The 63,796-nt window shown below is 44.4% G+C and overlaps 3 protein-coding genes and 1 pseudogene across 3 annotated transcripts; all 4 read left to right on the top strand.

The window, feature by feature from the left end:
• Nucleotides 1-3,965: 3,965 nt before the first annotated feature.
• On the top strand, nt 3,966-4,097 carry LOC115032217 (small nucleolar RNA SNORA48; annotated as a pseudogene).
• Nucleotides 4,098-25,851: 21,754 nt separating this feature from the next.
• On the top strand, nt 25,852-30,714 carry LOC110303803 (lysozyme C-1). The gene is made up of 4 exons (XM_021175023.2): nt 25,852-26,071; nt 27,380-27,544; nt 29,332-29,410; nt 29,879-30,714. The coding sequence occupies exons 1-4, from the start codon at nt 25,891-25,893 to the stop codon at nt 29,943-29,945; spliced, it is 492 nt and encodes a 163-aa protein (XP_021030682.2). The 5' UTR covers nt 25,852-25,890; the 3' UTR covers nt 29,946-30,714.
• Nucleotides 30,715-36,187: 5,473 nt separating this feature from the next.
• Nucleotides 36,188-40,891, top strand: LOC110303446 (lysozyme C-2). The gene is made up of 4 exons (XM_021174544.2): nt 36,188-36,381; nt 37,454-37,618; nt 39,533-39,611; nt 40,057-40,891. Exons 1-4 carry the CDS (start codon nt 36,201-36,203, stop codon nt 40,121-40,123), a joined length of 492 nt encoding a protein of 163 aa, XP_021030203.1. The 5' UTR covers nt 36,188-36,200; the 3' UTR covers nt 40,124-40,891.
• Nucleotides 40,892-58,603: 17,712 nt separating this feature from the next.
• On the top strand, nt 58,604-63,511 carry LOC110303760 (lysozyme C-like). Its single transcript, XM_021174965.2, has 4 exons — nt 58,604-58,748; nt 59,399-59,563; nt 61,585-61,663; nt 62,798-63,511. Exons 1-4 carry the CDS (start codon nt 58,604-58,606, stop codon nt 62,862-62,864), a joined length of 456 nt encoding a protein of 151 aa, XP_021030624.1. The 3' UTR covers nt 62,865-63,511.
• Nucleotides 63,512-63,796: the final 285 nt, after the last annotated feature.

Genomic DNA, 63,796 nt, shown 5'->3' with positions numbered 1-63,796 from the left:
CAGGGAAACTCCTACAGGCCCGTCTGTGGGAGAAGGCCCTTCAGATGCAGTTAAGGATTTATTTATTTTTAATTATATGTAAGTACACTGCAGCTGTCTTCAGACACTCCAGAAGAGGGCGCCAGATCTCCTTACGGATGGTTGTGAGCCACCATGTGGTTGCTGGGATTTGAACCTCGGACCTTCGGAAGAGCAGTCGGGTGCTCTTACCCACTGAGCCATCTCACCAGCCCCAGTCAGTGCTCTTAACCACTGAGCCATCTCTCTACCCCTTCTACTTTATCTTGAAGCTGCATTCCAGACAACTCCAATACCGATGCATTTACCATAGCTTTTGCTACTCTTGTTAGCCTAGTCCTGAGGAAAGGCCAGTAAATGGTCCTGTCGCCAAAACACAACTGTTGCTAACGAATATGGAACAGATTTTCTGCTTGATTTGTTGCCAGGATACTATTTGTGCTGTTGCTCTGTCACATGGTAACCCAGGACTGACCACTGAAAATTGAGGCTCCCTTTTAGCCTCAGAGGAGATGACAAATGCAATTCCTTCCATGCCAATCTTGTCCTTTCCCCACAGACGCTGGAAGGGCCCTCTCTTCACCAGGCTCTCAGCGTTAAGTACAGAAATCCAGCCAAGTTGTTGCAATAATGGAATAAGTAAATAAAAGGATACAAAGTCTGACCAAAAGGAAACTAAAGACAAGAGAAGGTGGCTCTGTTGGCAAAGTGCTTGCCACCCAAGCATGAGTATCTGAGTCCAATGCCAAGTGCCCACATAAAAAGCTAGGTAAGGTTGTGCAAACCTGTAATCGCCATGCTGGAGAGGTAAAACCAGGTGGATTCCTGGAACTCAGCTCACTGGTGAGCCAAGCTAGTGAGATCAGTGAGGTCCAAATTAAAAAATAAAAGTAGAGAGTAATTAAAACATCTATTATCATCATCTGGCTTCCATAGATGTGTTCACACACACACACACACACACACACACACACAGAGGAAGAAGAAAAAAACACAAGGGAAGCCTAGTGAATTGTGCTTACAATCCTAGGACTTTGGAGCTACAGATGATGCTCTGGAGTTTAGAGTTTGAGGCCAGCCTGGGCTTCATAAGTAATTCAAGGCCAGCTACTCCAGACCATATCTAAAAAACAGAACAAAGATACAGAGACTATAGAGAGTTAAGGAGTCCTTTTGGGGAAGGAAGAGGCCACAGCTGCTCTCACTACTGAAACAGAAGGAATAGCCCATTATACATTGGGGTAAAGAGAAGTTGACCTATTTTTCATTAAAATTTAATGGATATTTAGTGGTAGGGATATTTAGTGGCAGAGAAAGTCTACATCCAAACCTTCACTGTATTTGTTTGATTAAGAACTACTTACTCCAGGGTGATGTGTAACAACATTGGAAGTAGAAGAGTTGAGAGGGAGTGCCTCTTGAGGCATGTGGTCATTCCTGTAAGTTCAAAGAACTTTCTGCAGGAAAAAAAAAAAAAAAGAAGAAATCGCCCAATTGACTTGACTGACAGGAGCAGCCTGCATGGTTCAGCCTCCATTGCTTTGTAACCACTGGGCTCAGGAGCACTTGTGAGGACAACAGGAGACCGAGCCTTGTTTCATAATCCACTTAGCCAACCGGTGCCTTTAAATTGGAGAATTAAGGATGTATGCACTGGACTAGAGAAATGGCTCAGTGGTTAAGAGCCTTGGCTGTTCTCTCAAAGGACCTGTGTTTGATTCCCAGCATCTTCAGTGCAGCTCACAAGCTTCTGTGACTCCAGTTCTGGGGATCCGACATCCTCTTTGGTCTTCTCTGACTTAAGTGTCAGGAATACATGTGTTGCACAGATACACATGCAGACAGAGCACCCATCCACATAAAACAAAGGAAGTATACATTAAGGAGTACTACTGGAAGGCGATTGTGACTTTTGTAAAGGTGGAATGAACTTCCTAGAGGAATGGGCTTTGCTGGATGCTCCCAGAAGAAACGTTATAGGAGGTGAAGCCACGAACCTGGCTGCTGCCCCCTACCCACTCTACCCTCCCCCCCCAAAAAAAAAAACCCAAAGACAAAAGAGTAAGAAACAAACAAGGACCATTCTAGAACACTAGGACATTCTGTCCTAGAACACTGAAGATGCCTATAAAAATTCAAGAAAAAAAAAAAACCCCGATAATTGCAGTTCAGACAGGATACAAACTACCTTGAGTGTGAGGAGCAAGCATATACAGAAAAATGGGAGCTCCTTCAGCTCTTCTCAGTGGTCAATGTGAGGATTTGCAGAAAACTCAATGAGTGTAAGACGCCTAAGAATACTTTAGTACACAGAGCTCTGCTTAAATATGTAAAAGAATTCAGATATATAAAGGAAGGAACTGTATGCCGATGTACAATGTAACATCTTTATCACAGTTCCCTTAGATGCCATGAGAAGATTCACAATGGAGAGAAACCACAGGTTTGCAAACAATGCAGGAAAGCATTCACTTGTCCTGGTTCCCTTCAAAAATATTCGCAACAGAGAATCTCTAATGTAGACCCTGGGAAAATCTGTTACCACAACAGACTTTGTCTGCTTGAGACATAGCCCTGGCTGTCCTAGAACTCTATGTGGGCCTCAGACTTACAGGGCTCCACCTGTCTTTGCCTCCTGAATCTTAGGGCTAAAAGGTATGTGCCACCATGCCAGGCTCCACATCTTTCTAGTAAAACAGTCATATATAATAAAGAAAAGTTCCATCATCAATATAACATTCTGGAACCTCTTTAGTCTTCTCCATATACTTTAGAAAGAGAGAAACATTGATTAGAAGAAATCTAAAAATTATGTGTGGATACATATTGCATCAAAACCTTGTCAAAAGAATAGTGTGAAATTGTCACTGTTCTGTGACAAATTTCAATGTGCTGTGAAAATCCTTCATAGGGGCATAGGAAAGCTGCCATCAAAGGCCAGAGGCTGGGTGGGCAGTACGTGTGCCCGAGACCTCCACTGACAGAAGCAAAGGCTAAACTGGAGAACAAAGACAACACCCAGTAGCTAATTAGGCTGCCACTGTGTCCCTACAGTAGAACAATATCCAACAACTCATTAGGCTGCCACTGTGTCCCTACAGTAGCAGTATGTTCACCTACAGTTCTGAACTGAAGTGACAGGGCCTGAAACACAGGTAGATGGAGTTCTGGAATATTGTTAGTTCTCAGATCGAAGGCTCTGCTGGAGGACGATCCCCCATGCCTTATAACATGGAAGAGGTGGAAAACGATATTAACAAAACAATCAAAAACTCATAGCACAGCCAGCCACAGCCCAACTATGTCTCAAACTGACTTAATTTCATCCCAGTATTGAAGAGAAGAGAGAAAACCACCTGGACCTTGACTTGGTCGCCACAGAGATGCGGTTGCTAGTTCAGTTGAGATTACAGTGTTATTTCTGGTTACTTAGTAAGCTTAAATGGTATAATTTGTGTGTATATATGTGTGGAAAAAAGTGAATTTGGGTTCATATATGCGTATAGTTACCTCAAAATAGATCATAAACTCAAATGTGAAACTTAAAAGTTAAATACAAAATTTGAACGAAAACAGAGCAAAAAAAAAAAAAAGAACCTTTGGACTCAAGTAAATATAGCCCATAAAAGAAACCTATAGAATAGACCTAAAGGTAGTGAAATCTACCTACTCTTCCTCAGCTGGTGTTAGGAAAGACAAGCCACCCAACAAAAGAGAAAATGTTTACTTACAAGTACTGGGTTAAGTACTTTTAAAAATCAAGCTGGGCAGTGGTGGCGCACACCTTTGATCCCAGCACTTGGGAGGCAGAGGCAGGCGGATTTCTGAGTTTGAGGCCAGCCTGGTCTACAGAGTGAGTTCCAGGACAGCCAGGACTACACAGAGAAACCCTGTCTCGAAACAACAACAACAACAACAATAAATCAGCAATAAGAAATAACCCCAGCCCACCTAGCCAATGGGCAAAGAGACACCTCGTTGGTGGTCGCATTCTTATATCAGCCAGGGGCAGTCCTTTGTTCATCCTAGCTTAATACCTGGCTTGCTGGCCAAAGCTGTCTTCTGCCTGGGACTCATTAAAATAAAAACAAGCTAAATCTAGGCTGCCCAGGCTAAAGGAGGAAGACAAAGATCTGTGGCTGCCATGCCACTCATAGACCCACCTTCCCTGGAGAGGAGTAGCCTGTGGGGTGACCAGCCCTACCACCTGGGGCCCTGCTGAGGTCCCAGGCCAAACTGCTGTTAAAGACTATGTCTGAGTCCATGACTGTGCAGCAGCGGCAGGGTCTGTGTCAATGCTCATGCTCACAGTGTCCGAGAGAACATTTCCCTGGTCAGAGCAGTCTGCAGGGACCACACGGACCACTGTGTATAACTGGACCCACCTCTTGCTGGATCCAGCATTCTGGAGAGCTGGCCCTGTCTCTCACTGGCAGGAACACTTGAGAGAGTGGGTCCTGTGCCTTACCCAGGCAGCATCATGGAGCTAGCCTTGGTAGCACGGGTGTGGATGAGTGGGGTCCCAAGGGTGTGAGTGTGGGAGATCTGAGCCCACCACTGCTCTGCCAGGAGGTGGCATGAGTGCAGAGCTGATGCCTTCTCCTGCCTCCACCTTCCCACCTCTGGCAGTCAGCAGAGCTGCCCACAGGGTCATGAGCTCAGGAGAGCTAACCCTTCCCTGTGCCTTCCCTGAACAGCACTCAGGAACACGCCCCACTCCTCACCTGGTCAGCACAGCAGAGCTGACCCTGGTGATGTGGGTTCAGGTAAGTCAGTCCTGAGAGCTTGACTGTGGGAGAGCTGGCCCTGCCCCTCCTCTGGGGTGGGCCCAGGGGTGATGCCCTGCCTGCCTTGCCCTCACCATCTGCAGCACTTGGGTGAGCTGTCCCCCGGGTCATGACAGCAAGATAGCTGGCGCTACCTTTCTCTGGACATAGCACTTGGGAGAGTAGGTCCTGCACCCCTGAGTAGCACAGTAGAGCTGGCCCTGATAGCTGGGGTTCAGGGGTTCTGACCCTGGGTCATAATCGAAGGAGAGCTAGCCCCCACACTCTGGTGTGAAGTGGCCTGTGGGGTTAGGCTGGGTAGGGGAGATGCCCTCTACCACTAGATGCCTGAGGCAATCAGGAGAATTAGCCCCTGGGTCATGAGTATGGGTGAGTGGCCCCTGTACCTCACCTGGGTAACACAGTGGAGCTGGCCCTGATGGCGAAGGCACAGGTGAGCTATTCCTAAGGGTGTGAGAGAGAAGAGCTGGCCCAGCCCCCCACAGGCTGCAGTTCTTGGGAGTGTGGGCCCCCGAGCCTTGAGTGAGCAGTACAGTAGGGCTGGCTCTGGAGGCTTGGGTGTGGGCAAGCTGGCTCAAGAGAGCATGAGAGCTGACTTTGCCTCCTCCGATGGTGTTACTGGGTGGCTTACCTGCCACGGTGTTGGCGAGCTTGCCTGAGAGCCTGCAGGCTGGACAGCTTAGCTACCACTCAGGACCAGATCCAGGGCTCTGCATTGGCAGGCCCCAAGATCTGTATCATCTCTGAATGGTTGCTATGCATGAAAGGGCATGCATGGTCAGTCCTGCTGATCCAAAGCTACAGGATCTCCATGACACAGCACAACAACATGATAACTAGGAGTCCCAATGAGGACCCAATATTGATGGTGTCACAGAAGCCAGAGATCTCGAACCAGACCAAATGACTCACTGCAATGAACATTTGCAAGTGAAGATGTGTGGACAGAGGGACACACTGTGGGGCACACTCACATACTACAGCTTCCACAAGGAGATGTCTCATTTGTTGTGTTTTTGTTGATTGGTTATTGTTGTTTGTGTGTTTTAATTTTGGGGGGCAGGGAAGGTGAGTGGGCAGATATGAGGGGACAGGGAGATGAGTGGGACCCGGATGCATGATGTGAAATCCACCGAGAATCTATAAAAGTTTTTTGTTTGTTTGTTTGTTTGTTTGTTTGTTTTTTCAAAAGGGTAAAAAAGGAAAAGAAATACTTCCTTTGAAGGGACAGTATTTCTATAGACACTGCCAAAGAACATATGAAGTACACATGCATTCAACATCACTGGTTACTATAGAAATGAAAATTCAAAGCACAACACATCACTGTCCTCCCATTAAAATGGCTAGAATGAAGCAGGCTGCCCGAGGCGTGTGACTTCAGGCCTGCTGCGGAAGGAACCGCTTCCTCAGGCTGATGGTGGAAATGCAAAATGGTGAAAACAGATTTGGAAAATGGGTTAACAGTTTCTTTTAAAAAGACAAACACGAAGCCGGGCGTGGTGGCACACACCTTTAATCCCAGCACTTGGGAGGCAGAGGCAGGCGGATTTCTGAGTTCGAGGCCAGCCTGGTCTACAAAGTGAGTTCCAGGACAGCCAGGGCTACACAGAGAAACCTATCTTGAAAAACCAAAAAAAAAAAAAAAAAAAAAAAAAGGCAAGCATGTCCTGATGCTAGAGAGATGAGTTTTGAGAGTTTCTCCGTATAGCCCTGGTTGTCCTGGAACTCACTCTGTAGACCAGGCTGGCCTCGAACTCAGAAATCCAGCTGCCTCTGCCTCCCAATTGCTGGGATTAAAGGCATGCGCCATCACGCTCGGCTTCTCAGCATCAGTGTGGAACTGCCACTTGTTGCTCTCTGACGATCCCTTTCAGCTCTGACTTTCACCCTCTCAAGCTTAGTCGCTGTAGTTACAGAAAGCAGCGGTGGATTCTTCCTTTAAAACCTGGAGCTCCTATTGAGAGTAAATGCTAAACTCACAAAGAAACGTTCTCTTTGCTCTAAATGGTAGCTCCATCCTCTCCCCGACAGACCCCAGGATCTCGCGGCTTCCATCCTTACCCACTTGTATCTCAGGCGTGCCATATCAGAGGTAGGTTCTCCTACTCGCCAAGTCTAGCTGCTGCCAGCCTCCACTCCTCATTGTCGCCCCAGCAGAAATCGAAACTTCATGTTAGAGTTTCCCTTTCTTTCTATCTTCCCACACAAGCAATAAAAATAATTCTGTACACGTGATATCTTTTGTTCTTCCCCCTGCCTCTCTACACCTCATTTTTACAGAACCATATTCACACTTAGTACAGTTTATCTATTGTTTCTTCTCAGATTTCACAGTAATTTCTCAAAGAATTATTTCCAGCCCATTGCCCATCTAATGAATCAACCAAAACATGACGTTTGGTCTGGAGAGATGGCTCAGCAGTTAAGAGCATTTGCTGCTGTTGCAGGGGATCTGAGTTTGAGTCTTAGCACCCATGACTGGCAGCTCACAACAGCCTGCCACTCTGACTGCATGGGGACAGGGATGGGGTGGGGGTGTCTAACACCCTCTTTTGACTTCCATGGGTATCACCATTCACATGCACATACCCACACAGAGACACACACATACATTTAATAAAAAAGAATGCTTCTTTTAAAACTGTTTTAAAATTTGTGAACATTCTGCTTTCATTGTAATGATCTTGTGATGCATATATACAGACACACAGACACACATACACATATATATACACACACATACACACATACACACACACACACACATATATATGTTCATTTTTATCTACCACAGAGATCATTGTTGATAAGCATCCAAGTGATTCATTTAGGGTTGCTGAAACATAAATATTGTACATTAATAAGAATGTTCAAGTTTCTCTAAACCACTGTCCTAGAAAGAATTTTGGCTGAATGCAGTGTTATTGAGTAACAGTAGTAGGAATTACCCTAACTTTCAAGGAAGATACCTTCAGGCCATGTCATGCGTTCAGGTCCTGCTGTCTTGCAAGTGTGGAGCTGGGCAGCTCACCCAGGGCTGCACAAGTGCTGAGCGAGCATTTACCAGTGAGCTTCAACTTCAGAACAGTTCTTGGTTTTGTTTTTTTTTTTGTTTTTGTTTTTTAATTATAACTTCCCATAACCCAGATTTATATCACAATACTTTATGTTTATAACCACACTTAATGTTTTTTTTGTTTTGTTTTGTTTTGTTTATTAGTTGGTTGTCTTGAGACAGTCATAAGTCAAGGTAGGTTTAAACACCTTGGTGGGAACCTACCTCAGAGATGTAGCTGGTCCTGGCAAGATGGGGGAAGTATGTTTGTAAGTCTAAGATGCTATCTGACGCTGTCTGCATTCTTGGTTTGGGGGTTGGTGGAAGCTAGTGGACCTACCAAGTAAATAGATTCCAAGGGTTTTTATCTGTGAGTTCCAGCACAGAAGTGGGCAGGGAGTGACTCCTCTCAGGGATAAATGCAGGTGAGTAGAGGTAAGTAGCCTCTGGACCTGGAACTCTCTCCACAGTACTGAAATTCTAATTAGTTTTAGTGAATACTCTTTTTCCAAAAGAAATGTGTGATACACTGATAGTAGTAGCGGCCCTCATCTCTAGGTTAGTTAGCCTTTGTCGAAAGGCCCATGCTTTGGGCTTTGCAGAGGGGCTCTTCTCTGCGTATTTTCCGTATGTGTCTCCTCAACCCCAGTAAAAGCTTTCCTTGACTACCTGATTTCTGTCGAGTCTGAGAATTTCCCTGCCTGTCACACTCAAGAATTTTCCTGCCTTTTATTCCCTGGCTGGCAGAGACAATGACTTTGATCAAGACCCCAAGATGGTCACTTTTTTGAGTCCTCCTCTCAGGATGTCTTCTGAGGAACACTCACTCATAAGTACAATCAGGCCAAGCCAGGGCTGTCCTGGAACTCACTCTGTAGATCAGGCTGGCCTCGAACTCACAGTGATTTGTCTACCTCTGCCTCCCTACTGCTGGATTAAAGGTGCAGTGTGCCGCCCCCCCCGCCCCCCCGCCCCCACCCCCCCGCGCCCCCGGCGCCCCCCCAGCGCCCCCTGGCACCCCCCAGCGTCCCCCGGCACCCCTCCAGCGCCCCCCCCGCACCCCCAGCACCCACCCCGCACCCCCAGCAGGCTTACTGGGAAGGTAATTTTGCTTTCTTCTAACAAAGAAGGTCCCCTTAGCCTACTCTCCTTCGAACCCCAATGTCTGTGTATCATAGGAAGCCAGTTAAGCTGTGAACAGAAATTAAAATGCACTATTCACCCAAAGCTTGGCTCCAGCAATGTTACCTCATCCCTCAGGGTAAACCTAGTCTGGGTGCTACTGAAGGAAGATAAAATATTGTAACTTGTGAGTTGTTTAAGAGCCCACTGCCCCGGCCTGGAACTGAGAACAAAGCAGAACAGCCCCCAGGCATGACAGGGCAGGGCTGTTGTTAAGGCATTCCTAAGAACATCTTGACTGTAAAGATGAAAAGAATACAAGGACGCAGGCAAGGCTATCTGACCGGAACCTCCCCTCTGTCTATTGCCCCTTGGCGCCAGGTAAAGTCATACATCAACTGGTTGCTATGTGAACAAAGATAAGCCCCCAGCCCACAGGAACAAAGTCCTGCTTTCTGTTAATGTTTGAATAAGCCAATAGTGTGTCGCTATGCTGAATTCCACACCCCTAAGCCCCTTACCCCATAAAAACCCCTAGTTTTCAAGCCTCGGGGCCGACATCCGTTATCTCCTGTGTGGGATACATGCCGGTCCGGAGCTCCGTAATTAAATGTCCTCATGTAATTACAGCAAGAGATGGTCCTTCGTGATTTTTTGGGTGCACGCCGAATCGGGAATGGGGTGGGGGTTTCCCCACTAGGTCTAACACTACAGGCAGGCATATTCATTGGAAGGTTACCCTGTGTGGGGACGGATGAACCTCAGGAGGTGCCAAGCCTGTATCTCCCATCCCTCCCTGGTCCCTTTTCCGATCAGAGAGGGACAAGCCCACTGTTGTTTTGACCTAAAAATCGGATGATGGCTAGTTTTCTTCTCCCTCCCTTTCTAGAAGTAACCCGAGAGAAGCCTCAAGCTGACTGTAGCTGTTCTTACAGTTGCCTGTGGATTCTGCTTTTCTTGAGTTGATGCCATGAAACTCCTCCCCGAGTTTCTTTATTGTGCTATCTTAGGCCCACCTGCCTAGGCCACCGGTAGTGTTGCCTGTAGCCACACGAATCTAAGGAGTCTTTTTAAGGCAAAAAAAAAAAAAAATGTAAATGTTCCACATGTAATCTCCAAGATGTGTGACCCCCAGGGGGACTTGTGTCCAATGGAGTACGGGGTCCCCTTACAGTGAAGATGAGCTCACCAGCGCAGAAAGCAACCATATGGTTGGCTGCCATCTTAGCTGCAGACCTCTGTAGGATGGCCACCATGTGACTTGGCCACCAGCTTTGCTAGCTAATGATATTATAAAGAGGGAAAAATACCAAGTGAATTCACCACCATCTTGGATAACGTAACCATAACGTAACGTAAAACAAAATGACATCACCCAGAAAACTCCCAGGTCCCACTGAGGCCTCTAGGGATTGCTGAAGCCCTTTTCATAGTAGACTAAGGAGGTGACCTAAGATGTCCAAGGTGTTCTTTCTCCCTATTTTTGATTATTAGTTGTGTTTTAATTTTGATATGATGTTTTATATAACATATTTACTAATTTCTAGAGGAGATGGAACCAAGGGATTTCCCAGTCCCTTACATAAATAATACATAAACACATAAGTAAATGACCACGAGTGTGCATCCTGCTGTCTTCCTATCTGAACAACAAGTGTAACGTGCTGCCAACACTGGCCTACTAACAAAGGGAGATAACACGTTTGAGATCTGTACTGGTCCAGGGTTAATATTGAGATCACAATGGGGACTCAAAGGATAAATGGCCAGGTGCTAGACAGTGGGCAGGCTACTGCAGCCAAGGCAGCACCAGCCTGCTTAAGCAAGAGGCAGGAGATGTAGGCTCTGCTGGATCTTAATGCCTGTTCTTTCTGCCTGGTGCCTCTACCTGAGAGAGAAAGTTATCCCTCCTCCCCCATCCCAATACTCCATCGGTTCACACTTGTCTGCTTTTGCTCCATCCCCACAGCATTCTGGGTATGCTTGCTTTTGCCTTTCAATTATAGTAACAAAGGGAAGTTTTAATGGTGAGTTACAAAGGGAACACCCAATCTAAATTACCCTCTTTAAATAAATAAATAAATAAATAAATAAATAAATAAATAAATTGTGATGGTTTGTATATTCTTGGACAGGGAGTGGCACCATTTGGAAGTGTGGCCTTGTTGGAATAGGTGTGACCTGGTTGGAATGGGTGTGTCACAGTGGTGTGAGCTTAAGATTCTCACCCCAGTTGCCTGGAAGTCAGTCTTCCACTAGCAGCCTTTGGATGAAGACGTAGAACTCTCAGCTCTGCCTGTGCCATGACAGCCTGGATGCTGCCATGCTCCCACCATGATGACAATGGACTGAACCTCTGAACCTGTAAGCCAGCCCCAAGCAAATTTTTTTTTTTTTTATAAGACTTGCCTTGGTCATGGTGTCTGTTCACAGCAGTAAAACCCTAACTAAGACATAAATAAATAAAAAAGAAATAACCACAAGTGTGCGTGTCATACTTTCTTCCTATCTGGACAACAACAAATGTAATCTAGAGTTACAGACTAAGAGACCAGGACTTGGATGAGGGACAGACTAGGGCATGGGAACGTTCCCCCTTTCTGTTTCACCTAGAGGAATGTGTAGCTTCCTTATCTCACAGCTAACTCCATCTGCCAGAAACTTTGAGAGTTTATGCCACGCCAAGGACTTGGTAGTCCCATTAGTTGTCACTCCTTCAGGCTACATTTGAGATGTGCCGATGATGTTCTGCTCCTCTCTGTGCGAGGCAAGAGGTCACTTGAGTTTACACCACCACAAGCAGGACCTTAAGCCATTATGTAGCTTCTAGGGAAAGAAAAAGTTCTACCCTCAGGGGCTTCTCACCTTCATCTGTCCTAGGGATCAGGTTAGGAGGGAACTATTATACTTCCAGTAGTGGTGGCTGGGACATAATTGAAAACTGGTGGGCACCTGAACTGCAGGCATGGGTAAGCAGGAATCCATCCCACACGTGGGAACTGGTCCTGGGGTGTTTGTGTCAATCGAACCACTTCTTCCATTGGCTGGGAGTCTTCTCTTGATCCTGGGCTGAGAAACTTGAGTACTATTAACTGACCGTCCATCATCCGTCCATCTCTTCCAGTCTTTGTTTTTGCTTTATAGATAGGGAGAGAAGCCATCTTCAGAGTCCCTGGTGCCTTGCCTCCAGGACAGTTGGAGCAAGTTAAACCCCCAAATGCTTAGGAAGAAAACATGAGGCTTTTTCTCAGCCCACGAAGCTCTCCTGTAAGAGGGAAAGGCCTAAGGGCCAAATGTCTTTCTAACTGCAAGACCATCCAGAATGTGCTGAAAACTGCAGGACGGAGATACAGACTCTAACAAACCCTGGTGCCAAATTACAAAAACAAAAAACAAAGCAAAACCAAACCAAAAACCCACATTTTAAAAAAGCTTTTCAGTTTTCAGTTTTATTTTTTTCCAATTTTTATTAGGTATTTTCTTCATTTACATTTCAAATGTTATCCCGAAAGTCCCCCTACCCACCCACTCCCACTTCTTAACCCTGGCATCCCCCTGTACTGGGGCATATAAAGTTTGAAAGACCAAGTGGCCTCTCTTCCCAATAATGGCCAACTAGGCCATCTTCTGCTACATATGCAGCTAGAGACACGAGCTCTGGGGGTACTGGTTAGTTCATATTGTTGTTCCACCTATAGGGTTGCAGGTCCCTTCAGCTCCTTGGGTTCTTTCTCTAGCTCCTCCATTGGGGGCCATGTGTTCCATCCAATAGCTGACTGTGAGCATCCACTTCTGTGTTTGCCAGGTACTGGCATAGCCTCACAAGAGACAGCTATATCAGGGTCCTTTCAGCAAAATCTTGCTGGCGTATGCAATAGTGTCTGCATTTGGTGGCTGATTATGGGATGGATTCTCGGGTGCAGCAGTCTCTGGATGGTCCATCCTTTTGTCTCAGCTCCAAACTTTGTCTCTGTAACTCCTTCCATGGGTGTTTTATTCCCAATTCTAAGGAGTGAAGTGTCCACACTTTGGTCTTCGATCTTCTTGAGTTTCATTTGTTTTGCAAATTGTATCAGTTTTAAAATGAATCCTTGAGGATGTAGCTTAACCTCTGGGAAGTTCAAAAGCCTTGGAGCCTTTTGCCCTCCATGCTTAAAGGAAAGAAAGAAAAAAAAAAAAAAAAAACAAAGCACCCTCCACCTTTTGTAGGTAGCTGTACTTGTTAGGTTTTCAGAATGTCTGCCTCCATTTGTAGACACACACACTTACAGTGAGCACAAGTTTTTAAGTAGTTGGTCACTCTACTACTGAGAAGAGGATCCCCCTTCTTAGACAGTAAAGGCAGATCCCTCTATCAGCTTGATCCAGCTTGATCAAGAGTACAGACAGGCTGCCATGTAGACTCAAGCATGTTTCTCTCAAAACAGCCTCAAAACCCCTGTCTTCACACAGTCTGGCTCCCTGACTGTGGCCAGGAAAGAACAGCAAAATAGACCAAGGGTAAAGGCCTCGTACCTCTAAGGACGGTGAACGGCTGAACATTTCCAGCAGAGGTTACTATTATTTATCTCTTGATTTAGAGATGTCTATAGTAAAACCCAGCTAATAGCCTGCTCATCATGGAGAGGACAGAGAGGAGTTTCTGCCCAGGTGAGCTTTGGTAAGTCACTGAAACTTAATCCATCCCACCCCAAATCTCACAACAGATTGGCATCACTGTGTCTCCTGGTATTAAAAAAAGAAAACAGACTTTAGGATGTGCAAATTTAAAAAAAATTAGTAAAAAGAAAAGCCTTGTGTATAAAGATTAAAATAGCTAGTTTTTTTCCCCCCAAAATGGATAAAAAGCTAAAAAGCCTTTGCAAATTATGAGGGTTTGAATTAGTTATTTACAGTGTGTAAAGCATGAAATTAGATAGGTATTACTTTTGTATTTTTTTTTTTAAATGTATATCTAGTTGGGCTGGAGAGAAAGCTCAGCACTGACTGCTCTTCCAGAGGTCCTGAGTTCAATTCCCAGCAACCACATGGTGGCTCACAACCATCTGTAATGGGATCTTGTCTAGTCAAGTGTCTAGTCAAGGTTTACTAAAGTGTTTAATTTTTGTTCAAGCTTTATAAATATTATACATTAGTTTAAAAACACCAGCTGTAGCAGCCGGTCCTCTGGAGACGCTTCTACAAAGAGGGTCAACATGGAGATGTTTCCTCCTCACTTGCAAGTGAGCCAGTGATGAAGCAAGGCTTGTGAGAGATCCTCACTTAGATGGACTAACTGGTAGGAAGAGACCAGCGGAGCCAGGGGTTCCTCCCAAGCCCGGGACCAACTTCAGACCAATGTCAACTGATTTGACATTGAAAAGGAAATGATTCATTTTGACCACTGTCTTAAATAGCCAGTATAGTATAACCAGAGTTAGAATGGTCAGTATACATATCTTTTTTTAATCAGTCCAAGGGGCTGGAGTACTAAGCATTATATTTAACCATGTAAGATGTTATTTTAACAATTATTTCTCACTAGTGAATCTCTTCTTGATTTAAAAAATGTTTTTATCAACTATGAAACACCCTTTTCTAGGAGAGTAATGTGACATTCTGAACCCTAACTGCCCATGTTCATTTCTTGGTTAAAGGAAGCTGTCAGAAGCCCTGTTCTCAAACTCACAAGCTTGGGGAAATTATTCAGGATTTCCTAAGTGGTATCTCTGGAAAATTGCTGGATAATCCTATAAAAAAAAAGACTCAGTTATATTTCTCTTTTAGATTATCAATTCGGTTGTGATATCTGGTTGTGACCTTAGTGAATGGAATCTGGATTTCACTCAGGTTTGACCCCTCGTGTCCACCCCCAGTGGACAGTATGTCTGGTACATGGGCAGAGGCACTATAGTCTGGAGGGGGTGGCCAACAGGGCAATTTTCAACTGACTTCTCTTATAGAGCTTTTAGTCATTTGCTCCACATGGGGGACTCTAATGTAACAATTACTGTACAGTCACACTTCGACCTAGCAAACAGAGCTCATATTGATCTAGATATAAGAACCACTTCACTGACCTTACTCTTCTACAGAGGTCTCATACATGGTCCAGGCAGTTATATGATTATACATCATTACCTTACTAAGAAGGACTTATGCTAATCATAATGTCAGAGAGTTTGTATCATTATCTTTGTCTCTTGATGTTGACCCTGTGGTTGTAATGGAGGACACCCTATGATCAGCGTCTGAACTTACACATGCCAGTGAAAAGTCTCAAGCACTTAAGCCCAAACCAATGGCCTCCCTTGGGGTATGCACCATGCAGTGGACAGCAGTGGAAAAGAAATGGCCAGGCTTGCCACCCCTGAGTCAAAGCCTGTCAAGAGTTCTTTGGATGACTTCCCTGCCTGTTTTTTTCTCCTAATAAGGGCAACACTGCCATAACTACACTCTCAGTAGAGATTATAGGAGTCCTAACAGTCTCACTCTCTGTGTGTTATGCATGCTGCCTCCCTCACATAACGTACTTCAAGGACCCATGCCGCCACCATAGGACTGACTGCCTTACATTCTGGATCTGCCATCTGCTAAGTTTTATGGTGGCTCCTTTGATCAACCTTCCTTTGAGGCGCTCTGCCTGCTGCTCCTTCTGTATCATCTTCTTTGCCAGCGTGGAAACAATTAGGGCTTTCTCCAAACCTTTAACACTTAGGATGACCTCAGGGAAATGAGGGACTAGGAGTTAGACAGATTCCCTAATGGGCAGACAGATAGGGAGAGGGGCTGAGTCTAGGTCATGAAGATGGTGAACTTCTAATATGGCCAACTTCTTTCTTACCCTCCTGACCTGAGACAAAAGCCAGCAGCTTAAAACAAAGACCTTATGGGCTTTTCTCCTGCCAATAGACCTCCTACTGATGGACTGACCCCCAAAGTTCAAAGCCATATTAGGGCATGCTTATACAACAGTTTGAAGCAAATCTTTCTTCAAACTGTCTAATCCTAAATTAGGGGAGGAAGACCCTTCAAAGACTTAAAATGAAAAGCCCTCAAGGAGAGGCTAGACTTCAGCTTCCCAAGTCCCCATGCTGTTTTCTAGAGGATCTTTTCTCTCTGTGTGCCTGCTGTATGTGTGTGTTTCCTCACCCTAATAAAAACATCTGACCTCCAGAAAAGTTTTTTTTTTATAATGTATAAATGGTGCCGTGTTTGTGAGTTCAATTTCCACTTGGCTAAGATATAGACTGTCCCATGCAAGCAACTAGACACCTCCAAGAGCTGTAGGAGAGAGGAAGAGCGGAGTAACACGGTCAAAGTAAGCACCTGACTAGAGCTATCGATAGCTCAGTGATGGTTTGCTTGTCCAGTGTCTGTGGGGACCTGTGTTTCATCCCAAGAATATGAAAACAAAGAACCTTAAATTCTCCTGATCATCATTGACCAATTAACTTAAATGTCCAAAAGGAAGAGGGGACTATCTTCTTTTGTATGAGTCGATACAAATTACTGTTGCTAAGAAGTTGGGCTGAGGCTGTGGCTCGGTGGTATAATGGGTGTTGAGAATGAACAAAATTGGATTTGATGCCCAGGACCAAGCAAAGGGGGAAAGAAAAGAAGTTAAAGCACTTTATGTTGCTAAGTTTGACTTTCCTCACTCTTCCCTACAGTCGGTGCTCTTATTACAACTCATTTGGAAGTTGAAATAAACAATTCTTAGTTCAAAGAATGTGAATGTAATGAATATACCGTTGTGTAGACACAAGTGGAAACATTATGTGGAACTTCAGATACAAAGATCACATTGAATACAGAAATGAAATCTTGAAAACAGGAAACAAAAATGGGAACACTTAAGATCTTTGCAAATAAGACTGGATTTCATAACATGTTGGAAATTTTACTTAGAGATTGCACTATAATTTCCCAATTATATTTCTTGATGTGTAATACCCAGTCATTGTGTAAGTTCAGAAGAGGATTTTATAACATAACCAAAGTAGGAAGGAAACATCTGAGTATAATGTACAAAGAGGAAAACTTTCAGCCAATGTTCTATTTGCTTTGGTTCTGAAAGCTTAAGATAACAAAAACAATGGAGAATTGAGAAAGTGCTCATAAAGAAAGGTGTAATGATCTGACGAGTTTATCAACAGCAGGGATATCTATTCACAAATTCTCTCCAGATGTCTAGTGGAATTCTTTACACTAGACAAACAACTTAAAAGAAAAGTCACAGCTTAGGTTTAAAAAAATTTTTTTTAGATGTATCTTTGTTATTTTCTGTGTGGGAGTGCTTTGCCTGCACACATGAGTGCCTTCTACCCTTAGAGGTCAGATTCTCTGGGCCTGGAGTTACAGAAGGGTGTGAGCCACCGTATGGGTGGCAGGGATTGAACCCTGTTTCCCTGCAAGAGAAGCAAGTGTTCTTAACCACAGAGCCAACTCTTCATCCTGAAAACTCATGTCTTTAAATATATATATAGACAATAGATAGATTGATAGGTGGATAAGTAGATACAGGTAGATATAGAGCTAGCTTAGCTAGCTATAGAGCTATATAGATATTGATAGATATACTATGCAGAATGGTGTCAGGAACAGAAAAGGTACCTTACAGTGTGTAGGGCGAGAATCGGGATGGATAAATAGACACCTTACGTGTGTCAAGGATTAGAATTGAGTCCCTAAAGAACATATTCTCCTTTCAGTTCTATTTTACAAGGATGTGTGGTAGATACAAAAGAGAAATGAAATGACCTGAATCTAAACCTGAGCCACTTACAGCGTTTCTTTGGGTATGACACTTTACACGCCACCCCTCCCCACAGCGTACTACTATTCATCTGTAAAATGTCTATTTATGCATATGACTTGTGAGAATTTTAAAGTTTAAGTGAACACTTGATAATTAAAGGTATTGCTTCTCTTTCATTTATAATCATACAGTCTAGATAGTGACCAACTCTTGATGATACACTTTAAGAAATGTCTCCTGGTGCCTCTTATCATAGCCTAATATTCTCCAGCACCCAGATATGTCAGGTATATAGCAGCTCTCTTAGAGTCCAATCATACATGATTTTTAGGAAAAATTTTGAGCCTATCACTCCCCAGTTTAGTGTTCATAAATAGCTTCTGCTTCTCCCTGGGGTTAAGTCGTAGATTCCATTGCTTTGGGGATTCAGTAGTTAGGTCTGCCCCTGTCCCTTCAGTCTCCTCTTCCTTACTGTTCAGTGGACTGTTCTCAATCTTCCTCAGGTTTTTCTTGTCACACTCTTCCTTTTTTCTTCTAAGATTTAGTTTTATTTTATGTGTTCAAATTGTTTGCCTGCATGTATGTATGTGCAGCATGTGTGTGCCTGGTGCACACCAATCAGAATAAGGCACCAAATCCCCTGGAACAGACATTACAGATGGTTGTGAGCCACCGTGTGTGGTAGGAACAAACCCTAGTCCTCTGTGTGTTCTTAATCTCTGAGCCATCTTTTCAGTCCTTCCTCTGGTTTTTTTAACAACAATGCCCCGTCAGGCCCACTCTACCTAAATTTCCAAACCTTTTGAAGGGAACTTTTTATCCCATTTTGTCTCCACTCAGAAACCAGGCCACAAACCATTTGCTCCAGCAGTAGATCCCAAAGTCCATGAAAAAGACAATACCCCCCCCCCCTTGTGGAACAGCTTAAAGATAGCCACATGAATAGGAGATATCTTATCTCAGGATAGGCCATCTGTGCTGGGCTGCCCATCCTGTGGTTAATCATTTGTGACTCAGGAGTGCAGCCCATATGGGGCATCTAGCACCCATTAATGAGGTCTTAGATTACTTAACTCTAACACTATAATAATAAAATGTTTACATATCTTAAGTGTAAGTTAACTTGAAGTAGCCTCTGTTCTATCTTTTCAGGAACTGTGCTGGTGGCTCTAAGTTGAAGTCTTGGGAAGAAAAAGGGGAGGGAGGCCTGTCTCTGCTCCTTGTTCTCAGCGCTTTCAGAGTGCATGATCACATGATTTAAAAATTTTCTACAAGTTTGCACATAAATTCAGGCCATAAATTGAATAAGAGGTTTTTAACAGAGAATGTCTACATGCATATCCACTAGAAGTAATTATCTAGCTAAACATTCATCATTTGTTACTAGGTTTACAAGTTCATGGAGGGTTAAAAGACATAACTAAGTTGACCTTGAAGTTTTGTATCGATAAACCCAGTCAATATCTTATCTTCTGTCCTTGCACCTACAGTGTAAATCCTTAGCTCCTTCTTTATGTCCTTTGGTTAATGGTTTTTACGACCTCTTGGAATGTGCTTTAGGTTTTAGATGCCTGTCTGTCATCTCAGAAGCAATTAACTCTTGGTACTTGAAGACTTGCACAGCGCCCATCATAGTTTTTAATCAGAAAAGATTTAATAACCAGTTCTGTTTAAAAGCAGTCCGAGTGTCTTTGTCTGGGTCGCCATTCCGAGGCAGTGGTAGCTCCTGCATGCTGGTTGTTTCTGCTGAATAAACGCTCTTTGCTCCCGCATACTATTTGAGTCTGGGGTCTTCCTTCAGCGATTCTTGAACCCTAACATTTTCTCATTGTGGTACCTGTCATGTACATCCCAGATGGCACCTCCCCCAGATGGCACCTCCCCCAATGGGTCATCATGTCTGTCTATTCCCTTACAGACACTGTGCCTAGCTTTTGTACAATTCACCCTTGAAAACTGTTTTCAGTCACTGTGACATTCTTGTATAAGCTCTATGAAGGCAAGAACACTCTGATTCCTGAGGAACAAGTAAATGGCTGGCAGAGGCTATTGGAGTTGCTTACACTGCAGAGCCAACATTGTCCACTGACAGCATTAGATTGCAAAGATGCAGAGACACCCTAAATAGAAAACTATCAAAAGCTAGTTAAGAGCTTAAAACCAAGAATGTCTTTCACAGAACTGGTTTCACATTTCAAACATACCTACACAAGGGTCTTAGCATTCAGTAGCTTTTCTACTGAAATGTTTTTACTTTCAGAACTGTTTTCAGTGATTCCTCCAGATGTGTGTGTGTGCCATCTCTTCCTTGTTCTTTTCAACACAGCCTCCTTTGCCAATACTGACCACCCTCCCTCAGCCCCTTCAGTAATCTGCATGGCTTGTTCTTTCTCAAGACTAGTAAGAAAGAAAGCGGCAAGCAGGAAAACGCAACAGAGACAGTCTCAAAACACCACTGAAGAAAATAGGGAAGAGCGCTGCACTCTGAGGGCACGGAGGCGAGTTTCAGAGCACTGGCCGATTTCCACAGGCAGAGCGGGAGGGGAGGAGGAACTCAGGGATTGAGGAACTGGGCAGAGAGAACGAGTGTGCAGCGGCAGTGGTGAATTCCAGGGCCACTGGGTCCAGTGGTGGTGGTGGTGGTGGTGGTGGTGGTGGTGGTGGTGGTGGTGTCAGTGCACAGCAGGGTCTTAGGGTGCGACTGGTGTGTTTCAGGCTACTCCATCAAGCAACATGTTTCCACACACCAGCTTCTGAGTCTTGCTCAAAACTGTAGCCCAGTATTGGCAGTGCAGTCTAACTAATAACTCCTTTTGCTTGGTCCTCTAGAATATTCTGGCAATAAACCTGACCCAAAAGGCAGTATCAGCTAGATGGTAGCCAGTACTAAACATCAGGGAAAGCCCAGCGTTTGCATGGTATGGCAGAAGACCCAGCTGTCCAGCATCTCCATCTAGTTTTCAGTGAGAGCAGTTTCAGTTGCAATTACTGATTACTAAAAAGCCAGAAAGGGGTCTTTAATCTTTTAATAAAAATACACCGGTCCGGATTCAGTGCACCCAATTTATGTGTCATTTCCTACCAACTCAGTGCAACTCCTGCAGCCATTTGAATGAATGCTGTGTGTGCTCTGGGGTCAAGTCTTGCTGAGACAGGAAGCAAATCTGATCCAGAGAGTGAGGAATGCTGGTCCTTTGTCACAAAACTATTGTCCAGCTAGATGAAGGATTGCTCCACAGTGGAGAAAGGACCTTTTAGCATCCGGTTTTCCCTCAGGTGAACAGAAAGGGCTATCCCACCTCTACCTCTGAATCTTTTCTTAGAAACTTGGCTGCCACAACACAGGTGAGGGTAGCTTCTCTGTACTCCAAAGCCAAATCTCCGTGAGCACCGTACCTCTGAGTAATGAGAGGAGCGCAGCTGCCACCCGGGGTCTCCTGAGGTCCTCAACAGCCACAGGACATAGGCCTGCAACCCCATAGGTCTCCACTCTGACAAAAAGCACAGCAGAGACTGCTTTCAGCACCCCAGGGAATCCCGATTTACAACATCAAGCATTTTCAAAGGCTGTCTGCTATCATGAAGTTTTGTCCCCTCACATCCTTATATAGTGACCCAAATAAATTTTAATTATTTGCTACTAGTAGAAAATAGGGTCAGAGGTGTAGGCAGGTGGATCTTTGTGAGCTCCAAGACAGCCAAAGCTATACAGAGAAACCCTATTTTAAAAAACAAACAAATAACAAATCAAATAAAAAAAGAAAGAAAAAGAAACAGAGAGAGAGAGAGAGAGAGAGAGAGAGAGAGAGAGAGAGAGAGAGAGAGAGAGAGAGAGAATAGGATTGAGAGATTAGCATTACAGAAGCTCAAACACCTAGGTTGCCTGAGGGTACTGAGAACTGTAGTCATGAGACCAAAAAGCCATTTGCAGAAGAGCAATCCATTCAAGGGATTCGCAGGCACTGTCTCCCTTCCAGCTTCCAATCTCATTCTAAATGTGACCTGGTTTATAACTTAGATTTCTCCTGGTTATTTCTTTATTACAGACGCTTTGCTCCTTCCATTCATGTGACACCCTCTCTGATCTCCAAAGCAGTCACCGTAATCCTATTTTATTTTGTGTTGCCTCATTACCTCTGCCAGTGGTTCTCACCCTTCCTGACGATGCAACCCTTTAACACAGGTCCTCATGCCGTGGTGACCCCCAGCCATAACATTATTTTCACTACTACTTCATAACTGTAATTTTGCTGCTGTTATGAATTGTAATGTAAATATCTGGCATGCAGGATGTCTGCTGTTCGAAAGGGGTTGTTTCCCACAGGTTGAGAACCTCATTTAGTCCCTCTCTTCTGTTTTGTTCTTTCAGGTAATGACTTTCCTCTAGTGTCTGGTGAGCTTTGGTTGACTGTAAACAATCTTAAGCTCCATGGAACCAAATGGAAAGTCTGTGATCAGGGTGGGGCAAACCAGAGGGAACTGAGTAGAACTTGCTGTTCTTGGCCTGAATGTTAGCAACAGTGGGTCTTTTGTCCTGCTTGTCATGGAGGGACAAAAGTTACCCCAGAGAGGGATCCTACTGGCTCCTGCCTGGGAGATAATTATGGCAGACAGAAATCAAGGTGACCAAAATTCAAAAAGGGGTGATTTAAAGTGAGGGGCTTTGTGGCTCCCATGAGACCCCAGTGCATGTGAGGCTGGGGCAGCAGCAGCACTGTGTGCTGGGAAGGTGAACTTCACAGTGGGTTCAGGATAGCTTTGGTGAGGGTGAGGACCTGTCTCAGAAACATCAAAGGAAGAGGGTGAGGGACTAAGGATGTAGCCTTTGAATTTCCCTATTTAACATCTGCCTTTTTCTTGTGACTCACTCTCCCGCCCCCCATTTTCCATTTTTTCTTATACTAAGTGCATGGGTTTTAAAAAATGCCTTATGAATCTGGGCAGCACTGTCCACCAGCCTCTATCTTAGACCACAGCTGTGTAACGAGTGATTGGCAAGTCCAGGATCTATAATTTATCATCCCAGAGACTGACCTTCCCATCATTCTCTATGGAGGAAGAGTCAGCAGGCTGTTCTCCTGTCTGGGGGTGTAACCCCTGTGCACAAAGACATCCAACCAGTCTTACCCCGTACAGTGTGGCTTCTGCACCTATTACTTGCTAGGTTGTAGGTCAAGAGCTAACTTGCTTTTCCTTGATGTCTCTTTCTGTTCACACTTAGGTGTCAGCTCCCCTATTGTACCTTAATCACAACTTGTTTTGTTTGTTTGTTTGCTTTGGTTTTTTTTTTGTTTGTTTTTGGGGTTTTCTTTTTGCCTGTGTGTGTGTGTGTGTGTGTGTGTGTGTTTTGCCGGCTTGTACCTCTGTGTACCATATGTGTGCCTGGTGTTGTGGAGGCCAGGAGAAGGTGTCTGATCCCCTGGACTGGAGTTACAGAGCGTTGGGAGTCACCAGGTGAGTCCCTTCGCTTGGTTTTTGAGACCCTCTCTGACTGTGGTTCTCAGGCTGCTCTCTAACTCCTGTGCTCAGATGAACACCCTACCTACCTTAGCTTTGAGAGCTCCATCTGCGAATCTTCACCAGTATTTTAATGGCATTTGCAAGGGATCAGAGTCAGAACTAAGGGCCCAGCCCTTCACCCACAGGGCAATTTAGTTGACAAAAATCTTTGTATTTCACAGTTGATTAGCATTTTAGACATTAGCCAAAAGTCAGCTAGAACCTTCCTGGGTTCCCTCTCCTAGGCCTGAAGCTCCATTTACTCTGCTTAGGGAACTATTTTTCTCTACATTTGGCTACAAAGAAGTTGAATAGATTGTGAATTGAAAGTACGCCAAAGGTAGCTGTGCTTTGTGCTGTGGAAATGTCCATAGTCCCAGCATTTAGAAACAGACACCAGCAAACCCTCAGCCAACCAGGGCTACATAACAAGGATGATATGGGAAATCTCACTGCCTTTCTTACGATAGCAAAATTCAGGGGCTGGAGAGATGGGTCAGTGGTTAAGAGCACTGTCTGTTCTTCCAGAGGTCCTGAGGTCCTGAGTTCAATTCCCAGCAACCACAAACTGGCTTATAACCATCTGTAATCGGATCCAGTGCCCTTTTCTGTCTTGTGTCTGAAGGTAGCTATAGTGTACACTTATACACAAAATAAATAATTCTTTTTTAAAAAGATAGCAAAATTTATGTAATTTGCCAAATAAAACATCTACTATATAACAAATTTCTCTGGGGGACAAATTTCTACCCAGAATTATGTCTTTATTATTTGCTATTTTACTATTAAATCTTCTGCTCAGCCTATTATCTCAAGGGAATAATAAAATAAGATTAAATCTTGTCACTGTCCCTATCTCCTGCTCCAGGACAAATAATTTAGGACATCCAAACCAGCCCTTCCCTTTCTAATTGGCACCCTAGACCAGTGCACTCGGCGTGTCTCAGGGTGACAACCGGAAGTGAGGGAGTCTCCACGCCCAGCACAGTAGCTGCATGAGTGATGATTAGGGAGAGGGCAAAGGAATGACTTTGTGTGCACCATAGAGTCTGTCCCCTAGTCCAGGGCCAGGGTACAATGCTTGGCTTTCCAACAGTGTTGTTTTCTAAGGATGCCCACAGGGACTGGAGAGATGGCTCAGCACTTGAGAGCCCTCATTCTCCCAGATAACCCATGTTCAATTCCTCAGCACCTATGAGTATGCCCACAGCTGTCTGTAACTCCACTCCAAGGATCTGACACCCTTTTCTGGCTTCCAAAGGATCAGGCACATAGGGGATGCACAGACATACATACAGGCACAAAGGCCTAAACACATAAAATACAAATAATAATTGAAAATTGAAAAGAAGGGCCTGGAGAGATGGCTCAGCGGTTAAGAGCACTGGCTGCTCTTCCAGAGGACCTGAGTTCAATTCCCAGTAACCACATGGTGGCTCACAACCACCTGTAATGGAACCCGATGCCCTCTTCTGGTGTGTGTCTGAAGACAGTGTGCTCATGTAAATAAAAATAAAAATAAAATCTTAAAAAAAAAACCCACATTCCATTTGTTTTCATCTCTGTACCAGGATTTTAAAAAACCTGCAGCCCCCTGAGATGACCACTTTTAAGGGCAGCGCATGGTCAGATTCATGTGTGTGGTTCCCTTTGATGCTTTCTGTTTTAACGTGGGGAGGGGATGCAGAGAGCATGGCGTGAATGGGGCGGGAACGGTGCCCACAGGAGCCTCCCCTACACTAGTGAGATGACGACACGAACCATAGCCACGAAACGCTCCAGAGTGCGACGCAGCTAAGCAACGCGATGTCATGTCACAGCCTTCTGAGGACGAGGTACATGAGGCAGGTCCATGGGGGGGGGGGGGGCACACACACAAAATGAGGTTGGTTTGTTTGTTTTTGTTTGTGTTTTTTGTTTGTTTGTTTGTTTTGACAGGGTTTCTCTGTGTAGCCCTGGCTGTCCTGGAACTCACTCTGTAGACCAGGCTGGCCTCGAACTCAGAAATCCTCCTGCCTCTGCCTCCCAAGTGTTGGGATTAAAGGTGTATGCCACCACTGCCCAGCTCAAAATGAGTTTTTTAAAAGATTAATTTATTTATTTTATGTATATGAGTACACTGTAGCTGTCTTCAGACACACCAGAGGAGGGCATCAGATCTTATTACAGATGGTTGATAGACATCATGTAGTTGCTGGGAATTGAACTCAGGACCTTCAGAAGAGCAATCAGTGCTCTTAACCTCTGAGCCATCTCTCCAGCCCTCCACACAAAACGATTTTTAAAAATCAGCGCAAATTGTTGAATGCACACAGAATGTAATATGAAGGCATGTTGGGGAAAGTAGTTGCCGCTTTTAACTGTAAATATTAGCTTTTTTTTTCCTTTAGTCCCTTAACTTTAAATTAAATTGAAGGAAAACCCTCATTTAGAAACAGAAGTACGTCTCCATTCGCGTAACGAGCCAAATCTTTAAGCAAATTGAAATAAATCCTGTGCCTTTATTCCTGGGTTGCTAGAACATCTCTCATCAAATATATGACAAAGAAGGTCAAGTGCTGAAGTCCATAGATCTGTAGGAACTTCCTGCTTTGCGCACAGATCAAATATAGGAGGCCACAAGCTGTTGGCAAAGGAGGGACTTGTAGGATGCTTAAATAGCAGGCATGCTTTCTCTAGTCAGCCAGCAGCTGACCCAGCCTCCAGTCACCATGAAGGCTCTCCTGACTCTGGGACTCCTCCTGCTTTCTGTCACTGCCCAGGCCAAGGTCTATAATCGTTGTGAGTTGGCCAGAATTCTGAAAAGGAATGGAATGGCTGGCTACCGTGGCATCAAGCTGGCCGACTGTAAGTCTCTTGTTCTTGATGGCTCCAGCGAAGCACTCAGAACAGGGACAGGAGGGCAGTGAGTGACCAGAGAGGAAGCTGCAGCATACACTTTCATGATTGTTCCCTGTGTGACTGAGGTCATTGGACTGAAAGCATCAGTTTTTGTCTTTTGAATCAGAGATGCTGGGATGAGGGCTTGGAAGGAACATTGTGTGCCATGCTAAGGCAACAGGACCTGAGGTGCTCAGGGACTGTCACTGGCTTTTCCAGTTGCTTCAGACTCAGCAGCCAATGAGAAAGGGGGCGGAGAAGAGATGGGAGACTCAGCCATTCAGAACTTGGGATCTGTTATCCGGGACTGACATGGTATTTGTCTTCATTTCTCTTACTGTGGTGTGCAACTTTTGAGATTTTTATTTTTTTATTTTTTGACCTATCTACACAGGGCGGAGGGATTCTACTTGTCCCTAATTGCTGGATAAATGAGGGCCTCAGAAACTGAGTATTAAGTGGCTTAGCAGTGTTCTTCATTCTGAGGTGGCCTTTAGTGTCACACAAGGAAAGATGTGGAGGAGGAACAGTTCCTCATGGCTTGTGATCTATGTTATCACAATCAGATTTGATTGAAGTGTTTGCTACTCAACAAAGAGATGTGTGTGGGGGTGGATGGATGGATGGAACTGCAGAATAGCCTTTTCTGTCCTGATGTCCTTGCTTTATATATTCTCATTAGACATATGTGATGGTGCACAATCCTGGAATCCAAGCAATGGGAGGCTGAGGCAGGAGATTGCAAGCTCAGTGGGGTCGGGGGTGATGGTAAAAGCAATGGGAGAATTAGCTATTTTATTTGGAAGGCAGTGGGGCTTCACCACACAGCACTGGCTGACCTGGAACTTGCTATGCAGATCAGGCTGGTCTCAAATTCACACAGATTCCCCAGCCTCTGCCTAACAACTGCAGGGAATAAAACTGAGCACCACTGGGACAGGTTTACGTTTTAAAAGGCTCTTAATCTGGTTATTCTTTGATTTGTTCTCCAAGGGGTTTTCTTTGGGGCACTTGAAAATTACTTGCTGACTGGGCACAGCAGTTCTACCTACCTGAAGGACAGAGGCAGGAGGATCACTTGACACCAGAGACTACCCTGGGCACCACAGCCAGACACAGGCTGGACTAGTGGTAGCATATTCTATAATTTACCCACATGATTGTATTTCTAGTACATCACTTCTAAAATCCAGCCTGCTCAAAAGGCTGATTTTGGTATCAAATATGGCTCATTTGCGGTTGATGCTTATTGATAAATGTTTTTTTTCTTCTCAGGGGTATGTTTAGCTCAGCACGAGAGCAATTATAACACACGAGCTACAAACTACAACCGTGGAGACCGAAGCACTGATTATGGGATATTTCAGATCAATAGCCGATACTGGTGTAATGATGGCAAAACCCCAAGAGCTAAGAATGCTTGTGGGATACCTTGCAATGGTAAGAAATGGCAGGGTACAGTGATAACAACCATTCTGCTCTTATTACAAGAGCAGAGATTCTGTGCAGGAGGAGTAACACTGGGGGAAGCATCAGAAACCTGGCGAAGCTGCCTTCACTGTTAGAGAGTCATCAAATGAACCAAGTAAGGCAGTACGCTCACACAGTGTTTGGCGATAGAATACCCTGTCTAAAGATCAGAGGGCCCTTGATCCGACCTCCAAAGTCAATGAATGAATAAATGAAATGAAGTAAATAGAGGCTGGAAGAATAGTTTTGATGGGAGATTCATCACGGTTTGACCCCCAGCAGCCACAAAAAAGCTGAGTTTGGTGATATGCCTTTGTAACCCCAGCACAGTGGAGTTTGACACTGGCAGATCTGTGGGGCTCACTGACCACCCAGCACAGCCTGCTCTGCAAGCCAGTTCCCAATGGCAAACCCTGCCTGACAAACACTGTGGACTGCTCCTGGGGCAGCGATCTGTAATAATTCCGGCTCTGTTAAATCTGGTTGTTAATTTTTCAAGAGAAGATGGACTTTGGGGCCTTACTTGTAACCAGCTTAGTCTGATACTCATCTACGGTCACTGGGAAGTGTTAGAAAACTCCAGCAAAGGAGTGTGACTCCCAGTGTGAGCACTCAAGGATCGATTTAACTGAAACCTTTGGGAAATGCTTCTATAGAACGTCAATTTATGGTGTCCTTATACGTAAACTTGTATGATGCACATATGTGCTCACACCAAGACATGTAAAGATTTACAGTTTTGCATAAATTATACTTAACACAGCTCCATGATGTGGATATCACACAAAACCACATCTGGAGTAACAAATACTGACCTGGATTCTCATCTTAAAGAGGGACTAACATTACAGGAGCAATGTTCTGTGCTTGAAAACAGCACTCTTAAGTCTCAAGTCACAAAGCAGCTGAGCTCCTTCTGTTTTAATAGTTATAACCTGCTAGGAAAATCTTTATATAAAAGGCTTATAATCTGTTTTCTTTTTAAAGTATTAATTTATCTCTGTGTGTGAATTTTGCCCTATATGATTCTGGTCACCATGTGTTCCTGGTACCTGTGGAAGCCAGAACAGGGCATCAGATCTCCTGGAACTGGAGTTACAGACAGTTGTGAGCTGCCATGTGGGTTCTGGGAGTCGAATCCTCTGGAAGAGCATCCGGTGCTCTTAGCCACCGAGCCATCTCTCCAGTCCCTGGTTTTTCTTTAGGCTACATTTTCCCTGGGAGATGCCCAGGTGACAATTCTCTTCCTGCTCTGTTTCCCAGTGTGAAAATGACCAGGGGCTGCCCTCACCCTAGCCGACAGTCACATACCCTCCAGTGAGTCCTCTCTGCCTCAGTGGCTTCGCTACTTTTCACCAGGCCTGGGATTGCTGTGATCCCGAGCAGTTTCACACGCTCAAACCCATGACCACTGAAGCACATCCAGAACCCACCAGGGACTCTGCAAATGAGAAGTGAGGTCACATGGAAGGAGCCCAGCTGCGTTAAGACATAAGACTACAGCATGTTGTTTTCAAGCACAGAATACTGCTACCATAATGTTATTCCCTTTTTAGGGTGAGAATTCAGTTCAGTATTGTTACTGCAGACGTGGTTTTAAGAGCAAATCAATAGACAGTCTCCAGTTATCACAAATGCACAGACAATGGAGAAATAATTCGTTGAACTCGCTGCTTACTGCCACAGAGAACGTTGGCTGGATCTGACCTGAAGTGGTTCTATAACTGTCCTTGTCATTCCTCACCCCTGTCTTTCAGCTCTGCTGCAGGATGACATCACTGCAGCCATACAATGTGCAAAGAGGGTGGTGAGAGATTCCCAAGGCATTCGGGCATGGTAGGTTAAAACATTGGAAGGGAACGGCTGGCTCTGTTGATATAAGCAGTGTGGCTAAGGCCTAAGTGTCATTCTGAGAAGGGCAGGTGCAGCTGGGGGCTTATCCTACAGTATCATCTTTAGGGAATTTCTCCAGCCTGTGAGAGTCCCCCTTATACCTACTTCCTCTCAGGCCTGCAGGCTAGCTGTAGAATCAGTGGACTGTACATTCACAGGATGCAGCATTGCTCTTGAGCATCCTGTGCTCTGCTGAGGAGGCAGAGCATCAAACTGCCAGGTAGACTCGGCTCCAGAGTCAGAGGCGGCTTCTGGGTGCAGGTATAGCCTGTGTGTCACACCAGCTCTTGGTCCAGAACCCAATCCACTTTAGTGTCACACTCACAATATATCTCCTCTCAAGGTCTGAGTGTGCCTGTGACACAGGACACAGATTTCAACCATTTATCCCCATGTCTCTTTCTCCCACAGGGTGGCATGGCGAGCACGATGTCAAAACCGAGATCTGTCCCAGTATATTCGGAACTGCGGAGTCTAACCGCTGTGTGCTTCTACTGCAGCTCATTCTGTCTCTTTCTCACTGTAGCAGTAGATATGAGAGAGGTCACACTTCCTCGCTCTCCTCTCTAAGTAGCAGGACTTCAGCAGAAACAGGACAAAACGGAGACTTCCTCCTCACAAGCTTCAGCTGATACTGTGCTGTGCAAAGTCTCCCTTGTCAGTCAGCCAGCCAACACAGTGATCACCACACAGACACCTCTGTAGGTCAGTTCTTCACCCAGGAAGTGATGCACATTGAGTTCCATTGGAATTCATCTTAAGCAGCCCTGTGTGAATAAAAATACAAGAACTGTTTATAGGAGACCAGTTGATCTTGGAAAAACAGCAGTTGTGTGAGCTGCAGGGCTTTGTGCTGTCCCAGCACCCAGTTAGAACAGCCTCTGTGGTGGGCCGGGAGGGTTTCTGAGGGCGCAGGACTCTCAGTGGATGAGAACTGAGATTGTCTGGACTCAGAAACTGATCAGGGAACCTGTGACCTTTCTTTCCTAGAGCTGCCCCTTTCATCTTGCTTAAAAAATAAATTCTCAGCTCATGTGTCAGTCTGTTTAACCCCTGAGAGGATGTTCCCAGTGTCATGAGCCATCCAGGAGTGACTAGTGAGCTGTGCCTGTCCTGATCTTTCTTAAGTTCCTTCATTCATACTAACTAACTCTGAGACAGATGAGCCTGTATCAGCAAATAACCACAGGAGCAAATCTAATCTCATAGTGAAAAAATAAAAATGGCATTAAATGATTTTCAACACACAGGTTGTCTTTTCTTTATGCTAAAATGGTGCGTCTGGGGGAAAATGTTTATATATTGGGAAATAATCAACTTGGTAGTCTTAACTGGGCTTACACTCTCACCTACACATAACCAGCTGAATCTCTGGTAAAATTCAAGAGCAATCTGGCCAATCTCCCTCCATTCCTAAGTGGCCCTTGAGACAATGAACCACTCTTTATGTCCAGTGTCTACCCCAGCCCAGCCTCATCTCCATCATGCTGCTCCTTTCTTGTCTCTGCTAGCTCTTAGATTGTGACTTCCTTCCTCAGTGTGGGAGCACTCAGGGCTCTATCAGTTACCAATTTTACATTTATTTATGATATATATTTATTTACTTGCTAGTTTAGCCCTTTGAGCCGCTTAATCACCGTTAACCATGATGTGAAGACATAGAATGAAAAATGCCAGGACAAGTGTCTGCTCTGTTAGAATTTCCTATCCTATTCAACATGTGGAAACTGCTATGCTCTGCCCTGTTCTGCTCAGCACATAGCCTTCTCTATGGTACCCACACTCTGTGTGTATGTGTGTGTGTGTGTGTTTGTATGTGTCTGTGTTTGTGTGTGATAATATTTTTGACCAATGTTTATATATTATATTTTAGACATATATATATACACATATATATATGCATATATATATATACATACATACACACATATATCTAAACATGGGTCTAAATTATAATGTATGTGGGATTCTGTATACTAGCTGTATTTCCATCTCGTAATCTCACCATCAGAACCAGTACAAACAGCGCATTTTGAGCCTGCCATTTGCTCTCCACAAATGGCCTGAATTCACTTCCCTTTGCGTTATCGTTCAAATTCAGAGCACCTGCTGGTTAACTGAGCTCCCCTCTGAGCCGAGAGGAAGGTCAGCCTTTGCAAAAGTCCCAGCAGCCACCCCAGCTAAGAGCTTCCAAAGATCTTTAAAAACTGCATTGGTGGGGCTGGTGAGACGGCTCACTGGGTAAGAGCACTGACTGCTCTTCCAAAGGTCCTGAGTTCAATTTCAGCAACCACATGGTTACTCACAACCACCTGTAATGAGATCTGACACCCTCTTTTGGTGTGTCTGAAGACAGCTACAGTGTACTTGTTTATAATAATAAGTAATTCTCTGGGCCAGAGCAAGCAGGGCCAGAACAAGTTGGTTAAAGCATAATGAGCATGATTGACCAGAATGAGCATAGGTCTTAAATTCAATTCCCCACAGTGCCATGAAGGCTCACAACCATCTGTATGTACAGCTACAGTGTACTTACATACATAAAATAAATAATTCTTTAAAAGAAAAGAAACTGCACAGTCAGAAAAGAGGGAGTGGGGCGCCAAATGCTTCCTTCCAAGCCTGGGGACTTGATTTCAAACCCGGGATGCACAAGATGAAAGGAGAAGTGCACCCATCACATGTCTTAGTGATTCCTAAACATCTTCTCCATCACCTTCTGATTGGTCTGATAAAGAGCTGAAAGGCCTATAGGTCAGCAGGAGGTAGAAGGTGGGACTTCCAGGAGGAGAGTGGAACTCTGGGAGAGAGTCAGGTGTGAGGTGAAGGGATGCAGAGGAAGAAGCTCGCTGGCACTGAAGGAGACATAAATTATGAGCTTTGTGGCAGAGCATAGTAATATATATGGGTTAATTTAAGTTGTAAGAGCTAGTTGGGAACAAGAGTTAGCTAAGGGCTAAAGCTATAATTAATAAATACAAGAATTTGTCTTTACTCAGAGCTGGGGAGTGCATAGAAAGTCGATATCCTCATACACATATATTGATTAATGTACTTTTTAAAATTTTGATGAAATCATGAGGGACCTCCAACTAGCTTCATTCTGTCGCAGTCATGTCTGAAACATTCCCGTGGTGATTGCTACTCAGCAGAGGTTTTCATTCAGAGGCACCGGGCTCTGCCCTAGCGTGTTGGCTGATAGGTAGGTTGTGCTTACCCAGCCTCCTCAGCAGCTGCAGACCGCACAGGAGAGACTTCTTGCCACTGCTCTGGGCTTCCTGCTCAGGAGTGAGTGCGCAGAGGCTCTCACTGTGAAATGCGTTTTTATAAACACCAAGACTTATTTTGTCCCCTGCTCATTACATTGCTCTTCCTTCTCTGATCTCTCCAACGCTGTCATTGTGTCATTGTTTTTCATTTTCTGTTGGTGTTTCCTCTTAGTCCTCTCTGTTTGGTTTTTCCTTCAGTGGTGTCTATCTAGTACTTGCGATCTTTGGTTGACCGTGTTGCCTTAAGCACTAAGGAGCTGAATGGAAAGCCCACGATCAGGGCAAGCCATCCCAGAACAAGTGGAACAATACTGGTGTTTTTCTGTGGGCCCAAATATTAGCATCACTGAGCATTTTCTCCAGATCCAGACAGGAAGTTCTTGAGGCTGCCTCTTTTCTGAAGGATCGTTGTATTGGACAGAAATAGAGACACTGAGTCCAAAAGGAGCTGGTGGATAGTGATGAGCAAGTGGTTGACACTTATAATTCTGATGCTGGATGAGGAACAGGCAGCACCGGAGGAGTTTCTGGAGCCTAAAGAGCCCGAAGTATCCCTAGATAAACTAGGGAAGGGAAACCGCTGTCCTCTGCTACACCCAGTTGGAACACACCACACTACCCACGCCTGCTGAGAGGAACAAGTAAGAGTGGAGAGATGGGAAAGAAAGAGAAGTAGGAAAGTGTGTGCAAAATGAGGAGAGGCAGAGCTGGAGATGTGTTCATGATTAGAAAGGATGTGAGTAGCCTGCCCTGCCACTTGAAGCCATGGTTTGGTCCTGACCCATGATGCCACTGAGGGCAGTGTCTGGGTTTGTGGCCATATAGCAGGGGTGGTCTATGTCGATGTTATCACCGAAGGCCATATGGACATCCCTGTTGTGGGCTGCCATCTGGTACCATGTTTATGTCCAAGGGATGCCCAGAGCTGGCCGTGCCCCACAATGGCTGCTGCACTTGCCAAAGCAGGCCCTACCCCTCAGCTACAACACTCTGGAGAGTGGCTCCACACTTCACAAAACTTAAGGCATATCTGTGGGACCCGTGAAGGGCTCTGCACAGGGAGTGGCTTGAGTGGTGTTACTCGCAGCCAAGTTGAAAGGTAGGAGTGAGGAACAGAAAGGACTGCCATAGGATCTGCATCTTGTTTGGATTTAAACAGCTCCGTTTGTTAGGCCAAGGGAAAATGACCAAGAAAGTGTCTCCCAGGAAGGCACAAATTTGTGACTGTTGGTGAGAAACGTGTGTTCATTCTGTCCCATTTGACAGTATAAGAAGCACTCTTTTTAGAACCTTTAGCGATCATTTGAACCGTGCGTATGTGTGGCTGTGAGCATGAGAACTAGTGCCACCAAGCCCAGAAGAAGAGGACGACCATGGAGCTGGACACACAGGCAGCTTCCAGCTGACTGATGTGACGGGAATCAAACTCGGGTCCTCTGGAGGAGCAGCAGTGCTTTCAAATTCTCCGCCACTTCTCTAGGCTCCAAAGCACTCTTTCTCATTTATTATAGTACCTGGAATCACTAGAATTAGTACTGAGTATGATGGAATCTTCCTTTTTCACTTAATGCTGGAAATTAAGGTATGGTATTAAAAGGGTTTCCTGAAGAGACCTGTATCCGAATGTGTAAGAGGGAAACCGTCCTTGGGGGCTGGAGAGACGGCTCAGTGGTTAAGAGCACTGACTGCTCTTCTGAGAGGTCCCGAGTTCAATCCCCCAAAACCACATAGTGGCTCACAACCATCTCTAATGGGATCCAGTAACCTCTTCTGGTGTGTCTGAAGAGAGCTATAGTGTTCACATATACAGAAAACAAATATAATAAAAACATAGCGAAATTTATATAACTTACCAAATAAAACATCTAATATATAGCAAATTTCTGTGCAGGACAAATTTCTACCCAGAATTATGCCAATTTGCTATTTTACTATTAAATCTTCTATTCAGCCTATTATCTCAAGGGAATAATAAAGAAAGATTAAATCTTGTCACTGTCCCTATCTCCTGCTCCAGGACAAATAATTTAGGCCATCCAAACCACCCCTTCCCTTTCTTCCTTTTCTTTTCTTTTTGTTTTTGTTTTTTTGTTTTGTTTTGTTTTGTTTTTCCCGAGACAGAGTTTCTCTGTGTAGCCCTGGCTGTCCTGGAACTCACTTTGTAGACCAAGCTGGCCTCAAACTCAGAAATCCACCTGCCTCTGCTTCCTAAATGCTGGGATTAAAGGTATGCGCCACCACGCCCAGCCAGCCCTTCCCTTTCTAATCGGCACCCTAGAGCAGTGCATGCAGTGTGTCTCAGGGTGACAACCGAAAGTAAGGGAGCCTCCACGCCCAGCACAGTAGCTGCATGAGTGATAATTAGGAAGAGGACAAAGGGATGACTTTGTGTGCACCATAAAGTCTGTCCCCTAGTCCAGGGCCAGGGTACAATGCTTGGCTTTCCAACAGTGTTGTTTTCTCAGGATGCCCACAGGGACTGGAGAGATGGCTCAGCACTTGAGAGCACTCATTCTCCCAGATAACCCACGTTCAATTCCTCAGCACAGCTGTCTGTAACTCCACTCCAAGGATCTGACACCCTTTTCTGGCCTCCAAAGGATCAGGCCCATAGAGGATGCACAGACATACATGCAGGCAAGAATGTCTATACACATAAAACGCAAATAATAATTGAAAACTAAAAACCACACATTCCATTTGTTGTCATTTTTGTGCCATTCTCTTCTGAAATACAGCCTAAGATTTCCTTTTCTTTTTTTATTTTAGGTGTAGAAAAAACATACAGTCCAATTTTCTGTAAGTAACACACAGGGAAATGCTTTTTAAATAATTAAGAGCACTGGTTTAAACCGAATGTTAGCTGACCATAGTTGGACGTTGGACTCTGTATTCACCATACCTTGTTCTGTGCTGAGGACCCACTGGGATGTGAGTGTATTATTCAGTAGAGGATCTACCATGGCAAGGAGTAAGAAATGTCCCAGCTCACGAATCAAGTGGCAAATCTTTTCCCTCTCTTGATTGTGTTCAAAATACACTTTACAGATGCTTTCAACCCAACCTCCTACACTAAACACACACAGGTCTACCTGTCGTTGCTGGGCAAGAGAGGGATGAAATTCCTGCAAAAAAGAACTTTCGGGATATGCTGAATAAAAAGGATAAACGCATCCCAAGAGATGAGGAAAAACAGAAGCCATTATTTCACAGCAGCATTGCAGACAAGCTAAAGGCAGAAGGGAGAGACTCTGGACTGTGTCAAATGTTTAAGCATTTTAAAATAAATACTGTATGCTTATTCCTAGGCTGCCAGAATATCTCTCATCACATAAATGAAGAAGGAAGATCAAGTGCTGAAATCCATAGATCTGTAGGAACTTCCTGTTTTGCACACAGCTCAAATGTAGGAAACCACAAGCTGTTGGGAAAGGAGGGACTTGGAGGAGGCTTAAATAGCAGGCATGCTTTCTCTAGTCAGCCAGCAGCGGACCCAGCCTCCACTCACCATGAAGGCTCTCCTGACTCTGGGACTCCTCCTGCTTTCTGTCACTGCCCAGGCCAAGGTCTATGAACGTTGTGAATTTGCCAGAACTCTGAAAAGGAATGGAATGGGTGGCTACTATGGGGTCAGCCTGGCCGACTGTAAGTCTCTTCTTGATGGCTCCAGCTAAGCGCTTAGAACAGGGACAGGGGAGCAGTGAGTGACCAGAGAGGAAGCTGCAGCATACACACACTTTCATGGTTGTTCCCTGTGTGACTGAGGTCATTGGATTGAAAGCATCAGTTTTTGTCTTTTGAATTAGAGATGCTGGGGTGAGGGCTTGGAAGGGACATTGTGTGCCATGCGAAGGCAACAGGACCTGAGGTGCTCAGGGACTGTCACTAAATTTTCTGTTGCTTCAGACTCAGCAGCGTTCTTCATTCTGAGGTGGCCTTTAGTGTCACACAAGAAAAGATGTGGAGGAGGAACAGTTCCTCATGGCTTGTGATCTATGTTATCACAATCATATTTGATTGAAGTGTTTGCTACTCAACAAAGAGATGTGTGTGGGTGGATGGATGGATGGAACTGCAGAATAGCCTTTTCTGTCCTGATGTTCTTGCTTTATATATTCTCATTACACATATGTGATGGTGCACAATCCTGGAATCCAAGCAATGGGAGGCTGAGGCAGGAGATTGCAAGCTCAGTGGGGTCGGGGGTGATGGTAAAAGCAATGGGAGAATTAGCTATTTTATTTGGAAGGCAGTGGGGCTTCACCACACAGCACTGGCTGACCTGGAACTTGCTATGCAGACCAGGCTGGTCTCAAACTCACACAGATTCCCCAGCCTCTGCCTAACAACTGCAGGGAATAAAACTGGGCACCACTGGGGCAGGTTTATGTTTTAAAAGGCCCTTAATCTGGTTATTCTTTGATTTGTCCTCCAAGGGGTTCTCTTCGGGGCACTTGAAAATTATTTGCTGACTGGGCACAGCAGTTCTACCTATCTGAAGGACAGAGGCAGGAGGATCACTTGACACCAGAGACTACCCTGGGCACCACAGCCAGACACAGGCTGGACTAGTGGTAGCATATTCTATAATTTACCCACATGATTGTATTTCTAGTACATCACTTCTAAAATCCAGCCTGCTCAAAAGGCTGATTTTGGTAACAAATATGGATCATTTGTGGTTGATGCTTATTGATAAATGTTTTTTTCTTCTCAGGGGTATGTTTAGCTCAGCACGAGAGCAATTATAACACACGAGCTACAAACTACAACCCTGGAGACCAAAGCACTGATTATGGGATATTTCAGATCAATAGCCGATACTGGTGTAATGATGGCAAAACACCAAGAGCTAAGAATGCTTGTGGGATCAATTGCAGTGGTAAGAAATGGTGGGGTACAGTGCTAACAAACAACCATTCTGCTCTTACTGCAAGAGCAGAGATTCTGTGCAGGAGGAGTAACACTGGGGGAAGCATCAGGAACCTGGGGAAGCTGCCTTCACTGTTAGAGTCATCAAAATGAACCAAGTAAGGCAGTAGGCTCACACTGTTTTTGGCAATAGAATACCCTGTCTACAGATCAGAGGGCCCTAGGTGCCACCTCCAAAATCAATGAATGAATGAATGAAATGAAATAAGTAGAGGCTGGGCAGATAGTTCTGGTGGAAGAGTCATCACAGTTTGACCCCCAGCAGCCACAAAAAAAGCTGAGTTTGGTGACATGGGTTTATAACCCCAGCACAGGCTGATCTGTGGGGCTCACTGGCCAACCAGCACAGCCTGCTCTGCAAGCCAGTTGCAAATGGCAGACCCTGCCTGAGAAACACCGTGGACTGCTCCCAGGGCAGCCATCTGACAGAAGAGGGTGCCAGATCTAATTACAGATGGCCATGAGCCACCATGTGGTTGCTGGGATTTGAACTCAGGACCTTTGGAAGAGCAGTCAGTGCTCTTAACCGCTGAGCCATCTCTCCAGCCATAATTCCTACTCTTTTAAACTTGGTTGTCAATTTTTCAAGAGAAGATGGACTTTGGGGCTTTCCTTGTAACCTGCTTAGTCTGACTTTAACAGCGTTCTAGTCACTCATCTACAGTCACTGGGAAGTGTTAGAAAACTCCAGCAAAGGAGTGTAACTCCCAGTGTGAGCACTCAAGGATCAATTTAACTGAAACCTTTGGAAAATGCTCCTATAGAACGTCAATCTATGATGTCCGTACATGTAAAGTTGTATGATGCATATATGTGCTCACACCAAGACATGTAAAGATTTACAGTTTTGCATAAATTATACTTAACACAGCTCCATGATGTGGATATCACACAAAACCACATCTGGAGTAACAAATACTGACCTGGATTCTCATCTTAAAGAGGGACTAACATTACAGGAGCAATGTTCTGTGTTTGAAAACAGCACTCTTAAGTCTCAAGTCACAAAGCAGCTGGGCTCCTTCTGTTTTAATAGTTATAACCTGCTAGGAAAATCTTTATACATAAAAGGCTTATACTCTGCTTACTTTTTAAAGTATTAATTCGTGTGTGTGAATTTCACCTGATATGATTCTGGTCACCATGTGTTCCTGGTACCTGTGGAAGCCAGAACAGGGCATCAGATCTCCTGGAACTGGAGTTACAGACAGTTGTGAGCTGCCATGTGGGTTCTGGGAGTCGAATCCTCTGGAAGAGCGTCCGGTGCTCTTAGCCACCGAGCCATCTCTCCAACCCCTGGTTTTTCTTTAGGCTACATTTTCCCTGGGAGATGCCCAGGTGACAATTCTCTGCCTGCTCTGTTTCCCAGTGTGAAAATGACCAGGGGCTGCCCTCACCCTAGCCGACAGTCACATACCCTCCAGTGAGTCCTCTCTGCCTCAGTGGCTTCGCTACTTTTCACCAGGGCTGGGATTGCTGTGATCCCGAGCAGTTTCACACGCTCAAACCCATGACCACTGAAGCACATCCAGAACCCACCAGGGACTCTGCAAATGAGAAGTGAGGTCACATGGAAGGAGCCCAGCTGCGTTAAGACATAAGACTACAGCATGTTGTTTTCAAGCACAGAATACTGCTACCATAATGTTATTCCCTTTTTAGGGTGAGAATTCAGGCCAGTATTTGTTACTGCAGGCGTGGTTTTGTGAGAGAAGCAGGAGGCTGTCTCCAATAATAAAAGATGCACAGATACTTGGGAAGTAATTCCCTATATTCAGTGCTCCCTGTTACAGAGAACGCTGGCTGGATCTGACCTGAAGTGGTTCTATAACTGTCCTTGTCATTCCTCACCCCTGTCTTTCAGCTCTGCTGCAGGATGACATCACTGCAGCCATACAATGTGCAAAGAGGGTGGTGAGAGATCCCCAAGGAATTCGGGCATGGTAGGTTAAAACATTGGAAGGGAACGGCTGGCTCTGATGATATAAGCAGTGTGGCTAAGGCCTAAGTGTCATTCTGAGAAGGGCAGGTGCAGCTGGGTGGCTTATCCTACAGTATCATCTTTAGGGAATTTCTCCAGCCTGTGAGAGTCCCCCATATACCTACATCCTCTCAGGCGTGCAGGCTAGCTGTAGAATTAGTGGACTGTACATGCAGCATCCCTCTTGAGCATCCTGTGCTCTGCTGAGGAGGCAGAGCATCAAACTGCCAGGTAGACTCGGCTCCAGAGTCAGAGGCGGCTTCTGGGTGCAGGTATAGCCTGTGTGTCACACCAGTTCTTGGCCCAGAACCCACTGTCCTTTAGTGTCACACTCACAAGGTCTGAGTGTGTGTGTAACACAGGAGAGAGATTTTATCCATTTAACCCCATGTCTCTTTCCTCCCCAGGGTGGCATGGCGAGCACACTGTCAAAACCGAGATCTGTCCCAGTATCTGCGGAACTGCGGAGTCTGACCGCTGTGTGCTTCTACTGCAGCTCATTCTGTCTCTTTCTCACTGTAGCAGTAGATATGAGAGAGGTCACACTTCCTCGCTCTCCTCTCTAAGTAGCAGGACTTCAGCAGAAACAGGACAAAACGGAGACTTCCTCCTCACAAGCTTCAGCTGATACTGTGCTGTGCAAAGTCTCCCTTGTCAGTCAGCCAGCCAACACAGTGATCACCACACAGACACCTCTGTAGGTCAGTTCTTCACCCAGGAAGTGATGCACATTGAGTTCCATTGGAATTCATCTTAAGCAGCCCTGTGTGAATAAAATACAAGAACTGTTTATAGGAGACCAGTTGATCTTGGGAAAACAGCAGTTGTGTGAGCTGCAGGGCTTTGTGCAATCCCAGCACCCAGTTAGAACAGCCTCTGTGGTGGGCCGGGAGGGTTTCTGAGGGCGCAGGACTCTCAGTGGATGAGAACTGAGATTGTCTGGACTCAGAAACTGATCAGGGAACCTGTGACCTTTCTTTCCTAGAGCTGCCCCTTTCATCTTGCTTAAAAAATAAATTCTCAGCTCATGTGTCAGTCTGTTTAACCCCTGAGAGGATGTTCCCAGTGTCATGAGCCATTCAGGAGTGACTAGTGAGCTGTGCCTGTCCTGATCTTTCGTAAGTTCCTTCATTCATACTAACTAACTCTGAGACAGATGAGCCTGTATCAGCAAATAACCACAGGAGCAAATCTAATCTCATAGTGAAAAAGTACAAATGGCATTAAATGATTTTCAACGCACAGGTTGTCTTTTCTTTATGCTAAAATGGTGCGTCTGGGGGAAAATGTTTATATATATTGGAAATAATCAACTTGGTAGTCTTAACTGGGCTTACACTCTCACCTACACAGAACCAGCTGAATCTCTGGTAAAATTCAAGAGCAATCTGGCCAATCTCCCTCCATCCTTAAGTGGCCCTTGAGACAGTGAACCACTCTTTCTGTCCAGTGTCTACCCCAGCCCAGCCTCATCTCCAGCGTGCTGCTTCTTTCATGCCTCTGCTGGCTCTTAGATTGTGACTTCCTTCCTCAGTGTGGGAGCGCTCGGGGCTCTATCAGTTACCAATTCTACACTTATTTATGATATATATTTATTTACTTGCTAGTTTAGCCCTTTGAGCCATTAACCATGATGTGAAGACATAGAATGAAAAATGCCATTGGTTCTGTGAGAAGTTCCTATCCTATCCCATGTGTGGAAACCCCTATGCTCTGCCCTGTTCTGTCCAGCACATAACCTTTCCATGGTACCCTCACTGTGAATGCCACACACTGCCTAGTCACTGAGGACCATGTCAGCCATCAGCTTCACCTTGCTTGTATTTGCATGCTTATTTCCCAGTATTTAGATTTAGTTATTTTATTTACTGAATTTAATAATCCATTACCAGCTGTTAAGCTCTTACTCTGCTGCCCTCGTGCAGTAAACTTTGTCATGGGAATGAATATATATATATATATATATATATATATATCCCATATATGCATTATATATATATATATCCCATATATGCATTATATATATGTAAATATCCCATATATGCAATATATTATATACATAATATATATTATAGATAATATATATACATATATATATAATGTATGTGGGATTCTGTATAGTATCCGTATTTCCATCTCCTAATCTCATCATCAGAACCAACAGCGCAATTTGAGCCTGTCATTTGCTCTCTAAGAATGGCCTCAGTTCACTTCCCTTTGCTTTATTGTTCAAGTTCAGGGCACTGGCTGGTTAACTGAGCTCCCCTCTGAGCCTAGAGGAATGTCAGTCTTTGCAAAAGTCCCAGCAGCCACCGCAGCTAAGAGCTTCCAAAGATCTTAAGAAACTGCACAGTCAGAAATCACGGAGTGGGGAGCCAGGATCCTCCTTCCAAGCTAGGCGACCTGAGTACAAACCTGGAGTGCACAAGATGCAAGGAGGAAAAGCACTCCAGCAAGTTTTCCTCCTGAAAGACCCACAACGTGAGGACTCCCTCACGTTCTGACTCAGGAGAGGCGACACCCCAAAATCACCCACAAGAAACGATCTTGCTGCAACTGCAAGAGGATTTTTATTCGAGAGCGTTCTTGGGCCCATGGTCATACACCACGCAGGGGTAGAGGACCATGGTGCCCCGAGTAGCTAAGTAAGGGGGTATTTAAAGGAAGAAACCACAATTCATGGAGGTCGGGAGGGCGTTGTTGGAAAATACCAAAAATACCAGTTAAGAGTCACAAGGAAGTATAAAGTCACAAGTGTCAGGTTATCTCTCAAGACAGTTTCTAAGAGCCCCTAACAATCTAAGAGCCCCTAAAGATAGCACATTTGCATTGCAGGTTCCAGTAATGGTCAGGGTGCCATTCTTTGAATTGAACCCAGGAAGCGGGTAGGTGGAGGAAGGAATGTCGCTATCTGTTTTATGACCAGTACCTGGAGCACTAAGCCACAAAGGCTACACTCCCAAGCCTGGGCCCAAAAGCCTCGAATTTTGTTTTTACTTTGCTATACTTTTTTAATACTTCTTCACTCCGACTTCCATGAGCACCACAGCACCCATGACCTTGTGCCCATAAACACACAGAGTTGTGTGGCTGTGATGTTTTGGTGCACTGACTTAAGACTGTCGCTGCAATATTCAAATGCTGATTTCGGTACCAGAAGAAATCTGATTACAGCCCAGTCTTTGATATTGTTAAGCACCACCTGTCTTAGCGTTTTGAAAACATCTTGTCCACCGCCTTCTGATTGGTCTGATAAAGTGCTGAACAGCCTATAGGTAGGCAGGAAGTAGAAGGTGGGACTTCCGGGAGGAGAGTGGAACTCTGGGAGATATTCAAGTGCGGGTGAAGGGATGCGGAGGAAGAAGCTCGCTGGCACTGAAGGATAGGTAAATTATGAGCCTCACAGCCGAGCATAGTAATGTATACAGATTAAATTAAGTTGGAAGAGCTAGTTGGGAACAAGAGTTAGCTGATGGCTAAAGCTAGAATTAATAAATACATGTCTCTGTCGTTATTCAGAGCTGGGGCGGGCATAGAAAGTCCATATGGTTATACACCTATGTTGTGGGAAATATTAAAAATGACCGGCAGGCTTCCTGCATCACTGTCGGCAACTCTCTGGAGCAGCGCAGTCCCGCCAGGCTCTCTTGGTCTGCCAACTCTTCTGCAGGGCCGGAGCTCCCGAGTTCCTTTTGCTGCCACGCCAGCCCCCACGCAATGACCAATCACCCTACCGTCAGCCACCACACCACCAAGCAACCCGGTAGAAACAAAACTCTAGAAGCTTATAATGAATAAGTCAGATTTATATATCAGTAAATTCTCAATTCACAAGATGCTAATACAGTAATTTCAAAACCAATTGATAAAAGCTGTCCACCTAGATTAGACAAATTGTCCCATTTATTCTAACCTTTATGATATCACAACTACCTGTGGCTATTTAAGGCCATGCTGGTTCAGGGTCTTCTTCCTGTTCATCTGCCTCCATCTTGCTCCTTTTTTAATTCCCGAAATGCTTTCTGTCTCTGAAACTCTTAGCTCCTTTTCCCTGTCCAATCACAGGCTCCCTGCTGTACTAATATTTTACTGTGGTTGGACAGGGAAAATCCTGTCACACACATGTATACATTAATGTACCCTTTTAAACTTTAATGAAATCAGGAGGGACCTCCAGCTAGCTTCATTCTGCCCAGCGGAGGTTTTCATTCAGAGGCACCGGGCTCTGCCCTAGTGTGTTGGCTGATAGGTAGGTTGTGCCTACCCAGCCTCCTCAGCAGCTGCAGACCGCACAGGAGAGACTTCTTGCCACTGCTCTGGGCTTCCTGCTCAGGAGTGAGTGCACAGAGGCTCTCACTGTGAAATGCGTTTTTATAAACACCAAGACCTATTTTGTCCCCTGCTCATTACACTGCTCTTCCTTCTCTGATCTCTCCAAGGCTGTCATTGTGTCATTGTTTTTCATTTTCTGTTGGTGTTTCCTCTTAGTCCTTTCTGTTTGGTTTTTCCTTCAGTGGTGTCTATCTAGTACTTGTGATCTTTGGTTGACCGTGTAGTCTTAAGCACTGAGGAGCTGAATGGAAAGCCCACGATCAGGGCAAGCCATCCCAGAACAAGTGGAGCAAAACTGGTGTTTCTCTGTGGGCCCAAATATATTAGCATCACTGAGAGTTTTCTCCAGCTTCAGACAGGAGTCCTTGAGGCTGCCTCTTTTCTGAAGGATCGTTGTATCGGACAGAAATAGGGACACTCATTCCAAAAGGAGCTGGTGGATAGTGATGGGTGAGTGGTTGACACTTGTAATCCCGATACTGTGATGAGGAACAGGCGGAAGTGGAGAAGTCAGTGGAGCCCAAAGAGCCCACAGTATCCCTAGATGAACTAGGAAAGGGAAAATGCAGTCCTCTGCTACACCCAGTTGGACCACACCAGACCACCCCCCGCCTCTGGAGAGGAACAAGTAAGAGTGGAGAGATGGGAAAGAAAGAGAAGTAGGAAAATGTGTGCAAAATGAGGAGAGGCAGAGCTGGAGATGTATTCATGATTAGAAAGGATGTGAGTAACCTGCCCTGCCACTTGAAGCCATGATTTGGTCCTGGCCCATGATGCCACTGAGGGCAGTGTCTGGGTTTGTGGCCATACAGGAGTGGGGGTCTATGTTGATGTTATCACCAAAAGCCATATGGACGTCCCTGTTGTGGGCTGCCACCTGGTACCATGTTTATGTCCAAGGGATGCTCAGAGCCGGCGGTGCCCCACAAGGGCTGCAGCACTTGGCAGAGCAGGCTCTATACTTCACCCAAGCAGCACAGTACAGCTGGTCCTGCCCCTTGGCTAACACACTCAGGAGAGTGCCTCCATACTTCACCTGGGCAGCACAGTTGTGATGGTTTGTATATCCTTGGACCAGGGAATGGCACCATCTGAAGGTGTGGCCTTGTTGGAATAGGTGTGACCTGGTTGGAATGGGTGTGTCACTGTGGGTGTGGGTATAAGATCCTCACCCTAGTTGCCTGGAAGTCAGTCTTCCACTAGCAGCCTTTGGATGAAGACATAGAACTCTCAGCTCCTCCTGCACCATGTCTGCCTGGATACCTCCATGCTCCCACCTTGATGATAATGGACTGAACCTCTGAACCTGTAGGCCAGCCCCAATTAAATGTTGTTTTTTATAAGACTTGCCTTGGTCATGGTGTCTGTTCACAGCAGTAAAACCCTAACTAAGGCAACAGTATTGCTGGCCCTGGTGTCATGGGTGTGGGTGGGCCAGTCCCATCCCTTTTCTATGAGACGGCCCTGCCCCTTGCCTAGGCAGCTTGGGAGAGCCGGTTCCACCCTTTGCCAGCTGTAGCACTTGGGACAGCAGGCCAGGAACCTCACTCACCTCTGCAGCAAAGCAGAGAGTAAAACTCTCTGTCCGTTGCAAGAAATAGCTTGTTCAAGAATGGAGGGATTATATCTACAGCAGGGTAATTAGTTTTTCTTCGTAAAACTTAAGACATATCTGTGGGTCCCTCATGGCGCTGTGCACGTGGTATGGCTTGAGTGACGTCACTCCTACCATTCAGGAGTGAGGAATAGAAAGGACTCCCATAGAGTCTGCATCTTGTTGAGATTTAGCTAACTTCATTCTATTAGGCCAAGGGAAAATGACCAAGAAGGTGTTTCCCAAGAATGCATGGTATTTGTGACTGTTGGTGAGAAACGTGTTCATTCTGTCCCATTTGACAGTACAAGAAGCACTCTGTTTAGAACCTTTAGTGATCATTTGAACCGTGCGTATGTGTGGCTGTGAGCATGAGAGTTAGTGCCCACAGAGTTCAGAAGCACTGGACGACATGGAGCTGGACGCACAGGCAGCTTCCAGCTGACTGATGTGGTGATGGGAATCAAACTCGGGTCCTCTGGAGGAGCAGCAGTGCTTTCAAAGTCTGAGCCACTTCTCTAGGCTCCAAAGCACTCTTTCTCATTTATTAAAATAGTTGGAACCACTAGAATCATTACTGAATACGGTGGGATCTTTCTTTTGTACTTAATGCTGGAAATTAAGGTATGGTATTAAAAGGGTTTCCTGAAGAGACCTGTACCCAAATGTGTAAGAGGGAAACCGTCCTTGGGGGCTGGAGAGATGGCTCAGTGGTTAAGAGCACTGACTGCTCTTCTGAGAGATCCAGAGTTCAGTTCCCAACAACCACATGGTGGCTCACAACCATGTGTGATGGGATCTGATGCCCTCTTCTGGTGTGTCTGAAGACAAGTATATTGTACTGTACTCATATATATAATAAAAATCTTAAAAAATAAAAACTGTTCTTGACAATTTTCAAATAGTACATGTATATATATATGCATATGTATATACATAGACATAAGCTATGGTGATCATTTCTATTCAAACTACTACTACTACTGCTACACACACACACACACACACACACAGGATTTGTATTCTTTCTTGAAGAATGTTTGCCAAAACTTACTAGTGATCGTAAATGTCTAGTTACTAAGATTATGAGTGCTATTTATTTTTGCCTGTATTTACCAAAAAATTTCAAGCACAATATATAAAAAATACCTTTGAAAGTACATTAACTATTTAAAAGTATATTTTGGGGGCTGGAGAGATGGCTGAGAGGTTAAGAGCAATGGCTGCTCTTCCAGATGTCCTAAGTTTAATTCCCAGCAACCACATGGTAGCTCCAAGCCATCTATAATGAGATCTGGTGCCCTCTTCTGGCCTGCTGTGTATATAATAAATACTTTTTTAAAAAGCATATTTGAAAATCAATTTTATTTCTTGCTACATTTAAATTTTAACAGTGTTAGGAATTAACACGGGCTAGTGGCAGAAAGCTTAGATGGCACATATGATAAGATGGCACATATGATAAGGGCTTGGGTGCAGTTCGCAGCACTGAGAACTGAAAAGAGCAATATCAAATTTGACTTTGGTTTATTTACCAATAAGTCCAAATTATTTGAATTTTATTATGAGTTTGGCTTTTAAAAAATCACTTTTTTTGGAAGGGGACAGCAGAGGGGATTACAGAATAGCTGTGCTCACAGCGTTCCAGCATCTCCTGGATCCCCCAAAGGCCCTGGTGTTTTCATGGGGCAATGAAAATATACTATTTCCATGGTCTTCCTTAAAGTACAATTTGGCTTCCAGTTTCCATCTGAGCCCTGAGCAGATCCTGCATAACCAAATACTGCCAGGAGAGAGCTGGTCTCCCACGAGTGCCACCATAAGCTGTGGCACAGGTAAGACCATAACTTCTGCTCAAATTCCTGGCCCAAGAGGGACCCGCCCAGTGCCAACAGGACACAAGAACCAAGGAACAGCTGGGGACAGGATCCTTCCGGTTTCCATCTGCACGGGGGAGCTATGCCACAGATCTTCATACCCAAATCCCTCCCAGAGAGAACTGGTCTCCCAGGAGTACTGACACAGGCTTGCAGGAGGGACAAGCCACAGTCAGAGACAGCAAGACCAGCTAACATCAAAGATACCCACATGGTGAGAGGCAAGGGCAAGAATGTAAGCAACAAAATCCAAGGCTACTTGGCATCATCAGAACCCAGTTCTCCCACCACAGTGAGCCCTGGATACTCCACCACACCAGAAAAACAAGACTCTAATTTAAAATCACATCTCATGATGATGATAGGGGACTTTAAAAAGGACATAAATAACTCCCTTAAAAAAATAGAGGAGAACTCAGGTAAACAGGTAGAAGCCCTTAAGGAGGAAACACAAATATCCCTTAAAGTATTACAGGAAATTACAACCAAACAGGTGAAGGAATTGAACAAAACCATCTAAGATCTAAATCTGGAAACAGAAACAACAAAGAAATAAGAACAGGAAACAACTCTGGAAATAGAAAACCTGGGAAAGAGATCAGATGTCATAGATGCAAGCATCACCAACAGAATACAAGAGATAGAAGAGAGACTCTCAGGTGCAGAAGATACCATAGAAAACATTGACACAACAGTCAAAATGCAAAAAGCAAAAAGCTCCTAAATCAAAACATCCAGGAAATCCAGGACACAATGAGAAGACAAAACCTAAGGATAATAGGTATAGAAGGGAGCAAAGATTCCCAACTTAAAGGGAAATTTAATAATAAATTTCCAGTAAATGTCTTCAACAAAACTATAGAAGAAAACTTCCCTAATCTAAAGAAAGAGATGCTCATGAACATACAAGAAGCCTGCAGAACTCCAAATAGACTGGACCAGAAAAGACCTCCTGTTACATAATAGTCAAAACACCAAATGCACAAAACAGAATATTAAAAGCAGTAAGGGAAAAAGGTCAAGTAACATATAAAGGCAGACCTATCATAATTAATTACACTAGATTTCTTACCAGACTATGAAAGCTAGAAGATCCTGGGCAGATGTTATACACACCCTAAGAAAAATGCCAGCCCAGGCTGCTATACCCAGCAAAACTCTCAGTTACCATAGATGGAGAAACCAAGATATTCCATGACAAAAACAAATTTACACTATCTTTCCACAAATCCAGCATTACAAAGGAAATAGATGGAAAATGCCAACACAAATAGGAAAACTACATCCTAGAAAAAGCAAGAAAGTAATATTCTTTCAACAATTCCAAAAGAAGAGAGTCACACAAACATAAAAATAACATCAAAACTAACAGGAAGCAACAATCACTATTCCTTAATATCTCTTAACAACAATGGACTCAATTCCCCAATAAAAAGACAGAAAAACAGACTGGATATGTAAACAGGACCCAGCATTTTGCTGCATACAGGAAATGCACCTCAGTGTTAAAGACAGACACTACCTCAGAGTAAAGGCCTGGAAAACAATTTTCTAAACAAATGGTCCCAGGAAACAAGTTGGAGTAGCCATTCTAATATTGAATAAAATCAACTTTCAACCAAAAGTTATCAAAAAGGTTTAAAGAAGGACACTTCATTCTCATCAAAGGAAAAATCTACCAGGAAGACCTCTCAATTCTGAACATCTATGTTCCAAATGCAATGGCATCCACATTCATAAAAGAAACTTTACTAAAGCTCAAAGCACACATTGTACCTCTCACAATAATAGTGGGAGACTTCAACACCCCACTCTCAGCAGTGGGACAGATCATGGAAATAGAAACTAAACAGAGACACAGTGAAACTAACAGAAGTTATAGACCAAATGGATTTAACAGATATCTATAGAACATTTTATCCTAAAACAAAAGAATATACCTTTATGTTTCTGAATGTTAATTAGCACAATAGCTGGGCCACTGGCTAACCTCCATGCGGTTTAACCCAAGTTATTACTTACTAAATCTGTATTCTATCTTGGCTGCCCTGAACCCAGGCTTGCCTAGCTCCTTCACATGGCCGCCATGCCTCCCTGTCCTCCACTCTTAAAAAAATTATTTCTACAAAACAACTGTAGCTTTGGAGCTTAAAATAATTTAAAAGTAAAATATGATGTCTCTAATGTACTTTAAAATGCCTCAAAAGGCCTATCTAGCTACAGAGAGTGAGACAAATAGAGAAACAGAGCAGCAAGGTGCTAGGACAACACCAGAAATCACCGTCGTCGTGGTGTAGTGGCACCCTATACTCTTGAAAGCATTATCTGACAGGCCCCTGACTGATGCATGACCAACGCTCGTCTGACACATTATCAGAGCCTTTTGTTGACTGAACGAGTGACCTTTGCTCCCCCTGCTGTCCTCAATCCTGCTACTCTACTGCCCGAGACTGATGACTCTTCACCTACTCATCGCTGCGCTGACATTCTGGCAGAAGAAAGTGGTACTCGAAATGATCTGAAGGATCAGCCTTGGCCTGGGCATCCAAGTTGGTACACGGATGGCAGTAGCTTTGTTGTCGAAGGTAAGCAGAAGGTGGGGGCAGCAGTGGTGGATGGAAAGCAAGTGATCTGGGCCAGCAGCCTCCCTGAAGGGACGTCGGCCCAGAAAGCCGAACTTGAGGTTTTGATACAAGCTCTACAAATGGCAGAGGGGAAGTCTATCAACATCTACACTGACAGCAGGTATGCTTTTGCCACTGCCCATATACATGGAACAATATACAGACAAAGAGGGCTGTTGACATCTGCAGGGAAAGACATAAAAAATAAAGAGGATATTTTGAGCCTCCTTGAGGCCATACACTTGCCAAAAAAGGTGGCCATTATACATTGTCCAGGACACCAGAAAACTCGAGATGCTGTGGCTAAAGGGAATCAAATGGCAGACCTAACCACCAAACAGGCAGCCCAAGGAGCAATGATCCTGGCAGGCAAGGAACCAAAAGATTATTATGATGTCAGAGAGACCAGCTTTAGATACACCCCTAAGGACTATCAAGTTTTGGACAAATTAGGACTGGTAAAGGAAACCCCGTGTGGGGTAGTAGAAACAAAAGAAGGAAAATTAGTCCTCCCACAGGAAGAAGGACACAAGTATGTTACCAACTTACATTACCTGACCCACTTGGGGGCCAAGAACTTAAGAGGTGTGGTTAGGTACTCCGACTACTATGTTAAAGGACTCTCTGACTTGGTGGAGGAAAGAGTCAAAAGCTGCAATGCCTGTGCTACACTCCATGTATACTCCTGGGAAGAGGCTCAGGGGCGACCGGCCTGGGGCCTACTGGGAGGTAGATTTTACAGAAATTAAGCCAGCTAGATATGGCAACAAGTACTTATTAGTGTTTATAGACACCTTTCCAGGCTGGGTAGAAGCTTTTCCTACCAGGACTGAGACAGCCAATGTGGTAGCCAAGAAGATCCTAAAAGAAATCTTCCTAAGGTTCGGATTCCTAAGGTAATCGGGTCCAATAACGGACCTGCCTTTGTTGCCCAGGTAAGTCAGGGACTGGTCAAGATACTGGAAATTGATTAGAAGTTACATTGTGCATACAGGTCCCAAAGCTCAGAACAGGTAGAGAGGATGAATAGAACCATTAAAGAAACCCTTACCAAATTGACTGCAGAGACTGGTGCTAATGATTAGATAGCTCTCCTACCCTTTGTGCTCTTCAGGGATAGAAACACCCCTGGACAGTTTGGACTGGCCCTCTATGAATACTCTATGGGGGGCCCCCCTCCACTGGTAGAAATAGCTTCTGAACATAGTGCTGACATGCTGCTTTCCCAGCCTTTGTTCTCTAGGCTCAAGGCGCTCAAGTGGGTGAGACAGCTGGAAGCAGCTCCAGGAGGCCTACTCAAGAGAAGGAGACTTGCAAGTCCCACATCGCTTCCAAGTTAGAGATTCAGTCTACATTAGACTCGGTGGAAAGGCCCTCATCTTGTACTCTTGGCCACCCTACTCTCTACCCTTATGGGACCCCTTTTGATTTTGCTTCTGCTTTTAATTATAGGTCCATATGTGTTAAATAGGCTAGTCGCCTTTATTGGAGCAAGAATTAGTGCAGTGCAGCTCTTAGTTTTGAGACAACAGTACCATACCCTAAAGGATCAAGTGCATCAGGGAGAAGATGGTGTCTAGTTCTAAGATTAGAACTACTAATAAGTAGAAGTGGGGAATGAAAAAGTGTAACATAAAAACAAAAAGACTAGGCCTTTAGGCCCAGGCTTGAGAATGTGACCTTTGTGACTCAATGCTCCAAGGCATGTTAATCATAAAACAGATAGCGACATTCCTCCACCCACCCGCTTCCTGGGTTCAGGGAGTGTTTGTTCAAAAAAAGATCACTCTGACCTTCGATGGACCCCCGCTATGCGAATGTGCTATTGTTAGAGGCTCATACAAACTGTCTTGAGAAATAACCACACAATTACCAGGTATTATTCCTTGTGACTTCCACTTCCTCGTGACTCTTAACTGGTATTTTTGGTATTTTCCAATAACGCCCTCCCCACCCCCTTAAGTTGTGGTTTTTTTTCCTTTAAATACTCTCTTCCCCAGCTACTTGGGGCTCCACAGTCCTCTACCCCTGCGTGGTATATGTATGTGGGCCCCAGAGCGCACCTGGAATAAAAGTCCTCTTGCGGTTTGCATCAAGACTGTTTCTCATGAGTGATTTGGGGTGTTGCCTCTCCTGAGTCAGAACATGGGGGATTCCTCACTTTGTGGGTCTTTAATTGCTGCTGTTTCCACTGCTGCTTATGCTTTGTCCTTAATTACATTTGCAACACACTAACCTATTCTGGGTTGTTATGTTTTATTTTATTTTATTTTTTTTTTTTTTTTTGCTAGAAACCCCAGTATTAGCAGTATGGTAGAAATAACTGTTTACCCAGGCCTCTGGCATATGTTGAAAAATAATTTCTGTCCATAGTAAGCGGTTTCCTGGCTCAAAGGGCATCAGGAGGCAGGCTATATCTCAGATTAAAGGTAGGTGGTATCTGGAGATGGGATGGGATCTGAAGACCTGTGAAGGAAATTCTCTACCTCCTTTTTTCCTTAATTTTTACTGAGTAAGAGTTTCAACTGCAGAGAGAGATACTGGGTTACCAAAAGGTCAGAAAGTGGTCATTAGTCTTCAAATGAAAACACATTGGTCTTGAATTTGGCACACTCAAATTCTGTGCTAATTCCTAGCAACCCAGGCATTACAGGAACTAATAAAATGCCACCTGTGGGCTAGGGTTAAATCCTTCTGATTGTTCCCACAATAAGTCATCTAACCCAGGAGCCTGAAAGCAGCTACATCAGGTGACCTTTCTCCCAGGACACTGTAATTAGGAAGTGGAGTACCAGGCCTGGAGTGTCAGGGTATGCCTTTAATCCCAGCGCAGAGGCAGAGGCAGAGGCAGAGGCAGAGGCAGAGGCAGAGGCAGAGGCAGAGGCAGAGGCAGAGGCAGAGGCACAGGCAGAGGCAGAGGCACAGGCACAGGCACAGGCACAGGCACAGGCACAGGCACAGGCACAGGCACAGGCACAGGCACAGGCACAGGCACAGGCACAGGCACAGGCACAGGCACAGGCACAGGCACAGGCACAGGCACAGGCACAGGCACAGGCACAGGCACAGGCACAGGCAGAGAGGCACAGGCAGAGAGGCACAGGCAGAGAGGCAGGAGGCAGGAGGCAGAGGCAAAGGCAGAGGCGAGGCAGAGGCATCTCTGTGTATGAGTTTGAGGCCAGCCTGGTCTACAGAGTGAGTTCCAGGACAGCCAGGGCTACACAGAGAAACCCTGTCTCAAAAAAAACAAAAAAACAAAAAACAAAACAAAACAAAACAAAAAAATAGAGAAAGCAGTGTTTCAGAAGCAAACTGAAGAAGTGGTCAAGAAAATGACAGTGTAATAAGATGATGAATGTAGGGGCTCACTGTGAACCAAAACACTCAAGATGCCCTCACAGACTGATGAAGTTCTGAAATGTGGAAGCCAGAAAACATTTTCAGGAAAGAAAAAAAAAGAAAGTGGGGGCATGTAATGGCCGGGACTCACAGGGACCATCTCATTCCGAGAAATCAGAATAAACAAATCTAATTAAGCTACATGTAGGAATGAACCTGTTCATTGTGAGTGGAGATTTCAGACCATTTTTCTAGATTATCAATCTTTGTCTCTGAGCTTCAGTTCTCCTTGAGTGGGGAAGTGTTAATGGTCTTTCAGAATAAACCAACCAACCAACCAACCAACAAAAATCCACATTTCCTGTGCAGAAACTTCCAAGTTTCTCAGGAAACTACAATCAACCTCCCTACCCTCCCAGCTCAGCTCACCCCAAAAATACCAACCCAGGGAAACCTCAGACTAGATCCAGTCTGTGCCTGAGATGGACATTCAGTGGTTGGTGCTGAGCTGAGGTTGTAATTCAGTAGGTTCCTCTCCTGGGCTCATTGGTTCCTAACACATCTGTGCATGCAGGCTGTTCCACAGTAGCCATGTGCCCTTCAGGGGGCTTCTTGCCATCACCCCGGGCCTCATGTAGAAGTGAGTTATAGAACATCTCTTAGCTCTCCTACTAAATGTGTTCCTAATGCAATCACATTTTGAATGTATAATATAACTTTTTTTTCTCTTCCAATCTTTTATTATATAGCATTATATCGTAGCATGAAGCTTGGGCCGTGGCTGTGATATTTTCTTTATCTCTGAAATATACGCTATGGGCCATGCTTTATCTTGTGTTTCCTGAGCTCCTACTTTCTGAGTTCTTCTATATAGACAGTTGCTTTGACCTGTCTTTCATATTAATGGCTTTTGAAAAGTATATGGTGATTTGGGTTGATTTTCTATAGCCTTAAACACTGAGAGGCCATATGGAAGACCAAGAACCTAGGTAGGTCACATAGAGAGGCAAATGAGCAGAGCTGGCCATTGACAGCTGCAAGTATTAGCATCAGTGGTCCTTTCTCCTCCTTGAGACGATTGTATTGAATCTCACTTGAAGGTAGTTATGCCAGGCAGCAGTTAAGTTGCTCCAAAGGGGCAGGTTGGAAAGGGTCCTGGCTCAGAGCTCAGAATGCAGGTTTTTATTTTATCTGCCCATTTGGATTATGGCACCATAACTCTGATTTTAGCCTCCCTGTCTGTCTGTACTGGTGTTTCTTTAACTCATATTTTATGGGAGAATGTATAGGGCACCAACAATAGATCAAAGTAACAATTCATCCACACTCAGCTCAGTGAACCAATGATATTGAGTTTACTTACAGAATGTAAATAAGAGAACACTTACAGGATCACGAATAACCTAAAACGTCCAGGGCATCCCTGCAACATCCCACCGCATTGTGAAGGCCCGAGTCACAGAAGCTGCATCATGGAGCTTCCTCTTTCAGCAAACATACAGTATGTAGTATAATTATTTAGATAAAGTCCCATCATGGGGTTACCACCCGCCTCAATGATTTATGTTCCCTAATGAAAGATACAACACACACAGCCTTTGTATTTTAATATGCCTTAAGCAGCACCATAGCTGGGCAACTGCCTACCCCCCTGATGCTGTTAGAATCTACCTCCCACTGATAACTCTGAGTTGTACTTAATAATCTCTGTGTTCTATCTTGAATGCTCTTAACTCAAATTAAGTAGCCCGCTGGGACACATTTTTTTTTTTTTTAGCCCATAGCCCCGGGCACTCTCCTTGCTTCTCTACCCCATATTGGCTCCTGTCTCTCCTCCTCCTCCTCCTCCTCCTCATCATCATCATCATCCTTTTTGTCCTCCTGGTTCCAACCCTGAGAAACCTAAAACCTGCCTCTGTCTGTCCTCCCCAACTATTCACTGCTGGCATCTTTATTTACCAATCAGGATGGACTCGGGGCAGGTTCCCAGAAGCATTGAGCTGACTCAAAATCTTGTAGCATTGGAATAGGTTGGTAATAGAATTCCTAATAGAACCTATTCCGACATTATACTCAAGCATCTTCCAAGATCACTAGCAGTTGAGAGAGGGCAGAAGGAAATGATGCCTAGAATCCATGATGAGGCTCCCAGCCTCTCCCTACCTCTATCTTCTAAGAAGTCTTGGCAGTTCTAGTATCACTGCCTGGCTGTTCTGTACTGTTCTACACCACCCATTGTCAAGGCCACCATGTGTACTCTCTACCCCAAGATGATGATCATTTCTGCCTGGAGGAGAATGCCACACTACAGCATCCTGGGATCTACATGTGTTAGAATGCACTCTACCAACTGAGCCACATCCCAGCTCCTCAGCCGTGCCTTGAGTCGCAAATCTTAGTGTCCACATCATTCTCTCCAAAGAGCGATGGGCTCATTCTTCCTCTGGGGCTGAGCAGGGGCAGCAGCCTCTTCTCCATCCCCAGGAAAGAAGATGGTGGCACTTAAATACCTTCCCAGACAAATGTCTAACCTGTCCTGCTGTCCACTGGCTGCCTCCAGATTCTCGTAGTGTTTTCCAGCTGGTAGGGCAAGATCAATACTGCTCTGTCTTGATTTCTCCTTCTGTGGGCACTTGGGGATCTGTTTCCCCACATCTGCTATTCCTGTTCTTCCTCTATGGGTTGCATCTCTGGTGGGTTTTTTTTTCATTGTTATTGCTTTTCCTGAGTATTTTTGGGTGACTTGGAAGGGTTAGAGTGCTGTTTCCAGTGCACTTCTTCTAACAAGGTTCCAAGTACATTCTATAGACTCTCATAAGTTCTAGCAAAACCCTGGCCTTTAAGGTTCACTTCCTCTCTGGGGCCACAGTCAAATATTGGACAGACTCACCGTCAGCTTCCATCTTCCTGGCTTAAAGCCCACCATGCTCATCACAATTAATTCCTTTATCTTTGGAAACTAGATAAATTATTAATTATGAACACATTTGTGCACTTATTTTCCATTGCAATACAACAGTATTTTCTGGGACCTATAAATATTCTTAAAACAATAGACAAAGGCAGGCGAGTGAGCTCTCTGTCCACAAATGTGTGTCCTTGCTGTTTTATTTTAAATTTACAATTTAAATTATAATTGAAGAGTATCACTGACTGCAGGAGGAGAAACAACTTTTGAGATTAGATTCACCCCTGGTCTCTGAAGTAGTCCCATTGAATGGTTGATAGCATCTTGGCTCTGGATGATAAGAAATTGTTTCGGTTATCCCATCCCTAAAAGGTCAAGTTCGTCCTTGTTTAAATATTTAAAATTAAAAAAAAAAAAAAAAAGTTTTGTCAACAGAATGAACAAAGCCATACAGATAACAATGATATGACCTCGAGCACTGGGATAGGAAGAGCAAAGGGCAGAAAGCCAGACCTTTATCTGGTTTCTGTCATTTTGAATTCCCCAAAGCCATCTCAGTACTTATTTTCAAAATTAATATGGAAAAAACGGTGGCATTGGTCTTGTTTGTGATGCACAAAGAATGACTTGGAGCCAAAACTAGTATTCTCTCATGTTTTGGGTTGTGATCCTACGTTTAATGGCTGAGCCACCTCTCCAGCTTGCAAGTTGGCATTCTCCAGGGCCAAACAGGGGGCGACATCCATCACTGGAGAATAGAATTAATTATAAAGTTGGCATTTTGTATGGCTCCAGAGCTTCCTTCCGAGGCAATCTGGGACACGCTTATTTGGGGGTTTCTGGTGGTGTTAGAGTAAGTGCACAGTTCCCCGAGTTGGTGCCTTCTAAAGGCAGTGCTCAGCTGCATCTGTCTGTTTGGGTCACTTGAGTTTTTAAAATCCCATTGCTTCCAAGCAACCCTTTTATGCTCTAACACTGAAATGCATTTGGGGAGAGGGAGACAAGGCTCTGTGTGGAAACTATTTGGAAAATTGTTCACGTGAGCTTTATTTCTACTGAAAGATGTTGTTTTATGGGTCCAGATCCAAAATGGCGGTGATAGTACTTGGGCTTCTTGACTTTCAGGTGTGTCTTGAACCATCAAAGAGGCCTCCACTATGATGTGGAAGGCCCTCACTCTTATTTCCTCTCACTGCCCTGATGGGTGAGCATGCTGAGGGTCTTCCTGTAGTTACACTGTTGAGCACACAAGGGATCCAAGTTCATCACTATTTCCATCTCTGCATCAGGGCTGGGCTCTTTCTTGGGGAAGATGATGACTATTCTCTCACGCACTCTCTCTCTCCCTCATAACTTTCATGTGACTTGGCTTCACACAGCTACAAAGATGAATAGAGAGAAGACCAAGTTGGCCCACAGCACTGGTGTACACTATTATTACTCTTGGTGTGAACTAGAAAGCATACAGGGCTTTACTCTCTCCATTTCTTAAACCAAATGATGACCAGGATACTGATCTTCTGTTCCTTTGCTTGTGTTAGGAGGTGACATAAATAAGCAACTTTAAAAAAAAAAATGTCTGCTGGGCATGGTGACACATGTCTTTAATACCAGCACTCAGGAGGTGGAGAGTTCAAGGACACCCTAGTCTACGTAACAGTTTCCAAACCAGCCATTTGCACGGTGACACCCTGCCTCAGAAACAAAACAACAGCAAAAAAGTGAAGTGCTGATTTAAAACAATTCAAAATTTATAACAGGTTCAAGAAATTCTAGAAAAGGAAGTCAACAAAGCAAGTCATAGCATCCTAAATACTAAGAGATTCATTTTGTGGGAAGATCGTGTAAGATAATGTTAAGTGAAAAAGATGAATGGAAAAGGCAAATGCACATAAAACAATTTAATTTTAAAGGACTGCCGTTTTATAGTCACAGCCTGTTTTAAGCAGTGAAACAGAACCACTTTCCTTCTCTTTGTATGTCTGTCATTCAAGATGAGACAGAATGAGCTTCTTACCCTGGAAGCAGGGCTAGCTCCCAGTTCTTTGTGAGCCAAGTCTTTGAACAATATCATTTCATCGTTCTCTCTAGACCAGAGTATCTCAATTCAAACATTGGGGAAAATGCTTTTGAAGTCTGTGGATCAATAAGAACTTCCTGCTTCCCATGAAGCTCAAAAAGTCGAGTCCCCAAACCAATAGAGGATGAAGGGAGTTGAGAGATGCTTAAATACTGGGGCCTGATTGCTCTGGGCAGTTGCTGAGGTGGTTTCCAGGCAACATGAAGGCTCCCCTAACTCTCGTTACTCTAGGGCTCCTCCTGCTATCCATCACCATCCAGGGCAAGGTCTACAACCAATGCTCTTTGGCCAGAACTCTACAAAGACTTGGTCTAGCTGGCTTCCAAGGAATCACCCTGGCAAACTGTGAGTGCCCTTTGCTTTACTCCTTCTGAGAAGTGACATTCCAGAGCACGCGCAGGGAGGAATGGTCAGTCAGAAAGGGGGACCAAGCCCTAAAGCAATGGAAGAGACAGTAGTTTAGTCATTTCAGAAGGACCTTACCTTGCTTACTATCACAAAAATTACTTACATTACAAAAATATGCTCCCAGGGCCCCTTAAAGCTAAGGCTTTGGCCCGCAAATGGCAGCCCTCAACTGTAGTCCCAACTACTCAAGAGGCCAAGGTGGAAAGTTAGCTGGAGCCCAGGAAACTAGCCTGGGAGACACAGTGAGCAGAAGAGAGGCCAGCTCAATGTTTCAGCTGATAGACACACTTGCTACAAAAGCCTGGCAACCTGAGTATGAACCCCTGAACCCAGGTAATGGTAGAAGGAGAGATCTGACTTCAAAGCTGTCCTCTAGTCTCTTTCTATCACACACTACACACACACACACACACACACACACTAGTGAAAGCCTAGCAAAAGACACTAAAGTATTATGATATGTTATAAGTTAATATATCTCTATACTTACAAAGCAAGATATTAATAAAAGTACAATCAGCTACCCAAAGGGTGAACAGTGTAATTCATTTAATCTTACTACTATTAATAAAATAACTTCTTTTCAGGGGTCTGTTTGGCCAAATGGGAGAGTCATTTTAACACAAACACTACAAGATTCAACCCTGAAGACTACAGCACCAGCTATGGGATCTTTCAGATCAACAGCCGATTCTGGTGTAATGACGGCAAAACCCCAGGATCAAAGAACTTATGTCGGATATCCTGCAAAGGTAAGGCGGGCATATGATACTGTAAGATATCGCCAGACTCTCTGGCGAGGTTTACAAGAAAGACATTTGGTACAAAAGGCAACTTAACTTTGGGTTCATGGCAGACCTGGAAGCAGGCCATTTTAACCTCTAAGTAGGAATTATTGTCCTCCAATGATTCCCCCAAGTAAGAACTGAGGGCCTGGCGACACTCATGAGGAGCCTCTACTTCTTTCCATGAAATCCTGGGTGCTGTCCTCAGTCAAGAAAAAAAAAAAAAAAAAACGAACAAACACTTGGTATCAGAAAAAGATGGTGTTTTAACATACAAATGTTTCTGGAATGATCTATGAATGTCTTTTAAATGGCCTAGTTACTCGTATTATACTTTGGTTTAGAATAACGCATTCATAAAGAAATCCTCCTATCCCCTGAAGGGTAGTTCAGGGATAATTTGATTCTATGTCCTTTTATGTCAAATGCTCTTAAAACGCAGAAAATTGGATATTAGTATAATAAACATCCGTGTGACTACAAATTTTAAATGATTCTTAGTATTTTTGCCTAGTGCAGTTTTACAGTGAATTCAAAACATTATGATATTTTATTTCTAAGGTCTTTTGCTTGTATCTCAAAAAAAAAACAAAAAAACAAAAAAACAAACAAAAAACCAACCGACTCTACTTGATAATGCTTGCCACTCCTGGAAAATTAGATTATGGGTCTAGGGATATGAGAAACTGACTTTTTTTCATAAGAAAAACAACATAGTAAAGGTCAGGAATATTAACCCTGATGCATATTAGAAAGAAAGAGCATGAACCTGTTAGCTCCTGAAATACGTGTCAGCTCTGACGTTAAATATTTTAAATGTTAAAATCAAACAAGCATTAAATGGTTAAATGTTAAAATTACCAGACGAGAATTTTCATTTTTAAATCTTCATTTTCTTTAAAACATGTGGCATTACATAATAATCTGCAACTAAAGGGTCAAGTTTCTAACAGAAGTAAGAATCTGTAGCAGCTACAATATAAGTTTCAAGTGGCTTACAAACACTACTGACTTTTGATGTGTATTCTTCCAGAATGGACATCAATCATGTGTATAAATAAAATCATATTGTACACATACAAAGACTTGGTGTGTGCTTGACAAAATTCAATTCTAATGTGTGTGTGTGTGTGTGTATATTTATAATTTGATTCTCACCACTCAAAATTATTGCCATATCAACAAATACAAAGCGTGAATAGAATTCCACTTTACATTTACTCTGTCGTCTACCAACTCGGCTATCGGAGTTAAGCACTAACGTCACCTGCATTTGTCCCTTTTAGAAATTGCTGCGGACAAGTGTCACGCATAGGTACTCAAGTATTTTTCATATTGTTTCTTTTTTAAATTTAGACTTATTTGTTTTGTGTGGGCAGATGTTTTCTGTGCAGGTATGTGTGTGCACTGCATGCATGCCTGGTGTTTTGTGTGGGCAGATGTTTTCTCTGCAGGTATGTGTGTGCACTGCATGCATGCCTGGTGCCCAAGGAAGTCAGAAGAGGCTTGTGGATCCCCTCCCACCCCCCCAAAGCGCAGCTATGGATAGCTGTGGGTTGTGAGCCACCACATGGGCACTTGAAGTGAATCCCCATCCTTTGCAAGAGCAACAAGTGTTCTTATCCCGCTGCTGCCTCCTCTTGCTATTAGCTCTCGAAGATAAACTTTCATTGCAGAAATCCCGAGAGGAACGCTACAGGCATGTTTTACTTTAGGGTGAAGTACAAAGAGACTCTTCCATATTGGTTAGAAATTCCAGAATTTCCAGTGACTTTATTATGTGTCAAAGTATTTGCGACCAGATTTTAAAAAAGGAGGGGGGGGGGCACAGAATAAAGAAAAGCATGCCTCTGACAGTCACAGGTATACGGACTATGGAGATGGTGTGTTGGTGCACTTGCTCAATGTAACAGAGCCAAGCCAACTAAATCTAAACTGGAAATGCATTTCCCGTGCTGGCTCCTTCATTCCCCACCCTTCTCCTCTAGCTTTGCTGAAGAATAACATCAGGCCTGCCGTACTTTGTGCAAAGAGGATCATGAAGGATCCACAAGGAATTTATTCATGGTATGTTTTAATTGTTCAATGGGAAAATGGGGCCGGGTAGGGGTTGCACACACTTTTAACCCAACACTCCGGAGGCAGACACAGGCAGGTCTCTGTGAGTCTGAGGCCAATCCTGGTCTATAGAGTGAGTTCCAGGACAGCCAGGGCTACACAGAGAAGCCCTGTTAGGGGTGGTGATTGTAGGTGGGACAGACTACTTTAAGTTCCCCTCTGGCTGAAACCTAAGAGCAGACACTGGAAGGCCAGAGTTAATCTATGAACAAAAGGTACTTGGTTCTTGGTCTCAGTGAATCAGTGCACTCCTTCCATCATGTAAGAAACTCAGAATCTCACACTTCTATTCCTAGAGTGATTTTAGGATACTCTGAGAGTTCCACGTTCAAGGGCTGAGGAGATAACTCAGTGAGTAAACATGCTGGCTTCAGAAGTACAAAAGCCTGAGATTGCTTTCCCAAGACCCATAGAAAACAGCCAGGCAAGGAGGTGTGTGCTTGCAGTCCCAGGGGAGGTGCTGGCCAGACAGCATAGCCAACTGGGTGAGCTCCAGGCCTAGCAAGAGAGCCTGCCTCCAACACACTGACATTCTCCTATGTCCTCTGCACACATGGTGGGCATGCACAACCACACACACACACACACACACACACACACACACTCTCACTTCCCACACTCTACTATTTCTTTGCCATGTCTTAAAACCATTTGCCCATAAGTAAATGTAATGCATGACTCAACACTAAATCCTCTGTCCTGTGCTCTACTGAGGGTGTCGGGAGGCGCAAGGCTCTTGTGCACGAACCAAGTTACTGCTTTCTGGATGTAGCTTGTGGGTTTGTTTGTTTGTTTGTTTGTTTGGTTTGGTTTTTTTTTTTTTTTTTTTTTGGTTTTTCGAGACAGGGTTTCTCTGTAGCCCTGGCTGTCCTGGAACTCACTTTGTAGACCAGGCTGGCCTCGAACTCAGAAATCTGCCTGCCTCTGCCTCCCAAGTGCTGGGATTAAAGGCGTGTGCCACCACACCCAGAGAAACTTGTGTTTTACTGTGTTTCTATTATATTTTGGCTCTTGAGAGCTCTGAAGTGTGCATGTTGTAAAGAAGATCGATTTGAACCATACCCTGTTTACTTTTCTTTACAGGGCAAGATGGATAAAACACTGTGAAAACAAAAACCTCAAAGAGTACATTCAGGGCTGCGATCTGTAACTGTCTCCGTGTTCAGATCATTCGTCTCTTCTTCTGAGCACAGTAAACAGCTAAGTAAAAGGTCACCTGCTGTCGTCCCCCTTCAGACAAAGTGGACTTGCACAGGAGCAAGAGCTGGAACAAATAAGAGTCTTTACCATGCTTTCTCTGTGCAGCCCAGGCTGGCCTTGAACTCAGAGATCTGCCTGCCTGTGCCTCTTAAAGGTGTATACCACTCCCAGCTGACTAGTGTGACTATCATTTGATGGTAAGCCTATGTTTTCAGCTTGTGAATGAAACTGAAGTGGGAGAGTATTTCTCTAACTCCTTGAGTTTCAAATGCTTCTCTAACATTCCATTCTCCTTCAACAAAGGAACTCGGGCTTAATCATTCATAATGAACTATTCCCCAAACACACACACACACACAACCATGTTAGGCAAAAATCACAGCTATGGTGGTATCTGAGGCCTTCATCTGTTCAAATTACTCCAAAAACTTGCTGCTCACTCTGTGGGATGAGACATAGATTGCAAAAGTGACTTCTAAATGGCAGAAACCAGGAGACTCACGATAGGCCCTCTTTTCCTGTACTGAGCTTCGGCTTCAGCGTTTGCCTGAAGTGCTTCATTTGTAATGCTTCACAAATAAATGCACCTTGCTTGTGACAGTCTGTTCTGCCCTTGAGTGAATGTTCCCGGGCATCTTACTGACCATGAGGGAATTCAAGAGGAAGCAGTGAACTGTTCTGTCCTGAATCTTCTTAAACTTACATCCAGGCATTTCATCCAAATCTGAGATAGATAAGTTTGCATTGATAACTAACAACAGCAGTAAAAATTATTCATATATTAAAAGTACACATATTACCAAGAGTGAATTTGCAGTGCACATACTGTCTGTCACCATTCCACTCCTCTAGTGTCCTCAGAGAAATAATCACATATAAGTA

Source organism: Mus caroli, unplaced genomic scaffold (genome assembly GCF_978045245.1).
Source record: "Mus caroli unplaced genomic scaffold, Mus_caroli_1 scaffold_9, whole genome shotgun sequence".
Lineage (NCBI taxonomy): Eukaryota > Metazoa > Chordata > Mammalia > Rodentia > Muridae > Mus > Mus caroli.
This window is presented reverse-complemented; position numbering and strand designations above follow the sequence as displayed.

Excerpts from the sequence above, each read along its gene's own strand:
- LOC110303803 (XM_021175023.2), top strand. The coding sequence starts at position 25,891 with ATGCTTTCTCTAGTCAGCCAGCAGCTGACCCAGCCTCCAGTCACCATG. Across the intron at positions 26,072-27,379 it reads TGGCATCAAGCTGGCCGACT|GGGTATGTTTAGCTCAGCAC; the intron begins GTAAGTCTCTTG and ends TTTTCTTCTCAG. Across the intron at positions 29,411-29,878 it reads TCCCAAGGCATTCGGGCATG|GGTGGCATGGCGAGCACGAT; the intron begins GTAGGTTAAAAC and ends TTTCTCCCACAG.
- LOC110303446 (XM_021174544.2), top strand. The coding sequence starts at position 36,201 with ATGCTTTCTCTAGTCAGCCAGCAGCGGACCCAGCCTCCACTCACCATG. Across the intron at positions 36,382-37,453 it reads TGGGGTCAGCCTGGCCGACT|GGGTATGTTTAGCTCAGCAC; the intron begins GTAAGTCTCTTC and ends TTTTCTTCTCAG. Across the intron at positions 37,619-39,532 it reads TTGTGGGATCAATTGCAGTG|CTCTGCTGCAGGATGACATC; the intron begins GTAAGAAATGGT and ends CCTGTCTTTCAG.
- LOC110303760 (XM_021174965.2), top strand. The coding sequence starts at position 58,604 with ATGAAGGCTCCCCTAACTCTCGTTACTCTAGGGCTCCTCCTGCTATCC. Across the intron at positions 58,749-59,398 it reads AGGAATCACCCTGGCAAACT|GGGTCTGTTTGGCCAAATGG; the intron begins GTGAGTGCCCTT and ends ACTTCTTTTCAG. Across the intron at positions 61,664-62,797 it reads CCACAAGGAATTTATTCATG|GGCAAGATGGATAAAACACT; the intron begins GTATGTTTTAAT and ends TTTTCTTTACAG.